Below are 72089 nucleotides of genomic sequence, written 5' to 3' on the forward strand. Positions count from 1 at the left end.
CTCTTTATGTGGATGATACCATCCTTGTTTCCAATGATTTGGGATTTCTTCAGCAAGTGAAAAATTTATTGTCTTCTGCATTCGATATGGTGGATCTTGGAGATATTCACTCTTGTCTTGGCATTCAAATCCAACGGAACCGTACAAAAGGTATTTTATTCCTTCGACAGTCAAAGTTTATTGCAGATACTATTCAAAAATTTGGTATGGAATCTGCACATTCAGCCAACACACCTTGTCTTGTGAGCTCTACGAAGAATACTTCTGACAATGGCGGTCAACTTGTCACAAATCAACCTTATGCTAACTTGATTGGATGTCTTCAGTTTGTTGGCATGAACACTCGTCCTGATATTCTGTTCGCTGCTAACTATCTTGGACAACATCTTGCATGTCCTTCTCTTAAGCATTGGTCTGCTGCAAAGCGTGTATTGAAATACTTGAAAGGCACTACAGATTTTGGTTTAGTCTATCCACGACAACTCACATCGGATTCTATGCAATCTCTTTCTCTTTTGGGTTACACAGATGCAGACTGGGCAAGCTCACATTTATCTATGCGATCTACTAGTGGAAATTTCTTCTTTATAAATGGTTGTCTTGTTTCTTGGACCAGCAAGAAACAACGTTGTGTTGCAGTTTCTACGACTGAGTCAGAATATGTTGCGGCATCACTTGCAGCTCGTGAGTTGATTTGTCTTTGACAAATGATGGTTGATATTGGTCACTCTCCTCTTTCTAGCACACCCTTGCGGTGTGACAACCAAAGTGCTATTAGTCTTGCAAAAGACTATGTTCAACATAATAAGTCAAAGCACATTGCTGTCCATTATCATTATGTCAGGTATGAAGTACGCAAGGGAACCATTATGGTTGAACACTGTCCAAGTGACCAGATGATTGCAGACATTTTGACCAAAGGCCTCAATGAGTCACGTTTCATCCTCTTGCGCTTGGAGCTTGGAGTTGCTTCGGCCTCACTCTTTCTAGATTAGCTTCTTTTCTATTGTAATAGCTTTGTACATATGACATTGTAATCTTTTAGGTACCATGCACTATGCACACTCCACATTTGCACCTTTTGATATCTAAGTCACTTGAATATTTGTACATAGATGCACAATTCACTTTCACATCATCACCACTGGTTCATATTTCACATTGTATAGGGGCTTGGGTTTTTCCCTTGAACTCCCCAAGGGTTTTTTCATCCAAAGCTAGAGACCTTTGTTTGAGTGGGGGTGTTGGAGCTATATATGGCTCACTCTACTGAACTTGGTCTCACCTATATATTTGTATCTTGTCCTCAATATGAATCAGTCTTTGGGAGCGTATATGGTGTGTCTCTTGTCTCGTCTCTCTCTCTTTCTCTCTACATCTCAACAATCTACAGGTCTTTGTTTCCAAAATCTGAAGTGCCTAATGTGTAGCTCTACTCAATGTGAACACGTGGATATGTTGCAATACGAAATCAGATAACGTATGTTCACCCAAACAACCGATGAAGCTCGTAGAAGGAGCTCCCAAAGCCGGACTGTACGCGCGCAATGTTAGTATCGGCTCGTAGCTCTAGTCGGGGGCAACACGTTGCACTCTTTCACACTCGATTTCGACCACCGTAGCACACGTAGCGTCAAGACGAAGCTCACACTCTCTCTCACGTACACAATACGCTCACTCACAGACTTAAAACTTGTTTAAAATGACAAAAAAGGTTTTCCATTAAGGTCAAAAAGTGGTATATATACCTTACAACTTCTCAAACCCTAAAGTTCCAAAATCAACCATCTACTCAATCTAACTATCAAAACTGGGATACAATCTGGAAACTTCTGTAAGTCCTAATATGTACAATGTGAAAAATCGGGTTTTCCTCAATGAATGAATAATTACAAAAATAATAGTCTGCCGAGTAGTTAGATGCCGTGGGGTGTGTCCAGCTTCTAACATCCCCCCCCCTCCTTGTTCATGTCGTCCCCGATATGGCCTTGATCCTTTGCTTCATCTTATGGTCTCCCGCATCTTTAGCAGTGATTCGTACCATGCATGTAGATTTAGCATTGTTGGGCCAAAGATATCTGTATGCATGGTGAAGAACCCCGTGTAGAATGCTTCTTCAAAATCCTGGAGGTGATACGATCGTAGAAACATAATTCTTTGATACAACACATGTATCACCTCCTTGGAAGGCTGACCTGACATATCATAAGCACATCTGTATGTATCCTGGAAGAAGAATATGCTGTCAGTCACTTGGCCTGGCTTGAAGGTCTCGAACACTACTAGGATGGTTCTGAAGATCTTTCTCATCATAATGCATGTAAGGTCAGGTGAGCCAATGAACAACTTTATGGAGCCCATTAGGGTTTTCACCATGTATTGTACACTTATTCTCTCACCTGCCTTCACACTCGGCAGCTTTGGGTAGTTCAGCCAAGTGGGTTGGCTTCTTTGTAAGATTTCTTGTGCTTTCCACGTCCTAACCCTTGGTAGAGGACAGAAGCTGAGGTTGTCTCTGATGTGTGTAGGTGCCTCTACCAAGTTTATTAGGTATTGTGGGTACTTGGTAAGCCAAGCCTTCCTCCACTTTGGCTGATAATCCACTATGAGCTTTACTCCTTCTTGCCTCAAGGTGTGTGCATTGTAGAGAGGGACCGTTGGCTCTTCTCTGATTCGCCTGTTTATTGTTGTCGCCTCATATTTCAGCAATGGATATGGGAGAGAGGGTTGAAGCCATTCACGTATGAGATTGCTGGCGTCGATTTTTTGAATTGTCATAGATTTGAAAACCCTCCGTTCCCATTCCAAGGCTTCCTTTGTGCTTTCTCTCAGTTCTGCCTCTATTCCTTTACGCAAATTTTCCTCCTCTTCTTGTGTTAGATCCTATGGCTCTTAAGAGGATCCTACTATGCTTTCCTCTGGCATGGGTGTGTCCACACGTTCTGCCACATTGTCGAGGTCGATGCCCTCATTGGCAACTGGCCCTGAGCTTTCTGCTTTTTCTTGTTTCCGGCCTTTCAACTCCTCAATTTGCTTGAGGAGTGTCTGCTTTTCCGCTTCGGCTTCTCCGCCCATAGTCACAAGGAGGTCATTGAGTTGAGCGTTTACTTTTTCAGCTTCCTCGATCTTTATCTTTATTCTCTCCAATTCTTCTTGTAGGGCTTTTTGGCTGTCCTCCATTCTGGTTTGCATTGCGATAGAACCTTCAGCCATCATCAACCTCTGCTTCTTCTCGAGAGTCAGCTCCTTCTGGAGTTCTTGCATCTTCTCTTCATATATTTGACTCTCGGAAATGATTTGAGTCGAGCTCATAGCTCTAACTCTAGCGGGTGATGCTCGCAGCCTCTGGATTGTTTGATCTTTGACTTTTGATTGGTCCTTGGGCTCAAGGACTTCATCCAAGCTTGCTTCTTGTTCTATCTCCGCCTTTTCCTTGGCATTCCTCATGGCCTCTACTTCTTTAGTTTCTTCTGCTAGCTGGAGCGTCAGATTATCCCGTTCTTTTTCTGCATCTTGCAATGACTTGCTGAGTTGCAGACACTCTTCTTCATCTGCTTGTAATCTTTTTGTTTCTGCCTCATTTGCTTCTTCCTTTGCTTGGCGGTTTTTTAGAGCCGTTGCCAAGCTGGCCTGGAGGTCAGCTTCTCTCTCTTTTTGTCCTTGGCTTTGTTCCTGCAGAGTATCCCTTTCCATCTTGTTCTTTTCTTTGGTGGCCTTTGGAGTTATCAATTCTTCGTCTGATGCCACAGATTGTGCTCTTATTCCAGCTAGCATTGTCATCACCACGTCCCAATCATTAGAGGGCGGGTGCAAGTCTACCGTGTCGGTATCATTTTCCTTTAGCTCAACTAGCCTGATGCCTAGCATCTGTTCTTTATGCCCTGTCCTCGCCAAGTCGAATGCGACTGTGGCGGATTCTTCCCTTGTATAGCCTGCAGCTAGTAGGTCCAAAAATGCATAATATGCCTCCTCTAGTTCTTTTTGCTTAGACGCAGGCTTGGACTCTTCTTTGGGCTCAGGTTCTTGCCTTTTCTCTTGCTCCTCAGCCTGGTGTTCTTCTTGATTGTCCTCAACCTCCTTATCTTCTGGTGGAGGGCTACTAGGAGGTGGTGATGGTGGCGGTGATGGTTGTGGGTTGGGTTTAGGGCTACCTGGTAAAGCCACAGGTTTGCCCGTAAAGTCTCTGTATGCTTTCATTTTTCTTTCCCTTTATTGATTTTCTTGTTCATCTAGCAATGTCTGCCTTATCTACTCCACTTCTTCCTCGGTGAAAAGGACATGGGGAATGTTTTCCGCTACAGCATCAAGAATCTCGAAATTCTTGATATAGTCTTCAAAGCGGTCCCTCTGCACTCTTTTGGATGATCTGGACATAGAATCGAGAGATGACTTCCATAATTCGTTTAAATCACCCTTGAGGGCTCTTTCTACTCGGAAACTCTCCATCAGCCTCTCGAGTCTAGCCGCTTTTTGTGATCTTGTCTCTTTGGCCGGCACTTGAGTAGATTCCTTTTTTCCTTTCTTCTGCTCAGGTTGCTCCTCTGCAACTGGCTCTAGCCGTCTCTTCAACCTTGTAGTCACCCTTGGTGCTCATTGTGGCTCGTCTTGTTTGTCTTCCTTTACCCTTAGCCAATCATTCTGAGATGGGGAGTCAGGCCACCTTCCCTTGGCATGTAGTGCTGCATAAATTACCTTGGATATCATTTCTCCTGGCACTATGTAGGTTGGCTTTTTGTTGCCCATTTTTACCAAGCTGTCATGTATGTATGCCGCATAGTTGATTATCTTTGGGTTGCCTTTTGTCATTGCCCAAGTAAACGTTGTGGCAATTGCACCTGGCGGCATCCTATACTTCTGTGGACTCTTCGTGCACATGTGGAAGTACTGGTTGTACAATTGGCTCATGATCGCCACCTTTGGGTTGGCGATGTCTTCAAAGGTGTAATTGGCCTTTTTCTCTTTGTACACCTTGACTTCATCCCTTCTTTTTGTCACATTGTCTCCCTGATTGGAGAGATCTAGTGCATGGGCTACAACCCGCTCCATGATAATGATCTCTGTATCGGGTCTGCCATGAAAATCTGTCACCTTGGCCACTCCATCCTCTTTTATGCTTGTTACAAACTCCCATACTCTTTTGACGTCCACCCCTGCTGGTATTGCTTCGAAATAGTTATGGAGGTCAATTTTCTCCAAGTAAGCCGGACATTTTGCTTCGGAAAAATTCATTGAGCTCTCTTGGCAGCATTGGCAGCTCTATTACATTGCCTTCATTGTCTTTGAACACCCCTTGGTAGATCTTTAGGTTGTTTGACTCTAACAGATCTTCCTGTATCCAGGTGCTGGTGGGCTTTAGTGTTCCCTCTGGAATGACAAAAGGGTCCACCTCGTCCAGAAAATCTTTGATTGTCATTCTCTTCTTCTTTGCCGGTGACTTCTAGGCTGCCATAGATCCTGTTGCACTCAGTAATCCAAAGTTAGCGTTTTTTTCCATATCAGCTACTAGACTGAGTTTTACTTATCCAAATGACTTGAAAATTGAAATTATAGCTTAAAAGGAACTTGTGAAGCTGTGCATGTGCTCACAATGCAAATCTGGCCAAAAAAATCCATCTAGACATCCTACACGTAGGATGTCTTTTTCTTCAGAATTAGTTCATACTTGACATGCGGGTAGTGTAAGGCTCATGGAACATGGTTATAAGCTTGGATTTGAATTTGGATGACAAAAAGTGGATTTTTGGGCTGATTTAGTCTTTAGGTCAAAATTTGGGTAGATTGTCCATCATGGGTAGCAATTGATGTCCAAATGGGTTGAAAATTGGTATATGGGCTCAATGCATCATGGTATTGGCTCCTATGATGTCATTTCTTGTATAGAAGGATAAATTTATGCTGAAGACATCCTACGCGTAGGATGTCTTTTTCATCAGAATTGCATGAAACTTGTTATGTGGGTTGTCCTTGGCCTATGGAACATGGCCATTTTTTTGGATTTGAATTTGGATAAGATTTGATGCCTGTAGGACTCTGTGAGGTGTTTTTGGGCTCAAAAAGTGTATCTTGAAGGTGTTGGGGGTCAAAAGTCATTAGAATGGCTTCAAACTTGACATATGGGCTCTTGCTGATGAGGTAATTAAATCTGGAATGACAAAACTTCCCTTCCATGCCAAAAAGGTCCATTAGACATCCTACGCGTAGGATGTCTAATTCATCATTTATACTCCCTGACCACACAGATGGTTTGTTGATGTGTATGTGAATGTGTTGTGCAAGTTTCATGAGATTTGGACAAGATTTGGTAGTTCAATGACCCATTATTACCTCTATGCCCTAACTTTGCATTTTTCCATGCATATGAGGTCAAATCTGATCCAAATGTGATGAAACTTGGTGTAGGGCTTGCAAATGTCATTCAGAACATGTGCATGACAAAAATTGTTAGGTTTTGTGCTAAAAAGTTCCCTTGAGACATCCTACGTGTAGGATGTCTCCTGATGATTTTTTCAGTGTTAGTGCTCCCAGTGCTGGCCCTTTGCCCCCTTAAGTCCCTTTTGAGCCTAATTTCAACAAAAAAGTCAAATGGATAGAGTATAACTCCCTGTGTGGACTTCAGAGCCTCCAAGCCGTTTTCTGACTTTTGGAGTGCTTTTTGGCGATGAAATTTCTCGATGTTGGTCTCCATAGCTTCTCAATCCCTTGGGGATCCTTGCCATATGGTTTTTGTCGACTTTGGCTTCACCGGAGCTTCATTTGGCAATTTGTTGCTCTAGAAGCACCCGTGGTTGTGTTTACATACCTTTGATGATTTGTGGTGGTCTACCACCATAGGACTTGGTTGTTGATGGTCTAGGAAAGCCGCTCGTGAAGTTTGGTGGCAAACGGACTTGTGATTTGGCCGCAAGTGCATTTTGATGCTTTGTGTGTCTGATGCCGTTTCTGAGGTTTAGTGCCGCTTCGGGTCACTTTTTGGTCACGCGGATCATATGGACTTGTCGTTCATGTCGAGATGCTCCTACCCATAAATTTTGGTAGCATTTGGTCGCCGTTTTGCCGATTTCCCATTTGGTGGTCTCTTGCGGGTTTCTGGGAATTAGGGTTTTTCCCGATGGTCTCCCATTGCCCTTGGCTATCCAGGACTGGTCTCCTAGACTAGGGTAAGATGCCGATGAAGTCTTGTTTCTTTCGGGTTAGCCGTTAGGCCGCCGTCTCTACTTGTAGGTCTAAACCGCTCGCTTTGTGTGTGGCCTCTACGCTAGTTTTCGTGACATAATGACAAACATGCGTGAAAAGATCAAGGTGGTGAGTCTACCTCTCATGTCTGGATCTGGTCGGATAGAAGTGCGCGTCGTAGAAGCTGCTGAAAGGTCGATCCGCTCTAGGTGGCAGAAGCTTTCTCTACAAAGTCAATAGTGAGAATGAGCTAAAATTGGGGTGAAAATTGCTTATAATGGAGGTCCCCGAACCACTTTTCATGAAATTTGACATGTGCTCCTATCTTCCTGCTGGATGCAGTTCAGGCTCAAAAATTTCTTGATTTGGACTCCATTTGCTCTGTTTACCAGAAATTTGTCATTTCGGTCAAAACCTGGCCAAAACACGCTTTCCGCTCCAGTTTCATAATTGCATCCCCACTGTACCATAGGTTGTCCTTTAGTCAGTGATCATCCCCATATTTTTGTTTTTCATTACGACTGTTTTTCACCTGCTTTTTGTATTTTTGAAGTTTTTCTACCGAAAATGAGCAAAATTAAAAGGAAAATAGCAAATCAAACCCAAAAAATTCCCAAAATTCATAATAGATCACAAACATCACCGCAACACATTATATACACTCACATGCAATTTTTATGGCCGGATTTCTCCGTTTTATCAATATTTTTCCTGAAAAATGGCTATTTCTACTTATATACACACACCTAGGGGCTTGATTTGGCGTTTGGCCCCCTCCTGTAGCTTCATGCTGTACAAGGGCATATATACTTGGGTTACTCCAGGAAATTCCACAATCAAACCTCAACCCTTAAAATAGTCGAAAATCATACCCCCTTTTTTTTTTTTGTTATTGGTTCCGCCTTGAGAATGCCTCCCCCTCTCCTAGTCGGAGTCCTTCCGGACGACAAGGTTTTGCCTCGGAGTATGTGTCGTGCATAGGTTGAAAAAGTTGTGCTAATGCCTGGCCGATTAATGTGGCCCTATTTTATGCATACTCGGTTAATGCATGGAAAAATTAATGTTGTGCAAGAGAAGGGAATGAGCAAGATGCTTATTGGAATTCGCCGTCGAGGCTTCCTGCTTTCTTTGCAAGTAGCATCTATAATTCTACTGCTCTCTGTTTAATTGTCTTTTTGGCAAGAGGCAATTGCTTTGTCGACACTTTTGATGGAGTCGTAGCTGTTTCTGCGGATAGAATTGGCTAGGATGTGATAGATATGGGCCTTATGGCGTTGGCTTTCCATTGGTAGTTTGGTGCTGCCAACTTTTGTAGATGGTTTGGCACTTTCTTGTTTGCCACTGGTTTGTCTGTCATCGGCATCCATATATATCTGTTCTCCTTGTTGACCTGCAGATGTCTGCTTTCCATTGTTGCTTGTACCGTAGGGATTTCCTTTGGATTTTGCTTTGGTATCCAAATGTGAGTGACATTTGGGTTATGGTTAAGCATTTTCTTTGGGATCCATATCTGTTTTATGACCTTGGTTTTGGGTTGCACCGTCTGCTTTTTTGGAATCCGGTTGTTACATTGTTTCTTTCCCGCCATGGCATTTCTATCCTTCTGCATCCGTACTTGTTTACCTTGTTTTGGTAACCTAGATTTGTGCACTGTGGCCAGTGAGTTCAGCTGTCTCTGATTAGCAGTGTTGGCTTTTACCTGGTTGTTGGTCTTAGGTTGCATGGTTGTCTTTGATGGTATTTGTTCTTTTGTCTTTGTTTCTAGTGATTGCATGGCTTGGAGTTGATCATAATGGTATTTATGAGCAAAAGCTATCACTTGTTGTTCATGTCCGTAAGAGATCAAATTTGCTTGAGCACCCGAATCAAGCAAGGCTGTTGATTCAACTTGATTGTTGCCCACTTTGATTGTAATTATTGGCTCTACTGTTTCCTCCTTCAAGTTCATCAGTCGAATGGCATTGACTCTCAATGGTGGTTTACTCTGTTGTTGTTGTCGTAGAAGCCGTCTTTTTGCAATGCGTTCTTGTGCTTCGGCTTGAGCCTCCTCCCGTACTCTCTCTTTTTCCTTCATTCTTTGCTTTCCTTGATGAATTTGTTGGAGCATCTCCTGTGTGAGGGGTAGAAGATATCTCCTCAGTCGACACCCACTAATCCAGTTTGGCATTTCTTCACCTGCTAATGTAGCAAGCTTGACAGCTCCACTTTGTGATAGATCACTAATCACAAATGGTCCCATCCCTCGCTTTTTGAGTTTCTTGGCATGTTGCTTCAAGGTATAAACAAATACGTAATCACATGTTTTGAACTCTTTGGTACGCACATGTTTGTCAAAAAATTCCTTTTGTCTTCTCTTTTTAGCATAGATTGAAGCGACAGCTCATAAGCGGAGTTCATCTAGCTTTTCAAGATCATTAATTCTTGAAGAGAGTTCATGCCCTGTCCATTCCAAACTTGTTTCTACTCGTAGAGTTGGCATTAAAAACTCTATGGGTAGTATAGCATTTAGCCCAAACACCATGTTGTATGGTGTTGTTCCTATTGATGTTTTGTAAGATACCCTGTATGCCCATAGTGTTGAGTGTAGTTGCTGATCCCAATCGATTCTTGATTCTGACACTATTTTAGTGAGAACCGTGCATAGTTTTTTATTTGTGGCCTCAGCTTGCCCATTGGCCTGTGGATGGTATGGTGCTGATTTACTATGTATGACCATGAATTCCTCTAGTAGATATTCAATGACTTCATTGAGGAAGTGTGTTCCACGGTCACTGACAATTTATATTGGTAACCCATAACGTACAAAAACATTCTCATACAAAAATTGAGCCGTGGTGCGTGCATTAGCTTTTTGTGTTGCTTTGGCTTCGACCCATTTTGTGAGATAGTCCGTAGCCACAATGATATATTGGGTATGGGTGCGATATGCAGGGGGTGATATAGGTCCCACAAAATCAATGCCCCATTTTGCAAATGCTCTTGCCCCCATCATTGGCCGTAATGGCATCTCATCTCTTTTTATTGGTATCTTGGTGCGTTGACATGCATCACAACGCTTTACAAACTCATCGGCATCCATGTGCAATGTAGGCCACCAAATTCCTGCGGTTAAGACAATTTTTGTTGTCTTATCACCCGAAAATTGGCCTCCACTTACTCCGCTATGTGCATGTTCTAGAATCAGCAGGTATTCGCTTTCACTTGCACAGATTCTAAGTTGATTTTCCTTTCCCCACTTATAGAGTTGATTTCCAATTAACTGAAAGTCATGAGCTTCCAGCTCTATAGCTTTTTCCCATGCTCTTGTAATGTTCTCAGGGAACGTTCTAGTGGTTAGGAAGTCAATGATATATTGACTCCATGCATGTGCTATGTTCACCCGAAACAAAGTTTCGTGATCCACTGGTCGTTTGGCACTACATACTGTACAATTGGTAACATAAGAATGTGTATCCGCATACATAGTTGGCCAATAAACCCCTAACTGTTTCAGTCTCTGGTGTGTTTTCATTGTCGAACAATGAAGTGCACAACCCTGAACATGTGCCTCTTCAAGGTAGCACTCGAATTCTTCCGGATTTATACATAATCATAGGATTAGGTCAGATTCAAGATGATACAGCCGTCCTGCTATCAACTGGAAGTTTTTTGTTTGTCGAATTGTTTGCTGTTTGGATCTACTTCTTGTATTATCAAACTCACTTCCGAAGGAGAGAATGCTAACTATTTCCTGAGACCATTTGGGTACCATTTCAATGTTGAAAAGATAAGCATCTGGTATGTCATCATCTACCCCTTGAGGAGCTTCCCGTTGTGTATTCTTGAAAGATGATCAGCTCGTAGATGGGTTTCACCCTTTTTGACCACCACTGTGAAGTCAAATTCTAGCAATATAATAAACCAGCGTACGATTCTCCATGTATTGCAAGGTTTATTTACTAGGTATAAAAGAGCTTGATGATCTGTGAAGAACACAAATTTGTTTGCAAGCAAATAATGCCGAAATTTCTTCACAGTATAAATCATTCCTAGCCCTTCCCTCTCGGTGGTTGTGTAGTTCTTTTCTGCACTATTTAACTGTCGTCTCGCATAGCAAACTGGAAAATCCATTGTTCCGTCTCCAGGTTGAGCTAGAATACTTCCAATGGCATATGCTGAAGCATCAATGTGCACATGGAATATCTTTTACCAATATGGTGCCTTTAGTACTGGTGCTGATATAAGGTTTTCCTTCAGCCTTTGGAATGAGGTTTCACACTCCTTGGTCCATTCGAAATTGACTAGCAAACGATACAGAGGTTGTGCGATAAATGCATACATGTATATGAATCTTCGATAATATCCGCAGTGCCCCATGAAGGATTGCACTTGTTTCGCATTAGTAGGTCTGGGCAAGTCTACAATGACTTTGTCTTTGTCTAGATTTGTGGTTATGCCATTTCTTGAGACAATGTGTCCTAAGATTCGTCCTTGCTTAACCATAAATACACACTTTTCCGGGTTCAGACAGATTCGATATGTTCTGCACTTTTCAAAGACCTTTTGCAAATGGTCAATATGTTCCTCTCGCAGAAGAAAGTGTACACACAGGTCATCCATGTAAATTTCTAAGAATATTCTTAGGTATTCCTTGAAAGCGTGAGTCATTAACCTCTGGAAAGTGGCTGGTGCATTTGTTAAGCCAAATGGCATAACTCGATATGCATAAATCCCCCATTCTGTGGAAAACGCTGTTTTGTGTTGATCCTCCCTTGCTATTGCCAGTTGGTTGTATCTTGAAAACCCATCCATAAAGGAATAAGCTCATTTCCCGGCCACTTGCTCAAGGACATGTTTTGTAATTGGCAAGGGATAATTATCCCTTATGGTTGTTGCATTCACCTTTTTGAGGTCTACACACACCCGCAGTTTTCCATTCTTCTTGGGAACTACCACAATGGGTGACACCCAATCTGTATGTTCAATTTCATAGATGAACTCTACTTCCATCAGTTTATCAATCTCTTCTTTGATTCGTTTGGCAAATATGTCATTATATGTATAAGGACGTTGTTTGCTAGGTTTTGCATCCCATTTCAAAGGAATTGTATGTTGGCATATCAATGGATCAACTCCTTTGAGGTCTTTATAGGACCAAGAAAACACATCTTTATACTTCGTGAGAAGTTGTGTTAGCTGTGCTTCCTCCTCAGGTTCTAAATCGTTAGCTATATAGACGGGCTGAGGCTTTTCACCTGGTTCTGCGAGGTATATTCTCTTTGCATTTTCAGGCCCATCGTAAGATTCTTGGTTGCTCCTCTCCCTGATTGGTGGTGTCATGATGTTTTTTCTATCTTGGATAGTAAATTTCCAATAGTGTGCTGGTACGTTCATGTTGCCCTTTTCTGAGTCCCCTTTACCATCACTATCTTCTTCAGTAGTCCATATCTCTCTCAAACACCTTTTCAGTTCTTGGTATTTCTGTTTACGCTCCAGTTTGGTCCACTATTGGTCGTTTGTTGTTTCTTTTTTTGATTTTTCATATTTTTGTGATTTTGTTTCGGTTTTAACTTTTCTTACCTGTTTTATTTCTTCTCGCGTTCGTTCTTTTCGATTTTCTAAGAATTTCCCTGATATTTGATCCTTCACAAAATCCTCTGCTTTTACAAGCATCAAATAGTGAGTTTTACCTTTGGTCAATACTTGGAATTTTCCAACTTGCACTTTCAAGGAAAGAGGTCCATAAAGCTCCCAAGGCTAGTGGATAATTTCAACTTCCAAAGTTGAATTTAGATAGTGTTGACTGCTAGTTGAGCAATTTCCATACAAAAGTCTAACCAAGGGATTTGGCACTGTCAATTTTAACCAAGGGGTTTGAATTGCAATAGCAACACCCATGGTTACATATGCAATACTACTTGCATTCAAATTAGCGCTCCTAGGCCTTTGCAATCGAGAAATTTGGGTAGGTGCCCTTCACTATGGATAAGTGAACACTATGTTCAACCTCCAGGTACGCATCTGATTTGGTTTTTTTCTTTTTTTTTTCTTTTCCACGTAGGATGCATAAACTATGTTTCCATCTATTTTTGCTCTTAAGAGAAATAACAAGGTCATGTAGGAGCCAAGCAATTTGGGATGTAGTGTCCAAAATAATTTTTTTGCATTACGCAGTTATACCCACTTGTAGGGTCTGATTTGGCACATGTTGTCACATGGGATATAACATGGTCTAGAAACTCAAGGATTTTGGTTTAGCTAGTGTGGAGCATGGATAATGAGGGTCTCTCTCATGCACGTTGCATGCATGTTTACAGTTACCTCCAGACCCAAGTACATCTTGTACTTGAAGGATGTTCTTTTTTCAGACATCCTTACCTGAGACATATCCCACATGTGGAGAATATGAGTCTTTGGGACAGACACTTGTGCCGCTACTTCAATTCTGTTGTCTCTACAATGTCCCTAGGTGCTGGCCGAATTGGTTTTCTAGAACATTTTCAGAATTTCGTATCAAGAACAATTTCAATGGCTAGAAACTGTTGGATACTTTGAACGACTTGTTAAGGTACAAGTACTTCTAAACAACATTAATGGATGGTTGTTTATGCATAAAGCAAGGATATGAGTTGTTAATGAAAAGGTTTCATTGTTTGTCCCTAGAAGTGATTAATATTTCACCCTCTATTATGGTTCAAACATTTCAACAAGGCTCGCAAATGATTGTAGCAGAAAGTATTTAGTTTCTTTTTAGAACTAGTTACACTCCTCTCTAATGTGTGCTAAGAGCATCACATTAGCCATAAGTATTGGCAAGGATGGTCATGCCTATACAAGTTTATATCTATTTTTTGCTAAATGCATGCACACTAGGTGTTATGGGCCCTAGTGTTTAACAAAGGCTAATTTGGAGCGGCATACATATTCATCACCTTAGTGCTATGAATCATTTTGCACTCTATGTGCAGTATCTCTATGAGATTATGTTTGGATCTACCAATCACCAATAGAGATCATGGCTCGGTTTGGGTGCTTGTGGATCTTTCAAGTTTACTGAGATGGTTATTCATGGTTGTACAACATTGTGATCCCCGTTCACCAGCCATTTGGAATACTATCTGTAACCCATGGGGAATCTCAGACACCTCACTACTATCAGTATCCAAGGGGATATGCAAATTATAATATTTATGTTATTGTTAGTATCCACGGATATAGGTAGATTAGGCAGATTACAAAGTGTAATCTTGTGCTAAAGGATATGCAAAGTGCGTATGTTAGCACCACACAATCCAATTAGTAAGTTTTCTTAGTATAAATTAAAGAAAGTTTGCGACTAGGTTTAGTCTCTTCAAGTATAATTCAGGTTCTCAAACTTGACCATTGGTTATGGTGAGGTTGTTTACTCATACGAGAAGATAACAAGTCAAGGACTTAAACTTGGCTAATGAGTTACGTTAGCAAGTTACTTTCATGGAAAGTGAGAAGAGATACTCTTTCGGGTACATCTTAGTTGTGATAACTCGTTTAGCATACTCAAATGAGTTTTAAATGATTTTTACACGCTATTTGTATATGAGACGGTTACATAAAGATGGTTTCAAAGGGACAACAATGTGGAAAAGCAGGATCTTATTTAGGATTTCATTGAAACTCTAGTAGAACCTTGTTCTAGTCAAATGAACAGTTGGATCCATGAAGGATGCCACTCTGGAACATATTCGTGTATCACCACTCTTGTTTTTGAGGACAAAAACACTTCTCCAAGGGGGAAGTAATTAAGTGCGCGTGTGCCGAAAGCGTGTGTGTGTCCATCAATGGAGAGAAGAAGAGAGGAGACACAGGTTTGGGTGGACTCCAAACACAACTAGTGTTAGGGTTATGAGTCCTTATTCTTTTATGTAGAATGAATGGTCAGTGTTAGTTCCCTGTTAGTCTCCGGCCGTCCAACACTTAGGCACAGCACATTGGGTTTACCACCCCAACAACCTCCAATGTGCCTTTAAGCTGGGGTGAAAATGTATATATACATACAATACAGGTAGACAATGACCATGATCATCTACCCAATGCCCATGAAAGCCCAACAATGTGCAAACGGGTGAAAGCGTGGTTTGGTGGTACAAAAAAAGGACCTATTTTACTTCTACCAATGAAAACGTGGGGACTGGTAAAAAATTTGTAGTTTAGGTCAAAACTTTTTGGACCTTGCGGTAATAGATTCTTCTTTTGAAGATCTATCCATTGATATATAATATGATAGGTAGTTTTTTATGTGACATGTAGAAATTCTAACTCAAAGATTTGTCAAGGGTGCTGTCAAGGACAGTCCTTTTTGTACCACCAAAGCATGCTTTTAGCCAAACCTCTTTGAAGGTAATCCCTTTGTTAGAAGATCAACAGGATTCTTAGTGGTGTGAATCTTGGCAAGCTGCAATCGCTTGTCCTCAAGCACCTCATGAATGAAGTGATACTTCACATCCACATGCTTTGTTTTTGCATGAAACACTGGATTCTTTGCCATTGTATAGCACTTTGGCTATCACAATGTAACACAGGCATATCAACATTGATTCCTAAGTCTCCCACCAGCCGACCAAGCCATATAGCTTCCTTGAAAGCTTCTAAAGCTACAACATATTCAGCCTATGTAGTAGACAAGGTAACACAATCTTGCAAACGAGATCTCCATGAAATTGCACTTCCATGAATTCAAAAACGTAGCCTGAAGTGGACCTTCTCTTATCCAAGTCTCCTCCATAATCTACATCTGTGTAACCCATTACACATGCTTCTTTTCTTCCACAGCAAATGCACATGTCTTTTGTACCATTCAAATATCACATAACCCCTTTCACTGCCTCCCAATGTTTCTTGCCTGGATTTGACATATACGTGCTAACAACTCCCACTGCAAAAGAAATATCAGGACGTGTAACAATCATAGCATACATCAAACTCCCAACTGTAGATGAATAAGGCACTTGTCGCATTTCAGCCTTTTCCTCTTCAAACTTAGGGAAATCATTTTTAGAAAGTTTCACATATGGAGGCAATGGAGTACTCAATGCCTTCCCCTTCTCCATATTGAAACGCTTGAGCACTTTATTAATGTACACAGATTGAGACAAATGGACAAATTTCTTGCATTTGTCTCGCTTAATGCACATGCCAACGATATGGATTGCTTCACCCATGTCTTACATTTCAAAGTTTGCATGTAACTCTGACTTTAAGGCTGAAATCTCATCCCTGCATTTCCTAGCAATTAACATATTATCCACATAAAGGACCAAAATCAGAAAACTACTATCTTTAGCTCACTTAGTATAGAGGCAATGGTCCATATCGCTACGTTTGTAGCCTTGAGAGAGCATGAACGAGTAGAATTTATGATACCACTTCGTTGATGACTGTTTTAGACCATAAAGAGTCTTTTCTAACTGACACACCAAGTCTTCATTGCCTTCTCAACAAAACCTTCTGGCTGCTGCATATAAACTAATTCTTGAAGATCTCCAAGAAAGAACGCCGTCTTGACATCCATTTGGTCAAGTTCCACACCGTCTTTAGCAACCAACACAAGTACACACCGCAGAGTAGTCATCTTGACAACCGGAGAAAAGATCTCATCAAAGTCAATACCCTGCTACTGCTTAAATCCTTTAGCAACAAGTAGTGCCTTGTACTTGGGTTTGTAATTCCTTTTTACCTTTAGGCAAACGAACCAACTTCCAAGTTTGATTCTTATGCAATGAGTCCATTTTTTATTGCATAGCTTTCTCCCACTTTGCCTTGTCATCCATTGACATGGATTCCTTATAGCAGGAAGGCTCTCCGCAATCTGTCAACATAATGTAGTCTAATGACGGAGTAAATATATCAGGAGACCTTGAAACTCTTGTAGACCTTCTAATAACTGCTTGAGCAGGTTGTCCCTCAGCAAAACCTTGTACTACAGGAGGATTCTGTACTTGCTGTCTGACATTAGGCACTTCAGCCCTATTGTACACAATTCCATCTTCTTGGAAGATAACTCTCCTGACCTCCACTATATGCACAAGTTTCTTATGCATCTTTTCTTTATTGAAGTATACGTCATTGCTACGAACAATATTTTTAGCTTCAGGATCCCCTAACCGAAATCCCATCTCGCCTGGTTTTCCATAGCCAAAAAATATGCATTTCTTTGACTTAGTAGCCAACTTGCTTCGAAACTCCTTTGGAACATGACAATACGCTTCACAGCCAAAGACTCTAAGATGCTTGTAAGAAGGTGGCTTTCCAGACCAAAGCTCTTTAGGTACCTTCTCATCTAAATCCTTGTTAGGAGACCTATTAATAAGATGGACAGCAGTTTGCTAACGCTTCCACCCAAAATCCATTAGGAAATTTTGCATTAGAAAACATGCTACGTAAACTCTCTTGTATGGTACAGTTCATCCTCTTAGCAACACCATCTTGTGGAGGGTTATTCAGAGCAGTCAACTCTCTTTTGATGCCTTTGGAATCACAAAATCTTTAAAAGTCTTTAGTGACATACTCATTACCATCGTCTGACCTTAAGCACTCGAATTTCTTTCTAGACTGATTCTCCACTAATGCCACAAAATTTTGAAATTTTGAAAGAACTTCATCCTTCCTTCTGAGAGGATATGCCCACACTTTCCTTGAGAAGTCATCAATGAATGTGATAAAGTACAATGAACCTCCCATAGATACGCTAGGCATAGGTCCACACATATCACTATGCACTAAGTCTAATGGCTCACTTTTCTAAGTGCTTCCCCTTTTGTGTGGTGACTGTGTTTGTTTATCATAAAGACAATGCTCACAAATTGCAAAGTCTTAGAAATTGAAGCCACGAACATAACCAAAATGAGACAAGATTTTCATTCTCTTTTGAGACATATATCCTAACTGGTGATGCCACAAAGAAATACTTAGCTACTCGGTTACACAAATTACATGGTTTTTAACATTGGATACATGTAGCATGTATAAAGTCCCAGGCTTTGAACCATGTGCTACCACTAAAGAACCTTTGGTAATCTTCCACGAGTTATCACCAAATGTGTAGTAATATCTTGCATCATCTAATTGTCCTGTACTAATCAAGCTTTTGGTGAGCTTTGGTACACGTCTCACATTCTTGAGCATGAATGAATAACCATTCTGAAATTTTAGTTGCACATCGTCGAGACGCCAACTATGTCGTAAGCAAAATCATTGCCAAGACGAACACGACCTTTACGGGCTGCATCATATGTACCGAACCACTCTCTGTGAGGGGAGTCACATGAAATGATGCACCTGAGTCCAACAACCCAATCCTCTGTAAAGCAGAGTCATCAATGGCAACCAAAAATGAGAAATCCATGGCAAATGTGAGATAAATGTCTCCATCAGAATCTTCAACAAAAAAATTGTTGATCTCTTCAATCTTTATGTTGCCTTCCTTAGTCTTGCCTTCTTCCTGCTTCTTGTCTTTACCTTTCTCTTGTTTCTACTTTTGACAGTCTTTCTTCATATGACCCTTTTTGGGACAATGATAGCACTCAATGTCTTTTCGGCCATGTGATTTTCTACAAGATTTTCCTCTCCGATTCAACTTGCCCTTTCCTTGTGATCGACCACAAACAATGAGAGCATTGATAGTACCGCGAGAAGTATCAAGATTCTTTCTGGTAACCTCTTCAGTAAGAAAACTACCCTCAACATCAGCACATGTTAAACCATCAGAGGTGCTAAGTTACTTATGGCTATGCGAAAAGTATCCCAACTTTCCTTGCACCAGCTTTCTCTGCAGTAATCACCTCTTGAAACCGCTCCAAAAAATGACTTTGCAATCTTTGCCATGATTCTCGATCACTACTCTTTAAACCACCGAACCACACCTTGGCTTGTCCTCGCATCAACAGCGGCACCGTCTGCAACCTTTCTGTATCCATCAACATACGCATCGACATCAGCCATAACTCAAAAGCTGCTAACCAATCTTCGAGATCTTCAAAGCCCATAAATATGGGGCCAAATCTTGGCTCCACCATCTCTGCAAACTTCAAACTCGACCATCAAACACCTTGAACATCAGCCAACCTCTTTGTCCTCTAAACAACACCACTTCAAACTTCACATCGGAGCATCAGAAAACTCCTCAGTGGGGGCACTAGAAGATGGAGAGGGGTAAAGGGGAACACACCCAGCAAACAACATAATGCCTTGCTATAGTCCAAGGTATACACAACGCCCCAATCCTGCTACAAATGGAATGCACGGTTGCCTTGCAAAATACTCATAATAGCACAAGACATACCATAAAACAGTAAGTTGGCATACCTGAATCATCGCACATGCACATGATCGATCTCAACATGAATAGAGAGAGATAGAGAGCGAGCGAGAGAAAGAGAACATGCACACATGAACCTCCTAGAGCGGAGTGCTACGCCTGGCACGGTGAGAGAGAAAAGAAGAGAGAAGAGAAGAACTACGCAGACACTGGGTGCAATCTCCCCCCGTGCAAGAGTGACCATTTCCCTCTTGCACGTAGTTGATTTATAGATTTCTTGAATGGTCAAAGTGAGTACAAACAGGTCGGCTGGTCATAAATAGCCAAAGCTCATAAAAGAGTACTTGAATAATAAAATGTACATAAAATATAATATCATTTTGCAATAGCCTAGCCGGGTCAATCCTTTTCCACCCGTCTGCTGCTGCTGCAATAAATAGTAAAATATCAACTCCATAACATACCTCTCCATTAAAAAGCAACTGCCCTCAATTGTTGCAAAGATAAGAAATTTGTAAATGATACTTGTCAAAAAAACAGTGAGTAGAAATCTGTGTCAAAAAAATAGCATGTAGTAAAAATAATGAAACTAAACAACATTGCTTATGCCAGCCGTCATCCACATACTACCTATTCTAGTGTCCCATACCACTAGAATAAGCAGTATATGTCATACCCTGATGAATCAGGATATCATTGGTCACACTTATTATTCAATGATCAATTCGCATCAATATCAAGTTCAACACTATCGCGATAGAAAATCATCATATATCCATTTAAAATCCAAACCCAAACATCTGCCAGCATGTATCCATTTCAAATCCAAAATCCAAATATCGAGCTCCAAAATCCTTCATTTTGTATACACGGGGGAACAAAATCATACCTATTACAATGGTGGCCAGCCACTGCAGCATGATGTTGTGATCGGTGTTGCCTCAATCGGCGAGTCCACACCAATAAGGCGTGCTGCCTAAATCGGTGAATCTTGATTTACCATTGTGAATCTGCAATTTGTTAGTGTGCTGCCTAAATCGACGAATCTGCACTCGTGCTGCCTAAATCGGAGGATTTGCACAAATAAATGGTGTTGCCTAATTGACGAATTTACACCAGGATGAGCATTTACACACTGCCTAAATCGGCGAATCTGTGTGTATGTGACTAATGGATTAGACAAGACATAAAAAAATTAAAAAATTTAATACCTGTTTGACACCACATTGTAGTAAGGTTGAGTAACGAAGTACTTACAAATTGTTGTTTGTTAATTCAAGGTACCTCGGTTTAGGTGAGTAGCTGCATAGCTCAATGTGAGATGATCTTAATGGAAATTCCATTTAATATATGTATGGCCACAGCGTTAGATAATGCACGTAAGTAAAAGAGCCTTTGCTTAATATATATATATAAAACGTGTGGAATTTATGAATAGTGTTGATCAAGCATGTAATCAATATAGATGCGTCGTTCTCAAAATATAAAAGAAACTAGAGTGAGGATAGGGCTTAGCCGACCGATTCTCTTCAAGTGTGCTTAGTCTTAATGGTACACATGCATTAAACCAAAATAAAGGTTGGCATGTCACATTATGTTCAAAAAATTTTAAAGAGTAAAGAAATGTGGAGATATGAACCACATAAAAATAAAACTTTAACGAACTGCAAATACAATGCTGACAAGATTGTATGTTACATTTTTTTTTCTTTTTATAAGATAAACTAAGAGTTGAATCTGCATGCATGCAGTAGTCATGCACCACAGGTCGAAAGGTGTGTAGTTGGTTGGTCGACGGGCCGCCACCGCTGTGTCTGGTCAAAGCCGTGTGTCGGTTGTACTACGCTCTTGATCTTGTACTATTGCTGGTGTTCCCACAAGCCTACATTTCTCACAATGATGAGCAACTCTGCTTGCACGGTGATGAGTGCGAGCATTGGATGCCTCGCATGCCTCTTGGAGGTGGTTCCGACCGTTGTGCAAATGTGATCCCTTCCCTTTGGAGATTATCGGGCCTCGCATGAGATGGTTACTGTAGAAGAAATTTTATTTTGAGTGTTGTGTCCAATTGGTATTCTAGTTCCTCTTCCTCCGAAGCTCAAAACGTCTCATCCTCCTTCTTCAAGTATGTTGAGCATCATTCACCTTGCCTACCTCTTCTACTACAATATATCTACTGACCTTTCTCTCTCTCACACACATATCTATTTATATATCAGATTCAATCAAATAACTCCCATAGTCAGATGTGATCACACGACTGTATTAAAGAGTTTATTTCAATACAATCAATTGCTATGTTAATAATATCTAGGCTTTCGTAAATATTAAGAGTATCATTATTCTTATTGTCCTATCAATGTTTGCTTGCTATCATCAGAAAGTTAACAAAGGTTATTATGAACTGTAGCGTAAAATTTCTCTAGAGATATACAACATTAGGAAAATTAACAAAAAATAAAAATCATATAAAACAAAATAGGAGTATATAATTGTACTTATCTGTGTTACACAATCGTGAAGAGCTATGTTGTTAGAAGATAAATCTTGCATGGAGTGTTTTTCTTGTTACCAAGAGCGTATCCTCAGCTCTGATACCACTGCTACAAACGAAATGCGCGGTTGCCCTACAAAATACTCATAATAGCACAATACATACCATAAAACTAAATTGGCATACCTGAATCGTTGCACATGCACACGATCAATCTCAACACAAACGGAGAGAGATAGCGAGCGAGAGAGAGAAAGAGAACATGCGCAGGCCCACCTCCTAGAGCGGAGTGCTACGTCTAGCACGACGAGAGAGAAAAGAAGAGAGAAGAGAAGAACTACGTAGACACTGGGTGCAATCTCCCCCCGTGCAAGAGTGACCATTTCCTACTTGCACCTATTTGATTTATAGATTTCTTGAATGGTCAAAGTGAGTACAAACTGGCCGGTCGGTCATAAATAGCCAAAGCTCATAAAAGAGCACTAGAATAATAAAATGTACATAAAATATAATATCCTTTTGCAATAGCCTAGCTGGGTCAAGCCTTTTCCACTTGTCAGCTGCAATAAATAGTAAAATATCAATTCCATAACAAATCCACTAGAGTTCACCTTCAAAACTTGACATTACCCACAAGCAAACTAACCCTTGCACACAACAATATGCACACACGCCTTGCAATGCACCAGACAGAATCAATCACTCCACCCTGCTCAATTCAGAGCCTTCCACAACCATAAAGCCTCTCTCTATCTCTCTTTGCACGACCAACTTTGGGGGGGCACACACGCCGACACACACCCAGAAACACACACACACAAGCAGAGAAGAAAAGGGGGAAGAGGGAATTACGCCCAAAAACGAGAATAGACTTCTTTCATATGCAACACCATATACAACCAATACACTACCGGCATGAACCTCGACAACAAAAACAATGGCAAAAAACCCTCTGGCCAAAAAGCCCCTAAAAATAAACGTATAGATCCTTTTATAAGGGTGTGTCTAGGAGACCTAAAAAAGAAATAATGGATGAGCTCCGATCTTGTGCAGTTCAGTTGTAGATCCTTTTAGCATTACCCTTGCACTCGTCACAATCTATTTTGGCAACTCTTGCATGATATCTCTCTCTACCCAATTTGACCACCCTTGTACTTGCCCTCTTCGTACTTTGGACACCCCTCGGATAGGCTCTCTCTCTCTCACCTTTGAACTTGTGGTGGGATATCTTGGACTAGCAATCCTTCTTGACGTGTCCCTTCTTGCCTTAGTTCTAAAATTCAAGAACTGACTTTGTGTGTGACTTGCTCCGCCTTGAGCAATCACGACCCTTTTGGTTTTTAAACCTCTCCTTAGGCCTTCCTCTTGTTTCACTCATAGTGCAGCACTTGATGATTCTCCAGTGCTTCTCCTTGCTTAGGAGAACACCCACAACATCATAAAACTTAAGAGTATTTGTGCCAGAGATAGAATTACTTACAACCATCACAAGGTTGTCCCAACTATCCATTAGAGATGATAGTATAAGGAGAGCTCGCACTTCGTCATCAAAATTTATTTTCACCGATTGAAGCTGACTTATATTTGTGTTAAAGTCATTTAGGTGTTCTCTAACTGAACCATTCTCTGCCATCTTTAGATTGAACAAGCGCTTCATGAGAAATACCTTATTGGATGCCGATGGTTTCTTGTATAAGTCATCAAGTGACTTCATCAAGTCCTCCGTGGTCTTCATCTCCGAAATGTTGAAGGCCAACGTTGACGCCAAGCTTAACGGATTGTTCCCAGTGCCTTTTGATCAAGGACAATCCATGCTTCATCTACCATCATTGTTGGCTTCTTTGCAAGACCGCCTAGTGGAAAATAGAGGTCATTCTGGTAGAGATAGTCTTCAATCTGCATCTTTCAATGTTGGTAGTTTTTGCCATTGGACTTCTCAATCTTGAGCTTCCCTTCCTCCACCATAACTCCCATTCAATTCAAGGAATCCTTTCCTTGACATAATTTAGCTACAAGAAAACCTTGCTCTGATACCAATTGTTAGGAAGTATGACGTAGCTAAGTAGATAATTGAGTAGATTACTTAATGGAGAGAGATAATTTTCACACACAAGAGATTATAGAGTAGAGAGAGAGAGAGTGTTGGAGCTATATATGGCTCACTCTACTCAACTTGGTCTCACCTATATATTTGTATCTTGTCCTCAATATGAATCAGTCTTTGGGAGCGTATATGGTGTGTCTCTTGTCTCGTCTCTCTCGTCTCTCTCTCTCTCTCTCTTTCTCTCTACATCTCAACATGGTATTAGAGCGGTAACGATCACGCGCCAATTTAATTCATGGCGACAAAACAGTATGTGTATGCAATTCGCACGTAAGATTCAAAATTGCTACAAATTTTATTTTTTCAGCATTGATTCTTGTTAACTGTGGTTGTTTTGTGTTAAGAAGAATATGATTACTGTTTTGTGTGGCGTTTATTGGTAATCAATGTAATCGTTGATTACGTTTTCTTGTTGATGACACCCTGAACTTCATCTCAATTTTTTGGGGTGTTCTGCTCAAAATTTGGAGAAACGGGAAAAGCACAATGGAGCATAGTGCAATGGTACTTTTCATCCAAAACTTGTTCTTGTCCTTGAGCTCGTCGATTTGAGTTCTAGGTTTGCATCAATCGGAGTGGGTAGCAGAAAGTTATGCTGTTTTTACTGCAATTGAGCTTGACGCAGCTTTCTTCAGCGTACTTCTTCGTGAAGCGTCCGCGATCGTTTTTCTAATTTTTGCGTTAACTTTTTTGAGAAAATTTAGCTTTTTTTTATTTGTATTGTGGCCGTCAATCTTGCGTCTCATGCCACTCTATTTTGAGGACTCTTTTATTATTAACGTCCCCTTTACCCTACCTTTTTGGGTGACGTCTCTCACATCTTTGGATGTTCCTTGAGCATCCTTCTTGTGTTTATCGTTGACAAAACGCTGTCCTCATATTTCTCTCATTCTCAATTGCGGCCTTCACCATATATGGTGTGCAGATTCTGCGATCTTATCTTATACGTCTTCTCGCAACAAGATGTGGCTATGACTATTCTTGTCAACGGCTTTCCTTCTGGCCAACGTTCTATTCCTCCTTTCCAAGGCCAAGGATTTCCAGGCTGGAAAGCAAAGATGTTGTTAATTCTTGAAGGCGATGAACTGTCTGATGTCGTTCTTGGAAATCATGTTTGTCCACCTCAGCCTGTTGATACGGATAATGATAACGTGCTTATGACTGAAGGACCTATATTTGAAGATTGGAATGTTGCCTATACGGATTGGCAACGATGTGATAAAGCAGCTCGTCGGTATATTCTTTTTGCTCTTACTGATTCCCTTTTGCTTGATATGTATGAACTGCCTACTTCCCATGAAATATGGAAGTACCTTATTGCAAACTTTCAGAAGAAATCTGTCATCTTAGAAATACTTTATTTGAGAGGGTTGCTTAACAAGTTACAATATGAAGTTGGTACTGCCATGACGGGACATATTGAATCTTTCAAATCTATTATTAATCAACTTGCTGTTGCCGGTGATCCTGCTCCATAAAAGCAACTGATTACACTTCTCCTTGATACGGTGAAGGACTCTTCTTATGATAACATTGCTACTATTCTCTCTAATAAAGATGGTCTTGATTTTGACCAAGTCTACATGTCTTTAATTGAATACTCTCAACGTCAAGAACGTTGTAATGCTGGTCACGATACAGCTATGATTTCACAAGAGGAGACCGAGTCACAACAGATGGAATGTGCTTTTTATGCTTGAAGGCGTCCATTTCAACGAGGAAACTGCTGAGGTGGCCGTCGCGGTAATATTTTCTCTCGTCTCAAATTTCCTAATAAGCAATGTTCTTACTGCAACAAAAATGGCCATACTAAAGATGATTTTTGGGCACATCAATATGATGAAGAACACAATATTACCACAAACCAACCACATTTATCTAGAGACACTTCTTCTTCTTCTTGTGAATATTGCGGACGATCTGATCATCCCACTCATATGTGCTATAAGCATCGATTCGACACAGATCGGAATAGAGCATATGCTACTGAACATCGAAACAACATTGTACCAGAAACAAGCTGCGTCCTATGTTCAGTTGCTCCAGACAGAATACTTCATGTACGTGATGGATCACTTTTTATTGTCGATTCTGGTGCTACAGGAAATATGACATATCAGTCTAAGTGGCTCCATAACTATCATCCACTGCCAGTTCAACGTGTTGTTTATCTTGCTGATGATACTACTTGTCAAGTAAAGGGTATTGGAGACTTATATCTTGGTACCTTATCTTCTTCCACTCGAATTTTGCGAGGAGTATTACATGTACCAGATCTTCAACGTAATCTTCTTTCAGTTGCTAGACTTGTTGATCTTGGTCTATTTGTTGGATTTGATTATACCAAATGCCGAATTGAGAAAGATGGACAGACTATAGCCACTGCTCCTCGAAATGGTTATTTGTTTGAACTCTCTCTCAACGATGCTGTAGCAAATGTTGTCACTGCTCCAGGTGATCATGATTGCAAAGTATGGCATCACTGTTTTGTTCATGTTGATTTCTCAAAACTCCTTGATCTTCAACTTCGTGATCTTGTTCGTGGCATGGATCTTAAAGCCCATCCCCGTATGGGAATTTGTGAATTTTGTGCTCTTGGGAAACACAATCGTAAACCCTTTCCTTTTTCAAATACAACTCATTCTCATGACATATTGGATCTTGTTCATAATATGTGGACCTCTACCTTCTTCGAGATCACAATATCGCTACTTCATTACTTTCATTGATGATTTCTCAAGGTATACGACTGTATTTCTACTTAGACAAAAATCTGAAGCCTTATCTGTTTTCAAACAATTCCATAAGGCTGCAGAACTTCAAACTGTTCGTCGCCTTAAGAAGCTTTGTAGTGACATTGGAGGCGAATATGTTTCTCGAGAGTTTGTGAGTTACTGTGTTGACAGTGGAATTCATCATGAACACACTATTCCATATTCGCCTCAACAGAACGGCGTTGCTGAACGAAAGAATCGCACTATTCTCAATGTTGTAAGATGTATGTTGATTCATTTTGGCTTATCTCGTGTTTTCTGGGCTGAAGCTACTTTGACAGCAGTATTTATTCAGAATCATCTTCCTACTACTGCACCCTCTGGTAAGATACCCATCACAACATGGACAAGTGACATTCCTTCTCTATCTCATTTTCGAACCTTTGGATGTATTGCTTATATTCATGTTCCCAAAGAAACACGAACAAAGCTTGATGCTCCTGATCTTAAAGTTATTTTTATTGGATACTCTGACACTTCCAAATGCTACAAATTCTATGAGCCTTACTCCAAGAAAGTAATTGTGAATCGTGATGCTACTTTTAAGGAACAGCTTTTGGGAGGCTCATGGTCCATGGATGGTTCTGATGATACTAAATCATTGCTTAAGGCTTTTCCATTTCTTTCAGATGATGAAACTCTTCCTATAGAGCAACTTTCCACTTCACAACCATCCATTCCGAATGTTGCCAATGATGATATTGATATTTCTGTCGATCTGCCTATTGCGTTTGAACATGGCTCATGTCATGTTTATGATGACGATAATGCTGATAATGCTTTTTCTACTTCTGAAGATCCGGTCACTTATGATGAAGCTATCTCTTCACCACAAAAGGATCAATGGCAAGAGGCTATGGAAGCAGAGTACGATTCTCTTATCTCTTAAGGTACATGGATACTAACTGAATTATCTTCTGGTCGTACATCTATTAAATGTAAGTGGGTGTACAAGACAAAAGTAAAAGCAGATGGATCTTTTGACAAATTCAAGGCGCGTTTAGTTGCAAAATGTTACACCCAAGTAGCCGGTGTTGATTATCAAGAGACTTTTTCACCAGTTGTTCGCATTACAAGTGTTCTAGTTTTATTGGCATTTGCTGTTCACTTTGATTTAGAAGCTCATCAAATGGATGTGCAAACTTCTTTTCTTAATGGTGACTTCGAAGAAAAAATTTATATGGAGCAACCAGAAGGGTTTGTTATTCCAGGTAAAGAAGACCTTGTTGCTCAACTCCATAAGGCACTATATGGTCTCAAAGAAGCTTCGCGAGCCTGGTATACAAACTTTGATCTTTTTCTCACCTTTAAAGGATTCATCTCTGGCTCTGCAGACCCCAACTTATACATAAAACGCCAAGGTAGCAGTTTTGTGATTCTTGCTCTTTATGTGGATGATACCATCCTTGTTTCCAATGATTTGGGATTTCTTCAGCAAGTGAAAAAGTTATTGTCTTCTGCATTTGATATTGTGGATCTTGGAGAGATTCACTCATGTCTTGGCATTCAAGTCCAACAGAATCGTACAAAAGGTATTTTATTCCTTCGACAGTCAAAGTTTATTGTAGATACTATTCAAAAATTTGTTATGGAATCTGAACATTCAGCCAATACACCTTGTCTTGCGAGCTCTACGAAGAACATTTCTGAGAATGGCAGTCAACTTGTCACAAATCAACCTTATGCTAACTTGATTGGATGTCTTCAGTTTGTTGGCTGCTAATTATCTTGGACAACATCTTGTATGTCCTTCTCTTAAGCATTGGTCTGCTGCAAAGCGTGTATTGAAATACTTGAAAGGCACTACAGATTTTGGTTTAGTCTATCGGCAACAACTCACATCGGATTTTATGAAATCTCTTTCTCTTTTGGGTTACACAGATGCAGACTGGGCAAGCTCACATTTATCTATGCGATCTACTAGTGGAAATTGTTTCTTTATATTTGTATCTTGTCTTCAATATGAATCAGTCTTTGGGAGCATATATGGTGTGTCTCTTGTCTCGTCTCTCTCTCTTTCTCTCTACATATCAACAGATAGTACACATGATATATGTGGTTCACCCAATGTGGGCTACATCCACGGGAAAGCAGGCACTTAATGGCTTTAGTACTTCAAAAAAGAAGTAGGTTACAAAGGGATTATACCCTTAATAGATCTCCCGCCTTGCTTCACTCTCACCACCTCACACCCACCTTGTTGCATCAACTTCACACTATGTAATGCGTGTAGAAATGGCCTCCTTTTATAGGCCAAAAGGGTTGCCCTCTCTCATGAGAGGCAACCATGTGTAGCTGCCCTTGTGTAGATAAGTCCAAATCAGACCCTCCAATCCGCCCATGTGTGGCCGCCCTTGGGAAGACAAGTCCGCTTTTGAATTCAGCCACCGGCCATTGAATTCGGCCACCGGCCACTTACCATTGACGTCCGACCACCGGCCGCCGGCCAACCGATCGGTCATTTTTCTACCACTTTTCGATCGCCATCCAGCCATAATATTTCAGCAAAAAGGAATATTTTGGCTCGAGACTGGGCGTTAAAATTTCTGGTTTCCGACGAGTGATTTTTATTTCGGGCGAGTGATTTTTCTTCACGCACGATGGCTTCTCCTAATAATGGGGGCCTTACAATTGTGTGTTTTTACCACAGAAAATTACAAGGGGTAAATCAGGCTCCATACTTAACACTCTATACTTTCATAAAAGCTATTTGTTGGTTCCATCTTTCATCTCTATACTTTCACGATGGTACATGAGCAGGAGTGCCTCACCGCACTACCCATTAAAAGCCATCTCACTAATTTTGAGCAAGCCAAAAAGCTATTGAATTTTGTGTGACAATGCTTTACAAATAAATTTATTATCACGAGTAGTATAAAGATAAAGACTACTTAGCTCTGATACCATGTTGAAGTGGAGGGAGAGAGCGCACACAGAGATGAGAAGAGAGAGAGACAACACCATCATATATAATCCCCAAAGTGTGTAAAGAGCACACACTGAGTACACATATATAGTGGGGACTCCTAGCTATATATAGCATAATTGTGGGCTTTAAATAGCTCCGATAAAAAAAACTATAAAGGGAGCTTAAAATCCTAAATCATTGCTTGAATTAAGTAGCAGGTGTCCTAATAGGACATAAAAGTGTCCTTTCAGGATTTTGGGAAAAAATTCCAAAACCATAGTAGATCCACTCATTTTGAAAAATCCTTTCATGAGCTTATAGTTCAAGGACTACTACATATGGGAAAAATGAGAAACTTGTAAGATTTCTCATCCCTTGGTCACTACAAGCCTCCAAAGTTGATGGACCAGTGCATTTTGCCCAAAACAACAATTTCTTACGGTTGATTGCATATAAATAAGAGTGGGAATTTTTGTAGGACATGAGATAAAATTCCCCGTTAACTTCAATGGCTTGGTGATCAAAACATATGGCCGTTGCTTTTACCTCACCAATCTTTTTGTGGGAAAAAAAAAGGTACAAAAAGTTGCATTTTTGCCATTCTGTGGACCTATCATCAAAGTTTCTATAGTCATGCTCAATACAGATACTATATACATGTTTTCTTAGTTCCCTTTGGGCCTTTGGATCCAAAAGGAGCCATGGAGCATGTCAAAAGGATAATGGATCTTTTACTAAGTGGAACCTTGGGGGCAATGATAAAGTGCTAAATACAGCAAACATGAAAAAACTGGGTTTAGCATTATGACCTCTAGAAAGCCATAGAAACTACTCAATATGTAGCCAAGTTTGTAGTTTATGATTAGATATGGTTACTACCTACAAAATACACACAATTGGCCTAAGAAACTAGCAATACTGAGAAAGTTATACTTGCTACTCTAAAATGTTTCGTATTCTTCAGCAATAAAAGAACTCAACCATCATTATATACTATGCTATATAGCATATTAGGTCCCCCAAAACTCAAGGAAGATTAGCTTTATGTTATACATTACACTTACACGATCAAAATTGAATTTGGATATCAAGAAGGCCACCAAAAAATTCATAAAAGTGCTAATTTTGGCCAAGAAAAGGATTATGCAATTCTTGTAAGCTGGTCATAACTTTCAATTTTAACACTTAGCTCTCCCTACAAGCATCAAAACATATTGAGAACTATGAAGGCTTATCCTCTAGCAATCTAAACCTCACAAATATGAAGTTTAGAGTGGTATAGTTGCAAAAAATTGAAAAAAAGCCAAAAACAGGACCCGTTTTTTCACACAGTTTAGGTTCAAAAATGTTGTGCAAGAGTAAAGTTAGTGGTGAAATTGATACTCCAAAAAAAATGTCAAGTTTTTTTCAGCTCATAAGGCAACTTTGTGGATATATAGCACTTAGCAATTCATTTTCATACGCTTCAAATAATTCAAGCAAAATGGTCACTTAACAGGACACAAAAGTGTCCAAGGACATAAAAGTGTCCTGTTACCATTCTAGTGTTAACGGCACTAATTCAGTAATCATGCATCGGTTCATTAGTTTTAATGGTCTTCAAGCGATTTTTGTGCGTCGTTAGCATTACAAGTAAGTAATAAGTACCTTATTGTGCGGTGCGACAATTCTTGGCTCTCAATTTTTCCACAGCCAGCAGCCTGGCGCTGACCTGGCTCACGTTCCGAACCCATATCCCCCCTGACAACGTGGCAAGCTTACAAAGCTGCGTACTCAGTGCTCCAATTCCTGAGCTGAAAAAAATCACTAGAAGCCACCATCCCCAACTTTGAGCTCCTCCATCTCCATTGCACTTTGACTCCGTCAAGTTTGCAAATCGAGCCAACCAAAATTGGGGAAAACTGCATGGCATTGCACCACCGACTCTTGGCCCAAATTTCCACCTACAATATCTTGGCCCTCAAAACTCCATTTGACAAGCCGCCAGTTCTTATTAACTCATCACAATGCATACCACCCTCGAGAACTTTGTCGAGCTCTAAAATACATATGAGGGCACATTGATCAAGGCGACCAAACCGGCACGGAACTGGCCCTTGATGAAACTTGAGCCTACATCTGATGGTACATTGACCAAGGCGACCAAACTGGCATGGAGCTGGCCCTTGATGAAACTTCAACCGAGAATATCTCGGTAGCAAGGACTCCAATTGTCAGTCTGAAAAGATCGACATGCTCCATAAGGTGAGCAATTTAGGCTTATGCATTCACTTCATCTTTGATCCTCCATCTACACTTGCCCAATATGGTATGGATTTGCAAATATCTCTAGCTTCAAGCATCCATATCTTGCACACCGTAGCTCCATTTGATGGACTATCTGGACCAACTTTTAGACCATAATGAGGGCCACCTACGAAACTCTAATTTTTTCACTTTCAACACTTCAAAAATTCACCTATGTTAGACACCATAACAAAGCATTCTGGCCCTAAAAACCACATTAGACATACATTTTCATTACCACCTGTCTGCTCTTGATCTTCACAGCTACCCAATCACTCTAGCAAGCCCTTGAGAGCCCATACAACCTTTATTTACTCTCTTTGTATCCCCGACCAGCTTTGGTTGCACCATCATTGCCCAACCACCTTGTTGAACATGAGGGATCTTTTTATGGAAAATGGATGGTTGGGAAACTTTATTGAAAAATCTCTCTCTATTAACATTGTGTTGGATTCACTACTCTTATGTAAAAAGGTCCCTCTACCAAATGTTGGTGAATGTCGTAGTCTGCCACCCAAAATTGTGATGCCACATTAACAGACACCAGGTCTTATGTGCACTTCTAACAATGTGCTTTCACACAAGCTACAATACGTATGAAGACAAGTGTATAAGTTTCACACACAAGAGCATTATATGGCCCCTGATTCCACAAAACGAGCAGTAGATTCTTCACCTTGGAATACAATAGAATTAAAATACGAGAATCTGAGTAAATGGTGTTAGATATAACTTCTTTGATGCAAAATTTGATCCATTGTAGAGGTTAGCCAAAGAAAATTCAATTATTAAAGGATACAACGCACGCGATCGAGTGGGATGGGGAGGAAAACACACCTCAGTTTGCATGTTGGAACAAGCGCGAGTGTCAGTAAGACCCTTCATGCTCCATCTGCAATTGTTTTTTTTAGTAATTTCTCTAATATCAATTCTCCACAATGACTTAGGGCAAGGTCATATAATCCTGCTTTAGTGTACTGAAAGAGCAACGATCTAATGGTGCGTAGCATGTAAATCAAGTTTGTTGATATTGTGCTTATATAGATGACAAGCAGTGTGTTTTTTTCATGGGAGTTGGGTGAATATCATAGCTCGTTACCCAAAATTGTGTCGTCACATCAACAGTGTTGATGGGATTTTGTATGCTGAGTTAGATTCAGCAGATTTGTTGAGTCTGAATTGCTGAATTATTGCATCTAAATTATTGAATTAGATATTGATGAATCTGATATTTGTTGAGTCTTATTTGCTAGGTCAACATACTCCTGGGTCAGATTTCACTGAGTCTGATCTTATGCCAAGAACATCTTGTTGGACATCTATAACTATCATCTTGCAATTGTATTTTGGACATCATCTGAGTAGTGAAATGAGAGAGAAGCTTTAGCCATGATTTTTTTTTCTGTGTCTGATCTTTTCTCTATGTTGCATTTGATGACTCTGAAGTTATTTGACTGTGTCTTTTGCTAAGTCTGATTATGGAGTAGCGGTCTATTCTCTGTATGAGAGTATGTGTGTGCGAGAGGTTCATGTGTTTCAACCCCAAAAACAAACATCACTATAGAGTGGTGGTTGGAGGTCTCACGTTTCCATCGCATAAGACCAAAGAAGAGAATAGAGAATATCTGACATTCATTAAGAGCATCCTAAACATCCAACACTAGTGTTCAAAGCAATCCACAAACAAAAAATATCCATCATAAAAAAGAAAAGCAAGTATTATGTCCTCATCACAGAGAGAGAGAGAGGATGAATCACAATCTTAGAGTTGGGAACTTGTGAGTGGTAGGCTCAACTACCAAGAAATGACAACCACAGTGATAGATTAGAGGAGAGAGGATGAATCTCAATCTTAGAGTTGGGAACTTGTGAGTGGTAGGCTCAACTAACAAGAAATGAAAACCACAGTGACTGAAAGTTCATGCAAGTCTTTCTCCATCCCTCTCTCTCTCCCTCTCTCTCTCTCTCTCTCTCTCTCTCTCTGTTGCTCTCTTTGGCAGACGTCAAGTCTATATATCTCTCACACATTTCACAAAAAGTGTTACAAGAATAGAAAAAATCCACTTAATTACAAGATCAAACCACTTGAGTATAAGTATATCTCTATTCAAAAGCATCCAAGAAGCGATCGTTCATAATAGTTTACAAAAAATCGCATTGTACACTGAATGCGAGGTGTAGACTAAAATATATACTCTAAGTCATGGAATAGTGGATCTAACTCCGCTTTTGTAGAGGCCCTAATAGAGATGCTGCCTTCAGGGAGCAATCCACCTCATATGTATGCCTCTTGTCTCGCTCCTGCATCTCTTTAAGTCGACGGGATTGCATTTCCAAAACGCCACGTAGCTTGGTGGAGAACTCTTCGTTGTTATCAAATATTGTCACAATACGGCCCATCTAGTTCCCCAACAAAGCTAATGCCCCACATTCTCCTCCATACTGGATGAAAACACCGTTCTCATTTGTATATTGTGCGAGAAATTGCCAAACAAGCTAATGCCTTAAAGTTTGTTTTAAGGTCTAAATTATCTCCCATGATCATTTTCTAACTCTCTCACACTCTCTGTCTCTGTCCCTCTTTCTCTCACCCTCCTATCTCTCTCACTTGTGAACGGAGAGAGGGAGATAGAGAGGGTGAGAGAAAGAGGGACAGAGATGGAGAGGGTGAGACAATGGGTAAACGAGAGAGACCGTACCTTCCAAGGTTGAGGATCGTCATAAAAAATAATTAGAAAAGTAAAAGAAACTTAATCACTCCATGCTTTTATAAGGCACCGCCCACCCACCCACCCTCCCTCCCGTACTTGCAAAAAGCACAAGTGAGCGCTAGCACTTGCCTTTTTTAGAATAGGCTCCTCTCCTCTCTCTACCTCTCTCTCTCTTTGCAATCTCGGACTGAGCGCTACTGCACACCTTGTCTAGAAAAAGCTTGGGTAAGAGAGAAAGAGGGAACTTAGGAAGACTATCAATCATTTATAAAAACTTTTCAAAGACCAAAATACCCTCTAATTTGTTGAAATTCCCAAAATACCCCTAATATTTTGTCATAAATTCCCAAATTGCCCTTCAAATTTTCCAAAATACCCGTGGTTGTGGGATTAAATTTCTCCAAAGATAAAAACTTTGTAGCTTTTCATAAGAAGACTAATTGTCTATGAATACGAGATGCTAAAACTAGAATATTTTGAGTTGATTATGTACGCTTTGGAGATAAATTGCTTCATTATTTTTTGCCCTAATTTTCTTTTTTTTACAAAGTAATTTGTGACAAATTACATGCTAAGAACTCAAAAACGGACCTCAATTGACAAAAAGAAATAAAGATTAGAACAATCCAACAAAAATAGATAAAGGGTACCTTGGGAATTTTTTGAATTTGAGGGATATTTTGAGAATTTCCACAAATCAGAAGGTATTTTGGTATTGAGCGCTCTCTCTCTTGCGCAATATCTTCTGAGCGCTAGCGCTTTAATTGTTTAGAAATTCCCATGAAATAGCGTTTGTGCTGCTGTCAGTTTTGCGTACATGACTAGTTGTTGACTGTGTGTGTGTGTGTGTGAGAGAGAGAGAGAGAGAGAGAAAGAGTAAAGACTTGTGCGGGATGTAGGCGAGACCTGAGTGCGATGTAGACAATCTCTCCCTCTCTCACCCTCCTTCCATCCCACTCTCTCTCACTTGCCTTTTTTACAAGTGAGCGCTAGCGCTGAGCAAAAAGTCACCGTCTATTGTTGTCACTGAATGCTTTCAATGTCTGCATGCAACCAAAGAAAAACTTTCTTACCATCTTTTCATGACATTCGCGAGAGTATAATCAGCCTAGCCGAAACAACAAGCCATTCAGCTCTATATCCTCATACTCAACATGCTTTCCAATCTTCAATTCATGGTGCCGCTCTATTGAATTTGAAGAAGAACGAGCTCTTTAATCCTTGTGAACTAAATCCTTGCTAAAAATTTGAGGAAACAACAATATGCAAGATTGCTCAAAGTGGGCCGAGGAAACGCAAACAATAGAGTGAGTCAAGGTTTTCAACCAAGCTGCCAATATGTAACGGTTCCCTCTCCTAACACAGTTGGTTGGCCCAAGCAAGAAGCATCTTGTATCAGGTTCATTCTTCAAAGACATGCCAGTCAATGCATCTGGATATGTAAGAGCTGCATGTATTATTCAAATATGTATATGTGTAGCTGTGTGCAATTTTTATATGCAATGCTTTGTAAACCCCCCGCCACACACACACACAAGTCCTGATTTCGATAGATTTGATGGACGATTTTGCAAAGATGGAGAAATTAGCATCTTCATCATCCCCTTGAGTGCTTACAATCCCAAAAAGGCAGAGAAATTTGAAGGCTCAACTACCCAAAATTGTGTAGAAAAATTGACACTATCTTAGAGATCTGAATGTAGCCATGAACAAGGGCCTGAGTCTTTTAATGAGCTATGTAATGAGTTAAGAGACAAGTTAATGGATGTCGAGAGCCGATTGCATACTCTACAGGAGAAGCAATCTGTTAGTGATGTAGCAAATTAATCAGCTTCAGTAGATGTTGGCCTTGAAGTTTGGGTTGGAAGCAAAAGGAGACTTATTAAGGAGGGAAATTGAGGCTGTAAAGCTTGCATCTGAGGGTGAGAAATTTAGATGCAGCATTGTGCAAAGTCCTTGATATAGTGAAGAGTATTGGCCAGACAAACTACAATTTCCCCTACGGAGAGTGGATTTCAACTTCATCCCTTGAGAATGATGGAATGAATTAGTTCTCGACCCTCGGAAAGCAATGGAGAAGATATGATGGTCGAGGCTATGGTCTTGATGCTTGTGCAAAAATTCTAATAAATTTATGTAAGAGTCTTGTGTAGGAAAAGTGGATATTATCGACTTCATTGAGGAAGTGATGGAGGGAGGGTGAGAGAGAGGGAGAGAGTGAGATATTGACATAGGTAATGAGCTGTGGTCGAGGCTATGGTCTTGATGCTTGTGCAAAAATTCTAATAAATTTATGTAAGAGTCTTGTGTAGGAAAAGTGGATATTATCGACTTCATTGAGGAAGTGATGGAGGGAGGGTGAGAGAGAGGGAGAGAGTGAGATATTGACATAGGTAATGAGCTGCATCATTAAAAATCTCCTTCATCTCTCTATATCTCTATATTGCTAATGAATTGCATCATTGAAAAGCTCGTTAGATCTTGCAAATTTTTCTATTTTTCAGTGGGATAAGAAATTTGGAAACTTAACAAAAGACCCCTCTAATTTGTGGAAATTCCCAAAATACCCCTCAAATTTCAAAGCTTCCCACTTAATCTATTTTGGTTGGATTGTTCCTTTATTTCCTTTTGGCAATCGAGGTCCGTTTTTGAATGCTATAGTGGGAGAGAGAAGAGAAGGATATAGAAAGCGAGAGAGAGAGGGGGGGGGGGGGGATCTCGCATGTGGGATTTTATGCTGCCACGTGGCACCTCCAAGCTCAAGCCTTCTAAGGCCTTTGTAAAAATCCAAAAACCACCTTTAAAAAAACACCTTTTTTCCCCCAACTTGTCTTGCCTACCAACTGGCCCCTGGTGATCCATTTTTCGAGCCGAAAAAACCAGCCAAAAATTAATCATGTCAACTTGAACACCCGCGGCTCTAGCCGCACCTCAAAGCTCCCCGAGTCCTCGAACCGAGGCCGCACAAAACTGATCAGAGCATCTGCAATCAATCCCGAACAAGTGCATCCAGCCTTCAAACATCAGTATCTCTCTGCTCCGGGTTCCGTTTGACATCCCGTCAACTCCTGCTTGCTCCGTATGATGCATATCCTGTTCTAGAACCTTGTCGAGGCTCAAAAGATTCCAGATGGACTGACTTCCCATGTGGTCAAGTGGGCACCAACCTAGCCCCCGACAAAACTTCAACTGGCCATAAAATGCAAACTGTGGCTCTTATCTGCAATCTGAAAAGACAGGTAGGCTCCATAAATCAAGCACTGCCCGCCTGTACCTTGACTTCCACTTGGACCACCTGTCACCAGCTGCCCTGTCCGGCAAGAATCTGCAACACACTAAACCTTCAAACTTCCATAACTTGGGCTCTCTAGCTCTGTTTGATGAGCCGTATGGACCTGATCCTTCACCACTTCAAGCTCTACATTCTTGGACCCAAAAGTTGCACCTGCATCTCCTTCACCTGTTCTCCAAATTAGCCCTTACTTTCTTGGACTATAAACCGCATCAGTCATACATCTCTGTTGCTTCCTGTCAGTCCAAGATCTTCCTAGCTGCTCTAGCCTTTTGCCATGCTTCTGCTAGCCCACACATATCTGTCCATGACATTCTTCTATGGTCGACACACTTTGGCTGTACCATCATTGCCCACCCCCTAGTTGAGCATTTATGCTCAACTACATAAGAGATTTATTCCACTTCTAACTACAAAACCTGGCACACACTATGAGAAAAAAAAAACCATATTTACACCGTTTTATTCTATCTACTGCCAAACCTTCAAGTGGGTTGCCCCACCCCCTGCATCATATAGCTTCCTCCTGGATCAAACACCTGCCTTTGATATCTTCCACCCACCTATAACTATTCACCATAGTGCCGTACCCTAGCACATAAACCACCACGTGTGTAGGCTTCCCATAGCCTACCTTTTGCACTCATTGCATCCATCTACAAACTCTCTACTCCACACCAAGCATCATCAAGCATACCATAAAAAAAACATGTACCTGGAAACAAGCTCCAACACATATCTGACCCTCCCTCCCAACCAAATAAAGTGGAGGCCTTCACCATAGAACCCTGCACCTAGTGAGCCAACCACCGCATAGCTGTATCTACCACCATATGCATCAACCAAAGCTTACATACTTTCACTGGAAGCAAATCCACTGTCTGGGATTCTTCTTTCTACGCCTCTTGACATGTCTGCCGCATCAGAATCTTCTCCGTCTTTGGCATCACAACCTCCTCTTTGACCACACACTCAGTTCCAACATCATTGAACCCTTCCTCGTAAACCGGCCGTTTAAGGTCGATCAACATGTCTTGCTCTTCAGCTTCAACCTCCTGCTCTTCCATCACCTCTTCTACTGCTACATCGTGCTCCACCTAGGAAGAGAGAAACTTTCTCTCTTTTGCATACACCTCATCTCTCTCCATAGGCATGGCTGCTCCATCTCTCTTGCCAAAATGTTGCACCTGCTACACCACCATGGAACATTCCACCGCTACTTTCATCAGCATAGCCATTATCATGGCTCCACATACCACCTTCACCTGCATACCATCCTGTGTAGGCCTAGACCGATCCACTTGGTCTTCATCAAGCATCTTGGCTTGCTTTATTCCCTACTCTTCTTGCACATGGGATACTACCATATCATCAAACATATAATAAGGCAACTTTACCTTTACCACGAGCTCAAGTTCATCAAAATCCGTCTCCTCGTCATAGGATGTGGACTCATCCGCTCTATTCTCCTCGCTTGTCTCCCAGCTAATCGAGCTTGTACTTTCATCATCATCGGCATCATATATTGACTCCGTATCTGCATCTTTATATGCATGCTGTTCCACAAAAGCTTGACCATATTCACGACTTTGCTCACTTTCTTCAACAGCTTTTGAACCCTCGGTATCTGCAACTCGATTGCATTCTGCTACCTTTTCATGCAACTCTCCCAAGAACAGGCTTTACCTCTTCAATCCGCACCGGAACCTCCACATCTGCTACCACTTTTGCATCTCTGTTCACCTCATCATGAAGCTTCTCCTCGTTGACAAGCGCGTCCACCCTCTATCCATGCACATCACGAATAGGAAACCTCCAAGGAACATAACCAATAGTAGTCCTTACCTCAACAGGTTCCACATTTCAAACATTTGGAACCGCCTTTGGTCGGAGGGCCAACGAGCACTTTGCTACCTCTGCAATAGACATATAATCTGTTGGCTTCAACACGCCCAAATCCAGCTTCCGCTTCACCTTTCTGGTCTTTATCATTGCTGGATATGCCATGTCTTCATAGGTATCCGCACCGTCTTCCACCTTCCCTCTAATCTTCGGATGCGAGCACTCTACAAGCTTTGATCACTTCAAATACTGATTGCTTTTGACCCGAGTAGAAACCTCTAACTATTTCCAACCAGCTTCAAACTACTCAATGAAAATAGAGAAATATTTACTTACATTCTGGCTTACTTCCCTCAGCCTTGCACTAGCTTCCTTTGCAATAATCACCTCTCGAAACCGCTCCAAAAACTGACTTTGCAATCTTTGCCATGATTCTCAATCACTGCTCTTTAAACCATCAGACCACACCTTGGCTTATCCTCGCATCAACAATGGCATCGTATGGAACCTTTCTGTATCCGTCAACATACGCATTGACAACAACCATAACTGAAAATCTGCTAACCAATCTTCAGGATCTTCAACGCCCGTAAATATGGGGCCAAATCTTGGCTCCACCATCTCAGCCAACTTCAAACTTGACCATCAAACACCTCGACCATCAGCCAACCTCTTTGTCGGCTAAAAAAAACCACTTCAAACTTCACATCGGAGCATCAGATAGCTCCTTAGTGGAAGCACTAGAAGATGGAGAGGGGGAAAGGGGAACACACCTAGCAAACAACATAATGCCTCACTATAGCCTAGGCTATACACAGCACCCCAATCCAGTAGCGTTCACCTTCAAAACTCAACATTACCCGCAAGAAAACCACCGCTTGCACACAACCATACACATACATGCCTTGCAATGCACCAGACAGACTCAATTACTCCACCCTACTCAATTCACAACCTTCCACAACCATATAGCCTCTCTCTATCTCTCTTTGCACGACCAACCTCGGGGGGGCACAAACGCCGACACACACTAAGAAACACTCACACGCAAGCAGAGAAAGGGGAAGGGGGAATGATGCCCAGAAATAGCAGAGAATAGCCTTCTAGCATATGAAACACCAGATACAACAAATACACTTCCAGCATGAACCTCCACAACAAAAAAATGGCTCAAAGACTACAGAGGCCAAGGAACATAATGGCAAAAAAACCTCCGGCCAAAAAGCTCCTAAAAATGAACGTGTACATCCTTTTTTAAGGGTGTGTCTAGGAGACCTAAAAAAATAATAATTGATGAGCTCCCATCTCGAGCACTTCACTTCCAGCTCCTTTTAGCATTACCCTTGCATTGCTTGCACTTGTCACAACTTATTTTGGAAACTCTTGCATGATATCTCTCTCTGACCAATTTGACCACCCTTGTACTTGCCCTCTTGGTACTCTGGACACCCCTCGAATAGGCTCTCTCTCTCTCACCTTTGAGCTTGTGGTGGGATAGGCTCCTCCATCTTCTTTTAGAACTTCTCTCTCTCTTTCTCTCTCTCTCTCTCTCTCTCTCTCTCTCTCTCTCTCTCTCTCTCTCTCTCTCTCTCTCTCTCTCTCTCTCTGTCTCTCTCTCTCTCTCTCTCTCTCACTTTGGCCTCTGCTGCGGGAACCCCTCCCCTAAGCAATAGTGATGTCTCTATTGGCCCGGGGGGGGGGAGGGGGGGCTTTTGCCCTAAAAAAACTGGCCCTAGTGGGCATGAGCACAAGGCCTTACAAGGCTGTCATGTCATTACACAAGCCGTCGGCCGTCAATAGTGTGCACCACCGGTGCACGGCCACAGCGTAGGGCCACCAATGACCACAACATTGCTGTGCCGCCCAAAACCAGTTCCCAGTGCCGCCTGTGCAGCCAACAGCAGCACCTATCGGGCACCATAGCCTCATGACAAGATCTCTCTCTCTCTCTCTCTCTCTCTCTCTCTCTCTCTCTCTCTCTCTCTCTCTCTCTCTCTCTCTCTCTCTCTCTCTCTCTCTCTCTCTCTCTCTCTGGTCAGCACACAAGTGAAGGGGGGACATGCCCCAACTCTTATACCCTCGCAGCTCACCATTGCATCCCGCATGTGGGATTTTATTCTTCCATGTGGTGCCCCCCAGGCTCAAGCCTTCTAAGGCCTTTGAAAAAATCCAAAAACCACCTTAAAAAGAAAAACGTTTTTTCCCCAACTTGTCCTGCCTGGCAACTGGCCCCTGGTGATCCATTTGCCGAGCCAAAAAAACCGGCCAAAACTTCATCATGTCGACTTGAACACCCCTAGCTCTAGCCGCATCTCAAAGCTCCCAGAGTCCTCGAACCGAGGCCACAAAAAACGGATCAAAGCATCTGCAATCAATCCCGAACAAGTGCATCCAACATTCCGATTTCAATATCTTTCTGCTCCAGGTTTTGTTTGACATGCCGTCAACTCCTGCTAGCTACCCATGATGCATACCCTAATCTAGAACCTTGTTGAGTCTCAAAAGATTCCAGATGGCACAACTTCCCATGTGGTCAAGTGGGCACCAATGTAGCCCCTGACAAAACTTCAACTGGCCATAAAATGCAAACCGTAGCTATGATCTGCAATCTGAAAAGACAAGTAGGCTCCATAAACTGAGCACTACCTGTTGGAATTAGGGTTGTAGAGAAACACACACAGCTTGGAGAAGACAAAGGAAGCTCAAGGCACACAATAGAGAGTGTGTTACTTAGTGTGCAATGGAAAGATAGATAGCCCTAGAGTGATGGGCGTATATACAATGCACGGGGGAAAAAACCTCCTAAAGAGGGAAATAATGCCCAGGCGGTCCTAGTGTGTTCACACACATCACTACCACATGTATATGGTAACAAATCCCCCCTGGAGTGATGTAGTGAACGAGAGCTGGCACAGGAGTAGAGGGAAGTGCCATGCCCTGAGGACATGATCAGTCCACAAAGGGGAGTAAGCCCAAATCTTTGCAGAAAGCTTCAAGATTCTCATGAGACAATGCCTTTGTGAAAAGATATGCAAGGTTGTCCTGTGTTGGCACATAAGCGAAGCTGATCTCTCCTGCTGAGAGCCTCTCCCTGACATAGTGGTAATGCACCTCAATGTGCTTTGTGCGAGCATGAAAAACTGGGTTCCTCGCAAATGCCAATGCGCTCTGACTGTCAGTGTAGATAGTGTTGCCAGTGTCCTGTCCAGCACCCAAATCAACCATAAGGCGTCTGAGCCATACACACTCAACCGTAGCTGTGAAGACTGCCCTGTACTCAGCCTCACAACTCGAAGTGGTCACAGTAGGTTGCTTCTTGCTCAACCATGATATACATAAACTGCGAAGCATGAAACAAAAACCACTTGTGGACACTCTCGTGTCAAAACAACAAGCCTAATCTGAGTCCGAAAAAGCATGTAAGTCTGGCGTAAATGATCCCCCCTTGGGATAAAACAAGCCAAGATGTAAAGTGCCACTAAGGTAGCGGAAAATCCTCTTGAAAGCCTGCCAATGCTTAGACCCTAGGCTATGCATAAATCTGCTGACCTGTGAGACTGCAAACTGAATATCCGGCCTCCTGTTGCATACATAAATGAGGAAGCCAACAGCAGTTTGGTAAAGAGTGACATCAGCAGGATGGCGAGCATCATGTAGACTCAACTTCAAACCTGTTTCCGTGGGAGTGGCAATAGGTTTGCAATCATCAAGTCCAAACTTACATAGTGAAGCGGTCCGGGGCGGGGGGCAACAAGAAGAGCAACCTCTAGACACCCTTCAAGGCTCCCGTGCTGCTCAATGGGGCTGGGGCACAACACAACACAAACCAAAACAACAAACCCATAGCCAAATCCCAGCTACACAAGGGGAACCACCTAGTTTAAGAGCGAACTAGGACGCAAAAGAGGAGAATCATTAGAGCAACCCACAAACAAGCAAGGAATTTACACTAACCCTAACACCAATGGAACACTCTCACACACTAAAACACGAGAGAGAGAGAGAGAGAGAGAGAGAGAGAGAGAGAGAGAGAGAGAGAGAGAGAGAGAGAGAGAGAGAGATGGTGCTCGGGGCTGCTTTGAAGTGTATCGTTAATGATCAAGCAAACATAAATATGTATATGTAAGAAAGAGAGAGAAGGGGGAAGGGGGTGCTTGTTGCACTAATGCCTTCTTACAAATCTGTCATGACCAATCAAAGTGAGATTAGTATTTTTTCAACATTGCCTCAGTAAATTACACCACAACACATCACAAGAAAAAAGCCACCCCAATCACTGTCTTAAGGCCAGGGGAGTCCTCTCCACCCTATCGCCCTCTTACAGCATGTGGGATTTATGGCTAAATTGATAACAATACTCGGAGACAAGCTATCAAGAACTTATATAAAACACCAAGACACTTACACATCATTATTGTCCATGACTTCACGTTGGAAGGGAGACAAGGTATCCATGCTTAGTCCAAATTCACCCTCCTTGATTCAGCAAATGTTGGGCTTACACTAGTAGGAGAAATGATAGATTTCCTACTCTCAATTGAATGATCACTCTCTCTTACAATGGCATAGAGTTCCCTTGCTAATCACCCCTAATACAACACATACATATGCCTAATGCCAATGAGATTCCACTCAAGAGCTCCTTCTCAAGAGGTTGAGCTTGGCTTCTCAAGCTATAGCATAGTGCTCTTTCTTCTCCCCCTTTTTGTGCTAGCTACACCCTCCTTTTATAGCAATTTTGAAGGCTAGGGTTACTCCTCTAACCATGGTTGGGTTAGATTTTCAGCAATTTATCTAATTTCTTTTGCTTGGAATTATCAAGAAGTTGGTGGGAAAAGAGAGAGGAGAGAAATGGAGGTGATAGGACTTTTCATAGTGGGTTAGTGTTAGTAGAGTTAGTATTAATTTACAAATGGAATTGGATATTTACAATGGGAATATCCATGTAGGATACAAATAAGGAAGAAAAACTCTTAAGAGGTAAGAAAAGGTGGATTTCTTACAAGGTTGATGCTCCAAGTGTCTTGAGTAGGGCCAATTTTGACGCTTGTTGACGGTCCACTAGCTTTGACGGTACATTTTTTCTCCACTCTTGACCTTCCTTGAGAGACAAGGTAATTGAAGCTGAGTAATCAACCACTGTGATGCTGTCTTTTAAGAGAAGAGGCTGAATTTTGTGGTTTTTTTGATAGATATGGGTAATTTGGAGGAGGAAAAATGAGACTAGGTGGTCAATTTTGGAATGGAATTGTGTGTGGGAGGTATGAGTTCACCATGGTTTCTCTTATTCTTCAAGGTTGAGGAGAAGGTGAGTAGGGTGCAGAGAGGAGTGGCGAGAGAGGTGGGGATGATGAGTGGAGAACTGTGTGTGAAAGAGGAAAATGATAAAGTGGAAGAGAGAGTGTGGCTGCATAGCATGGGAAAACTGGGGTCCGCTAATAAAATCATAGCTCACAGCTCGTAGCTCAAAAAAATATGAAAAAATTTGAGGCAAAAGATCAGCCCACGAGCTACAACTTTTGTTTGTATCACCTTTTCAAATTCGGAGAGCAAGTGAACTTTAAAAATTCAGCAAAACCGATCGTTTTTTTCCACTGCACAAGGTCCTTGTGGGGTCCTTCTTTGGATGATTCTTTTGAATACCTCCAAGAGTGAGCCTTCCATAGTGCATGTATGCATGCCACCTACCCTTGACCTTATTTGGTAGGTCTATAATTGAAGATATTGTTGAGATCATGATATAAGTGAATAGTACAACTAAGAAAATCAAATATTGAGGGGTCTAAAAAATATGTACATGTCAAATATAAATAATATAAGTGGAAAAAATATAAAGGGGTCAAAAGAAATCTCTCTCATTATGAGGCTACCATAAAAAGATAAATATTTTTGTTGTTCTAATTTTTTAGAAAAAAAGCAAAATAGATGTAGGAAGGGAAAAATCACAATAGTGAAAAAATATACACATAAATAAAATTAGTTTTTTTTTATTTTTATTGGGGTGGAGTTACACCAAATATAAGAGAAGCTTACATGAAAATATTTCTATATGGAATAAAGAGTATGAAAAATGATAAGAAAAATTGTGGTAATGGTGAGGCAATGTACAGAGCATAAATAACACACACCTAGGTAAAAATATTTAAATAATTACCAAAATAATTATGAAAAAATCTTTTATTTAGGCCCTATATAAAAAGAAATATTAACATACGCATGGGCCATAATATACTTATATTTTTTATATTTTTTATTTTTTTGGCTCAAGTAGCCCAATGCCTAGCTAATTGACGGTTTTTTATTTCAGTAAGGAGATATGGGAAAAGTCTCCTAACTCACACGCACCTATATACAGTGAAAGGGTGAGGGTAACCAAAGTGTTTGAGTGATTTGATAGGGGGGGATAACTCACTGTGGAAATCACAGAGAGCCGAAAAACGGCTATCATTAGCCCTCCCCCAGGATGATGGTATATTCATGTACCATTATAAAGAATCTTTTCCAAAGAGAGTGCTTCAGAGTCCTTGACAAGATCTTCATTGTTTGGCCCCTTGGAATTTTGGTTTGTGTTACACTCATGCTTCATGGAACAATACTTATATGGGATAGTTGCCTTTTGCTCTGGTAGATCCTTTGGTAGAAGGCGACTCAAGTAAGGCTTCAAGCGATAGCCGTTTACCTTCCTCGAGTGCTCTTTCCCATTCAAGTCCATAAGTTGATAGTAACTTGAATTGAAAGCCTTCTTGACTATGTATGGCCCCTGCCATCTTGTTTCAAATTTGGCATCAAAACGATTATCGAGTCGATTGTCATACCTTAGCACAAGATCTCCTTCATTGATGCCTTTGTCCTTTAGTTTCTTGTCAAGATTCTCCTTTGTCTGTGTGGCTTTCCTCTTATAGCACTCGTATGCTGCTTCTCTTTTCCACTCAAGCTCAGCTAAGGTAAGAAGTCGATCCATCCATGCTTCTTGATCATGTTGTGCTGATTTGCCATGAAGTCGCATTGTTGGAATGTTTAGTTCAATTGGCTGTAAAGCCTCTTGACCATAGACCAAGTGAAATGGTGTGAACTCCGTGGCTTCCCTATATGTGGTTCGATACGCCCACAAGGCACCATCCAAGAAGTCATCCCACAACTTTGTCTTGTTTTTCACCATCTTTCTAATAATGCCTACAATGACACCATTAGCTTTTTCTACCAAACCATTTGATTAGGGATAGTAGGGTGTACTCTGACGATGTAGAATGCGAAGTTCTTCACAGACTTCTGTGAGCAATCCCTTTCTAAACCCTGGACCATTATCAGAAACAATCTCCAAAGGTGTGCCAAATCTACAACAAATGTGAGTGTAGACGAATTTGCTCACTGTCCTCTCATTTACCTTTGCCACACTTTGTGCTTCCACCCACCTAGTAATATAGTCTATAGCCACTAGAATGTAGAGTTTACCATTTTTTGTCCTAGGCAGAGGACCCATAGCATCAATGCCCCACTTTTCAAAGGGTCCATTTGCAAGCACAATTTGCCCTGGACCATAAATCAATCTTCTATTCCCATTTACCTGACAATTGTGACAATTTTTACACCAATGTTGGACATCCACATGCAGACTTGGCCAAACATACCCTGCAAGCAAAATCTTCTTCACAGTTAATTCTTGGGAAAAATGACCACCACATGCCTCTTCATGCAAACCTTTTAGAATGGCTGGAATTTCCGCGATAGTTGGTACTCTTCTGCACACTTTATCCTTCCCTCTTTGATAGAGGGAGCCTTCTAGGAAGAGATACATGCTTGCCTTCTTCATGAGTCTCCTCTTCTGAGCTTTTGTGAAGTCTGGTGGAAACTCACCCTCCAAAATGTAGCCAATGATGGGAGCCAATGACTCCAATCCCTGGTACCTCGGTTGCTTCACAGCAGCCCCAACCATGCTGACTTGCACTTCTTTCTTTACACATGCAACGGCTTGTTGTGCAAGTAAATCAGCATCTTCATTTTGTTTCCTAGGAATATGATATAATTGCACCTCCTCAAATTGATTAAATAGCCTACGGATGGTATGAACTTTGGCCCTTAGTCTTTCATTTTTGCATGCCCAAATGCCTAAAATCTGCTTCACAATGAGAAGTGCATCCCCTTTTACCATGAGACGTTGTATACCATGGACAATGCATATTTTTAAACCATGAAGTAGTGTGTCATATCCTGCTTCATTGTTGCTAGCTGAACTTGGTAGATTGAACTTCTCTTTCATGACCACCTCTCCACTTGGGTTGAGCAACACTAGCCCTCCCCCTGCTTTTCCTGTGGCTCGACGAAAAGCTCCATCAAAGAACAAGGTAAAAGCATTAGGAATACTTTTTGGTGGTGGCAATGGTAGGGTCTTTACTTCAGGCACCTTAATCTCCTTTTCATGCACCCTATAAGTGAGAATCCCTGCCAATTGTGCACGCACACTATCTTCTACCTTGAAAGAGTATTGAAACTCTTGCAACTCCATAATCCACTTTGAGATCCTAGTACTAAGATTCATTTGAGATGACACCCAAGGGAACAAATTCTCTGCGGTGAGGATTACAAAAGGTTTTGGGAGCAAGTAGGATCTAAACTTCCTTATCGCAAACATGAGAGAAAGCATCATGAGTTCTGCCTCCGTGTAGCCTCTCTCTAAAGCATTCATGACCCTACTAGCAAAGTAGATGGGCCACATCCTGGTACTATAGGGATCTTGTTGTAGCAAAACTACACCAATTGTTTCTTTCCCAGCACTAGAGATAACAAAGAATGTGTACTCCCAACAAGGAGGCACGAGTGTTGGTAGCTCTGACAAAATGGCTTTAATGTTACAAAACTACTCTTCAAGCTCATCAGACCATGCAAATTCTACTTGTTGTGTCAACTTTTGCAAAGGGTGAAGTAACTCCGAGGCTAAGTGAATGAAGCGTGACATATACTTCACCTTTTGAATGAATGAGATGACCTCCTTAAGACTCTTGGGTGATGGTAGCTCAATAAGAGCCTTTGCCTTTGAAGGATCCACTTCAATGCCTTTGTAAGAAACTTTATGACCAAGCAAGATTAATTCATCCTCACCTTTATGGCACTTGTCGGAGTTGAGTTGACCTCCCATGTCGTAGAGCTTCTTTAAACCTTCTTCTACCCTTTGTAGATGCAATGATTTTGAGCTATAAATACAGAAATCATCAATGAACACCCTAATTGACTTTCTAAAGAATTCTTGAAACACCATATTCATGAAACGTTGGAATGTTGCAGGAGCATTTGTCAGACCAAATGGCATAACTCTAAAAGCATAACAACCCCAAGGAGTGATAAAGGTTGTTTTCAATTGATCCTCCAATGCAATCCCTATTTGAAAGTATCCTGAATAACCATCGCACACAGTGTACTTCTCATGACCAGCTACTTCATTTAGTATCTCATCCTGGAATGGGAGGGGAAAGTGATCTCTTTTTGTTGCCTCATTGAGGGGACGGTAATCCACACACACCCTCCACTTGCCATTTTTCTTAGGAGTGACAACAACAGGAGAGACCCACTCTGAATTCTCCACTGGATAAATGAAACCTGCTGCTAGAAGATTTCTTACCTCCTTGAGTAGAGCATGTTCCTTTATAACTCCTAGCCTTCGTAGCTTCTGAGCTTTAGGTGTGGCCTCAGGCTTTAACTCAATCTTGTGTTGAACAACATCTACCCCACGCACGTCGGTGTAGTCTTTAGCAAAAAGCCTAGGAAACTTCCTTAGCACACATTTGAACTCCTCTCTTTCATCCTTTGTAAGTGTTATTGATAGCATACCTTCCAGCATCCCTTCATCTTGAACACCTTCGTTCTCTTGAGGACCTACCTCCTCCAAGCCTTGACAAGAGGTCTCTTGGTTGCTTGGCTTAAACCTTACCCCCATGACTTCGATGGAAGACTCCTCTTCAGTAATGCTGCCGCTACTTTCTTCTTCTGAAGTGCTATCGGTCTAGCCTTCTTCCGTCTCACTTTGAGATGATTCTTCATGGAGCTCCTCTTGGCGTTTCTCCTTCATGTCAAAGACAACCTTCTTATGATTGTCATTCCTGCAAATTAATTTCCCACTCTCCCAATCCTGCAAAGCTCGCATTTTCATTAGCCATGGTCTTCCTAGGATAAATGGATAACCAATTCCCTTGGTCAACATAACATAAAAATCCACCGCTTTCTTAATGTCAAAGGCCTCTACAAAGACATTTTTACAAATGCCTACACACCTAGCCTTGCTATTGTTTGCCATCTTGACTTTGATTTCAAGTGTCTCCCGGATGTGCATGCCTAGTCTTTGCATGAGTCCCTCTGTCATGATGCAAATTTGTGCACCCCCATCCACTAGACCTTTCCTAACCAATCTTCCTTTGATGTAACAGTCTAGCACCGGTGTAATGTCCTCATTCATTTCAGCTTGTGCAATTTTTACAATAGGCACACTCTCTTTTACCTTTCTCCTAGTGCTAACTGCCCTTGTTAAATCCCTCCTAACTTGTGGACATAATGCAAGAAATTGAGGCCATGAAATATCAGGACCCTTACCTCTCATGTCTTCCAAACAAGTTGTACGGAGCCATACCATGTCCAAGAGGGAGGTCTTGGAGGTTGATACGACGTCGAGTCCTCTTGGTTTCCTTTGCCTTCTTGCCTTGTCCATGGTCACTCTGTGATGTGACTCCTTCTTTCTCTTTACCTTTTCCTCGGCCACTCTTAATGCCATTGGCTTCCATGTCAACCTCATTTGAATTTGTCACCTTTACCACATGCACGTTTGGGTCTGGCAAAGGTGGAACTCCTTCCACTCCTTGTGGAGGTGGTCTTGCTCCATTTGGCCTTTGTATAAGCCGTGGTTGCTAACTAGTTCCTTCACCTGCATTCATCACTGGGTAATTCAAGCTACGTCTCCTTGGCTCCCCACGGGGCCAAGGACAATTATACATCCCATGTCCAGACTCACCGCAATTCCAACATTGCAAGACTCTCCTAGGTCGTGGGTCTCGCTCTTCAGAGTTCTTTACTTGTCCCTTTGGACCTACGGCTTGTGCAAGGTGAATTGACAAGCTGCTAAAAGATTCATTTAACTTCTCAATCACTTCCGCCGTTACCTCAGGAAGCTCCTTAGATGTTGATGCTTGTGACTTACCTTTGGGTCTAAGACTTTCTATTGGAACCTCCCCCCTTAAGCACTTGAGTTTCCTATATTTCTCACCAGCCCTAGTTTCAGCTGCATCAAAGGTAGCAGGTGCACCCGCCTCAACTTTTACCTTAAGGTGAGGAAAGAGTCCGGCTATGAACCTCTCCTTCTTTAGAAATTCTGCACCATCACCAGGGTTAGCAACATTTCGTATCCATAGAGCCCAAAGACGTAGGAACTCTTGCTTGTACAAGTAGTAGTCATCTAAGTCTTTTTGCTTATGAGAAACAATGTGTTGCCATAATTTCTGAGTGTTTTAAGAATCAAAGAAGTATTTCTTGAAACGATTCAAAACTTCCGTGTAATTCCCTTTAACTTCCTCAGGCAAAGAGTCAAACCAAGGGCTAGCATCTTTCCTAAGGACCACCTCAAACATTTCTACACGTTCTTGATCAGTTACTATCCTCTTGATACGGCAAGACATCTTGAAATTCGCTAGAAATAATTCTGCATCCTCTCCAGGCTCTCCAAAGAAAAGAGGATATCCAGACATTAGGCGTTGGCTCTCCATTGAATTGATTTCAAAGTGACGCGTTTTTGTGTTTTCTTTCTTTAAAAGATTTACACAATAATATTTTCTAAATTGCAATCTATTCTACAACAAAATAAAAATATTCACATCAAATGACCTCTGATAATCAATAAGAGGTAGAATGACAGGGTTTGATGACGCGAGAATTTCTCCTACTCTTTGGGCACCAAACATGAATACCATACGTTGTTGAAAATGGATTTTTCTATTAATTGCAATGTTTACTCTAATGTGTGGAGTGAAATGAAAGGGAAAAACCTGTATTCCTGGGCCATTATCCATGGTCTATGCATGACCTAATTCTTAAAACCAAACAAAAATATAGACGTCCAAACTAAGGTCGTACCTAATGAGAGGCAAAATAAAAGGATTTACTGATGCGTTTATCTCTACCAACCTAAAAGGGCCTAAAATTCTACGAATTACTCGCTGAAATTGCAACTTAGTACTAACAATTATGTGTACCTTTTGCCTTGCAATGGGAATGAAGGGATCATACAAATTCTCGTGATTCATGCAGGATACTTGATTATGCTAAAGGTTGAGCCTTCACAAAACATACACAAGCCTGTCCTCAGTGGGGGCAACAATTTGAGGCGGTCCGGGGCGGGCAAAAAGAAGAGCAACCTCTAGACACCCTTCAAGGCTCCCGTGCTGCTCAATGGGGCTGGGGCACAACACAACACAAACCAAAACAACAAACCCATAGCCAAATCCCAGCTACACAAGGGGCACCACTTAGTTTAAGAGCGAACTAGGACGCAAAAGAGGAGAATCGTTAGAGCAACCCACAAACAAGCAAGGAATTTACACTAACCCTAACACCAATGGAACACTCACACACACTAAAACACGAGAGAGAGAGAGAGAGAGAGAGAGAGAGAGAGAGAGAGAGAGAGAGAGAGAGAGAGAGAGAGAGAGAGAGAGAGATGGTGCTCGGGGCTGCTTTGAAGTGTATCGTTAATGATCAAGCAAACATAAATATGTATATGTAAGAAAGAGAGAGAAGGGGGAAGGGGGTGCTTGTTGCACTAATGCCTTCTTACAAATCTGTCATGACCAATCAAAGTGAGATTAGTATTTGTTCAACATTGACTGAGTAAATTACACCACAACACATCACAAGAAAAAAGCCACCCCAATCACTGTCTTAAGGCCAGGGGAGTCCTCTCCACCCTATCGCCCTCTTACAGCATGTGGGATTTATGGCTAAATTGATAACAATACCCGGAGACAAGCTATCAAGAACTTAAATAAAACACCAAGACACTTACACATCATTATTGTCCATGACTTCACGTTGGAAGGGAGACAAGGTATCCATGCTTAGTCCAAATTCACCCTCCTTGATTCAGCAAATGTTGGGCTTACACTAGTAGGAGAAATGATAGATTTCCTACTCTCAATTGAATGATCACTCTCTCTTACAATGGCATAGAGTTCCCTTGCTAATCACCCCTAATACAACACATACATATGCCTAATGCCAATGAGATTCCACTCAAGAGCTCCTTTTCAAGAGGTTGAGCTTGGCTTCTCAAGCTATAGCATAGTGCTCTTTCTTCTCCCCCTTTTTGTGCTAGCTACACCCTCCTTTTATAGCAATTTTGAAGGTTAGGGTTACTCCTCTAACCATGGTTGGGTTAGATTTTCAGCAATTTATCTAATTTCTTTTTCTTGGAATTATCAAGAATTTGGTGGGGAAAGAGAGAGGAGAGAAATGGAGGTGATAGGACTTTTCATAGTGGGTTAGTGTTAGTAGAGTTAGTATTAATTTACAAATGGAATTGGATATTTACAATGGGAGTATCCATGTAGGATACAAATAAGGAAGAAAAACTCTTAAGAGGTAAGAAAAGGTGAATTTCTTATAAGGTTGATGCTCCAAGTGTCTTGAGTAGGGCCAATTTTGACGCTTGTTGACGGTCCACTAGCTTTGACGGTACATTTTTTCTCCACTCTTGACCTTCCTTGAGAGACAAGGTAATTGAAGCTGAGTAATCAACCACCATGATGCTGTCTTTTAAGAGAAGAGGCCGAATTTTGTGGTTTTTTTGATAGATATGGGTAATTTGGAGGAGGAAAAATGAGACTAGGTGGTCAATTTTGGAATGGAATTGTGTGTGGGAGGTATGAGTTCACCATGGTTTCTCTTATTCTTCAAGGTTGAGGAGAAGGTGAGTAGGGTGCAGAGAGGAGTGGTGAGAGAGGTGGGGATGATGAGTGGAGAACTGTGTGTGAAAGAGGAAAATGATAAAGTGGAAGAGAGAGTGTGGCTGCATAGCATGGGAAAACTGGGGTCCGCTAATAAAATCATTTTCCACTGCACAAGGTCCTTGTGGGGTCCTTCTTTGGATGATTCTTTTGAATACCTCCAAGAGTGAGCCTTCCATAGTGCATGTATGCATGCCACCTACCCTTGACCTTATTTGGTAGGTCTATAATTGAAGATATTGTTGAGATCATGATATAAGTGAATAGTACAACTAAGAAAATCAAATATTGAGGGGTCTAAACAATATATACATGTCAAATATAAATAATATAAGTGGAAAAAATATAAAGGGGTCAAAAGAAATCTCTCTCATTATGAGGCTACCATAAAAAGATGAATATTTTTGGTGTTCTAATTTTTTAGAAAAAAAGAAAAATAGATGTAGGAAGGGAAAAATCACAATAGTGAAAAAATATACACATAAATAAAATTAGTTTTTTTGGATTTTTGTTGGGGTGGAGTTACACCAAATATAAGAGAAGCTTACATGAAAATATTTCTATATGGAATAAAGAGTATGAAAAATGGTAAGAAAAATTGTAGTAATGGTGAGGCAATGTACAGAGCATAAATAACACACACCTAGGTAAAAATATTTAAATAAATACCAAAATAATTATGAAAAAATCTTTTATTTAGGCCCTATATACAAAGAAATATTTACATACGCATGGGCCATAATATACTTATATTTTTTATTTTTTTGGCTCAACTAGCCCAATGCCTAGCTAATTGAGGGTTTTTTATTTCAGTAAGGAGATATGGGAAAAGTCCCCTAACTCACACGCACCTATAAACAGTGAAAGGGTGAGGGGAACCATAGTGTTTGAGTGATTTGATAGGGGGGGATAACTCACTATGGCAATCACAGAGAGCCGAAAAATGGCTATCAATAGCAATGTCTCTATGTAACTTTTCTGACACAAGGCAATACCACCATCACACTGCTTAAACTGTATACCCAAGTAATGATGCAACAGCCACAAATCTTTCATCTTGAAAGTAGCATTCAAATCAGCATTAAATTCAGCAATATGTCTCTCATTTGATCCAGTGATCAGCAAATCATCAACATAAAGAACCACAATGAGAAGTACATCACCCTCACGCTTTACATACAATGTGCTTTATGTTGGACTTTTACGATAGCCTTGTTTGAACAAATGAGTGTCAGCTTTCTCATACCAAGCACGAGGAGATTGCTTCAACCCATACAAAGCCTTCTTACGTTTGCACACTTTGTCCTCTTGTCCTTTTATGACAAAACCGCGAGGCTGCGTTACATAAACTTCCTCAAATATGTCACCATTCAAGAAAGCAGTAACAATGTCTGATTGATGTACATCTCAACCAAAATAAGCTGCCAATGCACATAGAAAATGCACAGTAGTCATACGACAAGTGGGAGCAAAAGTTTCTTCATAATCTATGCCTTTTTGTTGTGCATAACCCTTTGCAACAAGTCGAGCCTTATGGCGATCGATCTCACCATCCAGCTTGCGTTTCAACTTGTAAACCCACTTCGTACCATTGGCCTTTTTGCTAGGAGGCAAATCACATAAAGTCCATGTGTCATTTTCTATAAGTGCATCATATTCTAACTGCATGGAAGCCATCCAATTTTTTGAATTTTTTGCTTCATCAAAAGTCAGAGGCTCCTCAACATCATGTAAGCTAGACACAACCAAAGCATAACAATCTGATACATAAGATGCATGGCGAGAGCCTGAACGAGTACGACTAGACAAAGGTGCATCCAATTTATTGTCACGTAAAGTGTGCACCAGCCATTTTGGCATACCTCTAGCCTGCTCATTTTCAGCCCTTTCCTCATCAAGTACATCATGTACATCTGCATCAGTAATAGGATGATCTAAAACATTTTCAAAAACCCCCATAGGCTGTACATTTGCCTCATTGGAACTTACATTTGTATTTCCACCACTGAAAAGAGGCAACAAAGTGTCATCAATGTCACGTGAGCTTACATTACTGTCTCTAGTACATGACAGCAAGGGATGAACAGAATCTTCCACAAACACTACATCGTGAGAAACCAAAATACGTTTTGTTTGCGGATGATACAACATGTAACCTTTGCTTTCAGCACTATAACCAACAAAAATACATTTGGCAGCCTTATCATCCAATTTTTTGCGCTGCACTTGTGGCACCAAAGCATACGCCAAACAGCCAAAAACACGCATGTGCTCAATAGAAGGTTTTCTATCATGCCATGCTTCATATGGAGTAATAGACTGCAAAGCTTTCGTAGGACACCTGTTAAGTACATAAGTGGCACACATAATGGCCTCAAGCCAAAAAGAATGCGAAAAAGCTTGATTTTTGACCATACATCGTGCCATTTCCGTCAGTGATCTGTTTTTCCTCTCAGCAACACCATTTTTCTGAGGCGTATAAGGCACTGTACATTGGTGTTTTATCCCTCGACTAGCCAGAAATGCATTAAATTCATGAGACATATACTCCCTTCCTCAATCTGAACGAAGGGTGCCCATAGTACATTTCGAGACATTTTCAGCCATAGCCAGAAATTGTTTGAAGCACATAAAGACTTCGGACTTCGCTTTAAGCGGAAATACCCATGCATGCCTGGAGTAATCATCAGTGAAAGTCACAAAGTACAGGTAATTGCCCAGGGACGGAGTTTGCATGGGCCCACAAACATCACTATGCACAAGCTGCAACCTGCATGTGGCCTGAATTGAACCATCCTTTGGAAATTTACAACGCTGCATCTTACCCAAAATACAGCCTTCACAAACATGTTTGACAGGTGCTTCAAGAGGTGGCAAAGAAGCAACCATATCAGATTTCTGCAAACGCAGCAAACTGGCAAAATTCAGATGACCAAAACGTGCATGCCAAAGTTTTGCATCTTAAATAGCCCTTGAATCTGCAATAGCATTTGCAACTTTTTTTCCACACTTGTCATACAAAATGAGCTTATACAGCCCATGGCACAAAAGCCCAGATGCAACAATTTCATCACCAAAACTGAGATCATGAAATGTACATCTGTCATCCACAAATTTGACTACAAGTCCAAGTCTAGCAAGTGCTGATACAAACAAGAGATCCTTCTTGATCCCAGGTACATAAAGTGCATCAACAAGTGTGAAGGAACTGCCATTAGCAGCAGTGAGCACAATCTTTCCAACTCCCTGAATTGGATAAGAGGCGTTGTTGGCACAGGTGACTGAATTCCCATGAGGGACAGACTCAAGAGAGGTAAACAATTCACGATGTGAGGTAATGTGCTTTGTAGCACCACTGTCAAAATACCACACATGTGAATCTGCAGCAACTGATAAGCATGCATCATGGATAGCAAGATTGTAAGTGCACTCTGCGCTAAAAGCCCATTCTGCATCAACATCAGCATTACAGTCTCCTTTCACAGAAGACTCAACAATGGCTGCATTTGTAGTGAAACCAACATTTGCAGTGGAACCACCCTCTTTCTTCTTAGCCTCTTTGGCGTTCAACTTAGGACACAACTTGATCAAGTGATCATTGGCTTTACAATAATGGCAACGCGTCTTCTTTTTTCCCTTATCACCAGAATTGCCAGACGAAGTACTACGAGCAGAAGCATTAGGAATAGAAATTTTTCTACTCGCAGCAGAACCATAAGAAGTGGCTGCATTACTGTTACCACCCTTTCTTTGAGAGGCAATAAAAGCCTGTTCAACTACACGCTGCCTAGTCCTGTTTTTCTAGAAAGTGACTCTTGCAACAACAATGTGCATGATGTATCAAACTTGACAACTTCAGGATTTCCTTAGGTCATCAGTCTCCAAGTACTAGCAAAAGTCTGGTAGGAATCTGGTAAGGCATCAAGAACAATTTGCACAAGGGAACTGTCTGAAATGACTTCACCTACAGAAATAAGCTGCTCATTGATATCCTTGACACTAGCAAGGAAAGTGTCCATATCATCTTCCTCATGCATAATCTTCAACTCCAGCTCTTTACGCAGCAAAGCAATTTTAGCATCATTGCGGCTTGCATAAAGACCTGCTAGAATATCCCAAACCTGTTTTGCAGATTTTGATGATCGGATGTGAGGAACAATGGTGCGCTTCACAGACAATGCAATCAATGCATGAGCCTGCGCATCCTTAACATCCCAACGAGCTTGTTCTGCCGTAGGCAAAACAACTCTAACAACTGCAATCCTTGCAGTAAGACCTGCAACATCCTCAACATTGCCTACATCCTCAGAACCAGGATGTACATCAATGCCCTGCACAATGTTCCAGACACCCTTTGACACAAGAGCATGTTGCATCATATAAGCCCACATAGGGTAGTTGTCCCCATCCAACCTGTCCTCAACAGCAAACATCTTGAACACATCTGTGTTGTTGTTGTCAGCCATGGTAAATGTTGCACCTGATGTGAAAACTGCCCGAAAATAGGAGAAACGGGGCGGGAACAACCTGTGCTATATAGCACAAACCATAGAAGACTATAAGGCACCTGTTATGCAAAAAACAGCACCGAAATTTTTTTTGCACAAAATGACAAAATAGCATGTGCAGTACTGCCTGTAGTGGAAATGGAGGCCGAAATGAGTCCAAATCAAAATTATGAGCAGACCAAGCTCTGTTTGATGAGATGTTTGTACCTGCGCCTTCAGCACTTGAAGCTCTACATTCTTGGACCCAAAAGCTACACCTTGCATCTCCTTCACCTGTTCTCCAAATTAGACCCTTCTAGAGTCTTTCTTGGCCTATAAACTGCATCAATGATACATCTCCGTTGCTACCTGTTAGCCCAGGATCTTCCTAGCTACTCCAGCCTTTTGCCATGCTTTTGCTAGCCTGCACATATCTTCCCATGCCATCTTCTATGGTTGACACACTTTGGTTGTACCAACGGTTGGGTGGTGTAGGAATGAACATGAAATAAGCTATTCTTAAATGTCAAAACAAATCTACAGCTTGTACTTCACAACCTACAACCAGTTTTAATGATGTATCTCAAAATTGGTGAAGATTTTGAGAAAACTTTCTTCTACAAAGTTGAAGAGGACAAAAAATCGGTCCAGACTTGAAGGAATTGGCTTGAATAAAGACGTTTTTGTAGGCCAAAATAGATATGAAAAAACGTGTTGCAGTTTTTGATGCTGCTTCGCCTGCCTCCCTGTTTAGCTACAATGGTGCTCCCAATCTGTGAGCTCTGATACCCGTTGAAGTGTGAGTACGAGAGCGTGTGTGTGTGTGAAAAGTTGGAGAAGAGAGAAGAAGAGAGGAGACACAGGTTTGGGTGGACTCCAAACACAATTATTGTTAGGGTTATGAGTCCTTCTTCTTTTATGTAGAATGAATGGTCCATGTTAGTTCCGGGTTAGTCTCTGACCACCCAACACTTAGGCGCAACACATTGGGCTTTACCACCCCAATAGTAATGTAATGCCAAGGGCATAAACCCCGGTGGTCAAGGACCAGGCCCAAGGAGCCGGTTGTTGCTAGTGTGGATAGGGAACAAGGCTGAGGGGTCTATATAAAGAGAGGTTGGGAGGATCATTTCAAGATAGGTAGCAATAGACCGATCTTATCCCTTCATGTTGCCTCTTAGTCCTTTTTGTTACCATATTGAAATAAAAGCATGCCTAGTTTCACCTTTCTTGCATAGAAGGTGGAAAGAGAGAGAGAGACAGAGAGAGAGAGAGAGAGAGAGAGAGAGAGAGAGAGAGAGAGAGAGAGAGAGGGCTCGTTTTGTGGCTCTACGGTGCCCACTTGCGTGACAAACTCTCTTCACCTCCCCCTTGTGCACCTTCTGAGCCCTTGCGCACTCTACTCTGCAGAACTCACCTACGAGTAATGTAATGCCAAGGGCATAAACCCTGGTGGTCAAGGACCATGCCCAAGGGGACGACTACTAGTGTTGATAGGGAATGAGGCCCAGAAGGCTATTGAGGTGGTCTGGGGCGGGCAACAAGAGAGGCGATCTCTAAACACCCCTCAAGGCTCGCATGCTGCTCAATTGGGGCTGGGGCAATCACAAGCACAACACAACAACCAACCCACATCCAAACCCAAACAAGATAGGGGCACCACCTAGTTAGAGAGCAAACTAGGACGCAAAAGAGGAGAATCCTTTAGCAATACAAGCAAGAAGGAAGGGTACATTATCACTAATTTAAATTTTACAAATACACACACCAAACACACAAGAAAGAGAGAGATCTTTGTGCAAGAGTTTAGCTTCAGTTTTAATGATTGACGTGGGTGTATGAACAGCTTGGAGGAGAGTCAAGAGACACGATTAAGTTTGATGATTTTGCAATATACACATTATCTTAGGGTTATGGGAGACCTCTCACCACACAACCCTCTTATAATGTTTTCCCAAGCAACAAAAACAAACATAAGAGCTCTTGAGTCACATACAAGCAGATACTACAAAAGAATCTCAAAATGAAAACGCGTCACCTTAAACCAAACGAGATGAGGTTGCCAAGCGTTATTTGGAGAGAATCAAGAGAGTTTTGACCCGTGATTTATTTATTGATTGATGCGCAAGAGTAGGTACAACTTTGATTGGAAGTTATGAATCACTCACTCGCTTGCAAAGTTACAACTAGCTCAAAGAAGCTTTCCTATACACCACATGTAATGGTGCATAGAGAGCTCACTCTCACTCCCTAAAACTAAGATGGTGAATGGCACGCTCAAATTAGTGAGCAATAGTGTAGAGATCCTTGCCATTTACAAAGGGAAAAGGGCTCTATTTATAGGTGAGGAGATCCCTAATTAGGATTATACCTAATCAACATTTTCATAGAAAATCATGTTTATGAAATTTTTTATATGTTCTTATGAGAGTGGGGCTCTCTTGTCTCTTGATTCACATGGATGTGGGATCAAGAAGAGAGAATTATTGAGGTGAAATAGAGAAGATTCTAGAGAGGTGAGTGATTATTTGTGTGAGGTTGCCTATTCCACGGTAGAGTAGAGTGGGTGCAATTTACAAAAAAAAGATTAGCAGTTAGTGTTAGTAGTTTGAAGTTAGTAGGATGGGGTAAAATTACATGGCATATGCACTCAAGGTGCATTATATGATTTATACAATGATAAAAAGTAAGAGAAGACTGAGAATATACACAATTTGGTGAAAACCACAAGATGTAAATGAAATTTTTCACCTTCTCCTACAGTGAATGAAGCGGTTGTAGAACTTTGTCGGTGCAGTTCTTGTGACCATGGGGAAGTTTAATTCTCCATGAACAAACTCCTCCTTTTGTAGGGCTTGAGATTTTGCTGATTTTTTCTCTTTTATGAAAGGATGAAGAGGTTATGGTAATATGAATTTGATTCTAGAGAGAGAAATTGAGCTATATGTGTGTAGAGATGATAATCTTTTGAGCTATGGAGTAAGGAGAGATGGAAATGGTGAAGAAGATGAAGTAAGCCATGAAAGTTGCAGGTTTGAGTGAGGGATGGAGTGGAATGAGTGTATGTGTGTGGAAGTGGGAAAGGAGGTGAGAGAAGACTATGGGTTACTTTGTGAGAAAGGTGGGCAGACTGGGGTCCACTCAAAAAATCATAGCTCACCGGTGGTTGCTTCAAAAATCACCAAACGTTTTGAGATGATTACTCATCTTTTGTTCCACATTTTCTCTTTTGACCACCGCTCCAAATTCGGAGTTGGCGTCAGGTTGGAGTTAATAGGTCATTTCAAAGACTTTCCATGCTACATGGATGATGCAGACAATCGCTATCTAAAGTCCAAGCAAAATACGTTGAAAATCCCGACAATACAAGTTGTGGAAGTAGAAGAAGCTACCAACATGTCTAATTCACAAAAGAACCTAATGGAAGATTGTTTAGGATCGATGTACATGAAGCTCAAACCAGGTAGTGACTTGGACATAATAAAATTGCACAGGTAAGATCCTACAGAGGTTAGCAGTTGTTGAGACAATGTGCACTTGATAAACTCAAATTACAAGGACAAAAACTGTAGCAGTCTCTTTAGAGATATGGAGGGTAGATGGTACAAAGCAGAAACACCTCAACAAGCGACGGAAGAGCCAGATCAATGCTTCATAGCTCATGAAGATGGTTCAAATATGGGTTACAAATACATGTCGACAAGTGGTAATATTGACCGCTTGATAATGAGCTTACCTTTAGCTTCCAATGCAGATACAGTGGTAGCTCAGAACACAAAAATCACTCAAGAAATGGGGCCTACTATAATCAATCTGCCAAAAAATGAAGACACAGATAGCCGGAAGGAATTCCTTGAAGCCACGTGTAAACGACAGTGGCCTTCAACCACTTCAGAAGTCAACAAGCAACCTGAACCAATAGCCCTTCATTGGATCCACGAAACGAGATGGAAAGATCCAATTTATGTAGATTCTGATGGACAAAGATGGGTTCAAGTCACACGGGTAAGGACATTTAGCGAGTCAGTTCCTAGGACACTATGGGCAACGCGCATTGGAGACAAGAGCTATGATATAGATGGAAGATGTTATGAATTATATCTTATTGCAGATAAATTCTCGGAAAGAGCTGCAGCTTTCATCTTGTCACCTTCAACTCCACAAGACCAAATTGAGCAACGGACACATGACAAAATGATATCTAACCAGGTAAATATTGGTCACACTTCCACTATTGCACAAAGTCAATCACTAGAAGATAGGGAAGTGCACTTTAAAAGCTCTAGGCTTCCACTGAAACATGATCAGACTTTGAATTTGTATGAGCACAATTCAACTCCTTTCATTACATAGATGAGTGCCACAACACAACAGTCACAGGTACAGAACACTACACATGCACCACAAAATGTACCAACACAAGCACACGTACAATCAATGGAAGAACTAGCTATTGCGTTAGCACGACTTCATAAAGACCTAGCTCAATCAGCTAAGCTAGATGACAAGGCTAGATATCCACATCTGGCATAGGAAAGATACCTCTTACAGATAGGGAACACTCTCAGATGGGGGCAATCCAATCTCTACCTCACTTACTACAATCAGGACAACCCTATCAACTGCAAACAGCAAAGGAGAGTCACAATACTCTCTTACAATTGAGCAGACAACTGAAGCCAAATACGGGATCGAATCGACAACATAGTCCTAAGACTATACAGAAGCCACAGATAAAGGATCACATGTTGATAACAGACATAGAATTAAAGTTGGTCACTAAAGCAGGGGCTGAAACGACCATCTACCAGGGTTATAATGGAAGCTATTACAAACTTCTGGAGAATGCCACAGTCGAAAAAGATAAGGGCAATCAGTCAAAGCCAGCGTCAGTGCTGGTTTTTAAGTATCTACATGTCATGCTGATGACATATTTGATCCAAGATACTATGGGCAAGGAATACCAACAATATTATAGACGGATACCTCGACCAGGTATAGAAAAAATAGAAACAGATGTGCATTGCTATGAATGTGGCATTGATAATCTAATACCCAATTGCCCAGTAAAGATGCACTTAGATATGATAAAGCAGCAAAACCAAGACAGTATCAGACTGCAAGCAGCAGAATCATTAAAGCAGACGTCTCCAAATAAAAAGTTGCCTGAAATAAAGCATATCCTGTCAAAGGATACCATAGACAAATTGATGACTAAAATATTGGAGGTCAAAGGCGTCAATGATATTGAAAATCAAGCTGCCAAAAAAGATCACATGCAAAAGATGGTCTCAAAGAGCTTGGAATTTTTCAGGCCTGAAGTCGAAAGATCCGACAAAGATGCAGTGGATGATCCAATGTCAGAGGAAGTGGATGAAGATATTATATGTGACCCAGAACCAGAGAAGGTATGGGCAGTCATAGACTTGCCACTAAAGATTTCAACAAGCAGAAATGTGGAATCAAAGATTCTACATAATAATGCTAATAACACAGATAGATCATCGCTAATGAATGTACCTCAGAGTTCCACAAAGCTAGAGATCAAGTCTCAAAGCCAAGAAACAAACATCTCAATGTGTTCAAAGGCAGACTTGAATCAAAAGGCAGAGGCGGTCATAAAGTCAAATCCTAATATTGTCTTGCCAATGGAAGGTTCCACAGAACCAAAGATGACACAAATCACAATTAACTTGAACAATCAGAAGCAAATGGTGCATCAAGCACATGAAGCCTATCAAAAGACCTACAAACAGATCAATAAAGAGCAATGTGAACCAAAGGCCACAGTAAGCATTGCATCTGGAGAAAAGAGTCAACATACTTCTGGCCATCTGGCAGAGGAAATTAAAGACTCAAACAGATTGTCAAAAATAGAGGCACAAAGGACTGTTCAAGTCAGTTTAGATGCATAACTCACCAAAGCATGTCAACCACAAGCAAAGAAGTCCAACAAGGAAGTCACAAATGCAGCTAAACAATCAAGGCGAACAACTGTGGATTCAACACCCCAGGGAAAGATAGACCAACAATCTAGACTAAAGTATAAAAAGGTCTTTCAGCCAAAATACCCAACGAAGAGTAAACAAAGACACAAGCAGCACATCAAAACCTATGTTGCAGCCAATGACATCAATGTCAAAGATCCAGTTTGGGTAAGTGATCCTAGTCCAAACAATTCAGGTAAACAAATGGGATGGATTGCCTCCAGTACAGCTTAGAAGAGCAAGGCTACTACAGTGGTCATCCAAATGTTTGGTTACCTAAACCAAAGATATCAAGCTATACATTAGCAAGTGGCTTCAAACCAAAACAACAAACAGGTAAATCAAGATCAAATTCAACTCAAAATAGGAGATCGAACAATAGGGCTAGAAACAGGTTCAAAAACGATTCTCAATCTATAAGGCCTACATATCTTCAAGGGAATTTACCAATCGTGATTCCCAAAAATGGCAAGGAACAGATACAATTGAATACAAAAATATAGACAAAAATATTTGTGCCATAAAATATACTTCAAGCGCAGGGATATTACAAAGGACAAAAACAAATCTGGCTACCCAAGGCACCAAGACCAGAGTTTACACAACTTGAAGATAATTTCAGCTACAAACATCGATAGATCAAGAATACAAGTCCAAAAAGTCAATATGTCGTCTGTAAAAATAAGCCAAGAACAAATAGCAGATACATATGGGTGCTAAAGCAAACAAACGAGCAGAAGAAGATTGAAGTCATCTCCCACTTCCAACAAAATGAAACTAGCCAATCTTCTCAGATAATGGACCAAAAGTTAAAACAAGCAATTTTGACAACCAAGGTCACCCAGATATGGAAGAAAAAACCTACTTTGCCAATATGGTCCTTTAATAACCCTCTTTTTGAGGATCTGAGCTCTAAATGTCTAGATATATACTTTGTTGAGAGCTCAAGACAGTAGTCAAGTTTTTTTTTTTTTTAAAGGTCAAGAGTCGGGCAGCTGAACCGATAAATGAGCAAAGTGTTAAACCTGAGCTTCAAGTCCTAATATTTTTATGTGGTCTATGAGTTCAGCTAATTAGGCTGTAGCTCAAGGTGGAAGAGTTGAGCGTAATTATATCAAGTCGCTCATTCTGGATAGGTGAGCATAGTCAATATTTTATTTTAATCATGGTGGAGAGGCGAAGTGTTCAAAACAAAGCACACACGCACTTGTGCACATTAGGAGAGTGGAAACCATTGCATCAAACGCCCTTCTCAAGAGTAGTGAAAGATAGTAAAAGTGAATTTAATTTTCTTTTTTAGCTGCATTAACTCTGAGGAGCAGCCATCAATACTCTTCTCTCGCACAACATAATCTTATCCATGTATAAATCTGTGCAAGCATATTGACTGTCCCATAATTGGACATTTGCATTACGCACTCTTTATTGTTCCACCCATGCACTCACCTTGCAGGTACATGCAGCAACAAAGCAACTCTAGACTCAAGGCAGATCATTGACCCTTTTCAAGGGACAGAAGGCTTAAACAATTCACTTTCACATTATTTATATAAGCCCACTCAATTCAATCCTAAACACCCATCATTGTATATTCCCATAATAAAATCACATACCTTTGGGCACTTTTTCCCATGAGTTTTTTCCCCATTGGTAATCGAGGGTTTCCAGACCCTAACGTACTATACCTAGCTTTTTATTTTTCTTTATTCCTATAATAACTCAAGCCAATTGCTTTTACTTGAACCAAAATTCCTAATCTCATATTACACCAACAAGTCAACCCAACAGCTTACAGCTCTTCAAAAAAACATTCACCACCAATTTCAAATCTCTCTAGTGCCAGCCAACCAGGCAGCGCATGAGGACGTGCAGTTAAAGCGGATGGGGGGAGTGTTTGGCGACTAAATCAACAATGGCCAAACGGATCAGTCAAAGATACTATTTACTATTTTTAGTAAATGCTAACGAGGCTAGATGATGCGGATGAGAAGTAAAGATAAAGATGAAGCAAATACAAGCAACAAATGCAGAGAAGAGTTGGAATTGATGACTATCTATGGAGTTACGGTCACAATTGACGGTCACTTAAGTTTTGGGATTTTTTGTCAAATGATCGCAAATGCGGGTTGTAATTATGTTTTGGGATCATCGAGAGTTCCAAGTTGTAAACATTGAGCTATATTTAGATCCTAGTCAGTGCAGATAGCAGATTAAGTGAGTTTGTCTTGTTTGTAAGGCTATGAAGAAGATATAGACCCTAATATTACCTATGGCATGGATGCGCTTGAAGAAAGTCCACAATACTACATGGAGGACTATTGGGGAAGGGTCAAACCTGTCTATCAAGTAGCTGCTCTTGCTGCAAGAGGCCAAAATATCAATTACACTACCAAGAGACCACCTCTTTAATGCTATGAGTGTGGAGGTCCACATTGTGTTTGCTGACAGTCATCATTCACTCACTCCCCTCTCAACCTTTCTCCCTGACCTCTCAATATCCCAATCTTAGGGAATGTATATATAAAGCCTTATACTCACAGAAAAGAAAAAAAGTAAAGAGCAAGAGAAATTAGCAAACGCATATGCACAATAAAAGTCAAAACATTGACCCAGACCTACACATTCACATCCAGTACATTGAAATAGAAACCTATGTCATCAACCACCTTTGATACTCATCACTCAAGTGATGGAGGGTAAGTAGGATTAGTACGATAGGAATGTTCCTGTTTTAGAATTTAGTGATTAGAAAAGTTCTTTTTTCCCACTGATGTGCCTCCTAGAGGTATTCTTTGTGTTTCCTATTGTGTACAGGAACGTGTTGCTGTGGTTAATTTTTGGACCTTCATGGAATTTTTCTCTCATCCACTTTTCAAATCAAGCGCGATCATCAACGCAAACAGGTGTTTCTTGTCCATTAGCACTGCCCCTTATCTTTTTTGCATCCATGTTGGTTTGCTTTAATTGTGATTGGTAGCATAATATTCACCGCATTTTCTTAGTTTCACACATTAAATTCAATGTAATTTTTTGTCATAATCACTTGTCTAGCTTTAAAAAACAAGCAGTCCGACTAAGCTAGTTTGACTAAGCTAGACGTTAAAAATCTTATCTTAATACCATGGGGAATGCCTTCCTAATAATAAATGGCTACTTAAGTTCTTAATCTGATTTAGGCAGCATTGTGTGCAATGTACTAGGTCTTTCTAGTGGGCTTAGGCTTAGTCCCTATTGACCTTTAGCTTAAATATGATAAAGGGAGTTTACTAGTGTGATGAGCCTGGGGAGGGTAACAGTGTTATCTGACCCCCCAAAGCTACAAAATTAAAATGATGAAAACGAACAAAATAAAATAAAAATCAAAGTGCCACAATGTAAAATCTTAAGTTGTAAGAGAAATTCATCCTTGATTTGGTACTCTACTCACATGTATCGCCTATGGTACTAGAGCCCTAGAGGTTCCCAGTGTCGGCGCTTTTCCTTGAAAAGAAAAAACCCAAGGCATACAAAATAAGCACACACGTCGAAATTGAAACAATGTGAAAAGACTTTGGGGGGTCAAAGAAAAGGAAATAAGTCAGGCGATGATTTCATGAGAAATTCCTTGTATCAAAGCTTAACTACAAAGTCTTCTAGGTATAGCCTCTAGTCAGCCCTCGGACATGAAATACTTGGCTCTCGTGATTAAACAACTTAATTGACCAGAGAAAATTGAGAAGCTTGCCCATGGTATTAATAGTTGACCTCTAGTGTCTTTCGATCGTTAAATTAGCGACCCCATACTTGTTTAGTTTTTGACATTTACAATTGTTTATGCATTTGATTAAATTACAATTTAATGTTTATTGCTGACGAATGGTTTAAAATTCGGCTACCAATCAATTTGTCTACCTAAAACTGCAAATGCTTTTTAACTGTACATGAGAATGCAATTACTGTACCAATGTTGTTTGATTTTGCAGTGATGACTGAAGAAGGCTAAGGACATTCATCTCAAATTCTCTTCCACCTCAACAAACGAGCTTCAACTCAATAGCTTCTGAGGACGGAATCCACATCGGGAAGGGGGGCATGCTAACCCTCGTGGCTCACGGACACCCTATCGCCTACGATAGACGCCATATTATTTATTTGGTAGAGTCAGGTACCGGGCTTGTCGGTCCAACAGGAAAAGGGTAGAGTGATCGCCAATGAGAGGTGCACTCTAACAGGAACATTCTAGGGCTAGTTGGCTAAGCATGGGCGCCCAAGTGTGAATGGGACGAGATCATATAAAAGTCAACTAAAACTAAAATTCACTCATTCTCTCATTTGTGCAATTGAAGAGTTCTCTTGCTCCATCTTCATCTTCTTCTTGTTCTCCTCCTTGTGTGTGTCTGTATACGCGTGAGAGAGAGAGAGAGAGAGAGAGAGAGAGAGAGAGAGAGAGCATTAGGAAGGCATGACGATGGCAAAGCAGTTGAGCGCGGGACGGTGGTAGATCCTTCTTCTTCGCAGTGAGGAATCCTCCATGATTACGAATGCATGACGGTGGCGAAGCGGTTGAGCGCGGGACGGCGGTAGATCCTTCTTCTTCGCAGTGAGGAATCCTCCACGAAGGCGAGCATAGAGCGGTGAGTGACACACCCTTGATCTCTTGATCTTGCTAGATTAGTCTGGTTGTGTGCTTGGATCCATTTGTGGCTCGCACACAGTGTGTTGGCAAGTCCCTTTCATTGACACGTGCGAAAAACGCGCACAGGGTTATCTCGTGTTTTCTAGGTTGAAGCTACTGTGATAACAATATTTATTTAAAATCATCTTCCTACTACTACACCCTTTGGTAAGATACCTGTCAGAGCATGGACAGGTGACATTCCTTTCGTATCTCATTTTCGAGCCCTTGGATGTATTGCTTATATTCATGTTCCCAAAGAAAAAGGAACAAAGCTTGATGCTCCTGGTCTTAAAGTTATTTTTATTGTATATTCTGACACTTCCAAAGGCTACAAATTCTATGACCCTTCCTCCAAGAAAATAATTGTGAATCGTGATGCTACTTTTAACAAGCAACTTATGGGAGGCTCATGGTCCATGGATGATTTTGATGATACTAAATTGTTGCTTGAGGCTTTTCCATTTCTTTCAGGATGAAGAAACTATTCCTATATATTACCTTTCCTCTTCAAAACCATCCATTCCAAATGTTGCCAATGATGATACTGAAATTTTTGTTGATCTGCCTATTGATTTTGAGCATGGTTCATGTCATCTTTCTCTACTTTTAAAGATCCTGTTACTTATAATGAAGCTATCTCTTCACCACAAAAGGATCAATGGCAAGAGGCTATGAAAGCAGAGTACGATTCTCTTATCTCTAAAGGTACATGGATACTAAATGAACTACCTCCTGGTCATACAACTGTTAAGTGTAAGTGGGTGTATAAGACAGACGTAAAAGCAGATGGATCTTTTGACAAGTTCAAGGCACATTTAGTTGCAAAAGGTTATTCCCAAGTTGCTGGTTTTGACTATCAAGAGACCTTTCACCAGTTGTTTGCATTACAAGTGTTCGAACTTTATTGGCATTTGTTGTTCAATTTGACTTAGAAGCTCATCAAATGGATGTGAGAACTGCTTTTCTGAATGGTAATTTGGAAGAGGAAATTTATATGGAATAGCCAGAAGGGTTTGTTATTTTAGGTCAAGAAGACCTTGTTGCTCAACTCCATAAGGCACTATATGGTCTCAAACAAGCTTCGCGGACCTGGTATACAAAAGTTGATATTTTTCTCACCTCTAAAGGATTTATTTCTTGCTCTTGAGACCCAACTTTTACATGAAACACCAAAGTAGTAGTTTTGTGATTCTTGCTCCTTATGTGGATGATACCATCCTTGTTTCCAATGGTTTGGGATTTTTTCAGTAAGTGAAAAAGTTATTATCTTCTGCATTTGATATGGTGGATCTTGGAGAGATTCACTCATGTCTTAGCATTCAGATTCAACGGAACCGTACAAAAGGTATTTTATTCCTTCGACAATCAAATTTTATTGCAAATACTATTTAAAAATTTTGTATGGAATCTGCACATTCAGCCAACACACCTTGTTTTGCGAGTTCTACGAAGAACACTTCAGACAGTGGCGGTCAACCTATCACAAATCAACCTTATGCTAACTTGATTGGATGTCTTGGGTTTGTTGGCCTGAACACTCATCCTAATATTTTGTTTGTTTCTAATTATCTTGGACAAAATCTTGCACGTCCTTCTTTTAAGCATTGGTCTACAGTAGCAAAGCGTGTATTGAAATACTTAAAAGGCACTACAGATTTTGGTTTGGTCTATCGAAAACAACTGACATCAAATTCTATGCAATCCCTTAACTCCAAGACTTTGGTAAGAATGTATGCAATCATCTGGTCACTTGGACAATGCTCAACCATTATGGTGCCTTTGTGTACCTCATACCTAACATAATGATAATGGACAACAATGTGCTATGACTTATTATGTTGAACATAGTCTTTTGCAAGACTAATAGCACTTTGGTTTTCACACCGCAAGGGTGTGCTATAAAGAGGAGAGTGACCAATATCAACTAGCATTTGTCGAATCCAGATCAGCTCACGACTTGCAAGTGATGCCGCATCATATTCTGACTCAGTTGTAGAAACTGCAACACAACGTTGTTTCTTGCTGGTCCAAGAAACAACACTACCATTTATAAAGAATGAATTTCCACTAGTAGATCGCATAGACAAATGTGAGCTTGACCAATCTGCATTTGTGTAACCCAAAAGTTTTGACCTTACCTCTCTCTACCAAAACAGGCACATGAATAAATTTTTGCAAACAAACTCCAAAGTTGGCGGAGGTTTGACAGTTAGAATGTCCTCTTCAAGCTCTATCTATTGATATATAGCATGCCATGAGATTCTTCATATTTTAGAAGAATTCTTTTTTTTAATTCACCTATGATGTGACAACTCTATTGGAATTTAAATGAATAAAAAAAAGAATCTTCTAAAATATGAGGAATCTCATGGTGTGCTATATATCAGTAGATAGAGCTTGAAGAGGGCATTCTAATTGTCAAACCTCTGTCAACTTTGGAGTTTGTTTGCAAAAATTTATTTGTGTGCCCATTTTGGTAGAGAGAGGTAAAGTCAAATTTCTTAAAGGGCCCCTTTGTGAGTCCAAATTTCACCTAATGATCATCGTTGGTTCATATTTTCGCATTGTATAGGGGCTTGGGTTTTTTCCTTGAACTCCCTAGGTTTTTTCATCCAAAGCTAGAGACCTTTGTTTGAATGGGGGTGTTGGAACTATATATGGCTCACTCTACTCAACTTAGTCTCACCTATATATTTGTATCTTGTCCTCAATATGAATCAGTGTTTGGGAGCGTACATGGTGTGTCTCTTGTCTCGTTTCTCTCTCTCTCTCTCTCTATATATATATATATATATATATATATATATATATATATATATATATATATATATATATATACATATACATATATAACACCATATTAGTGAATTTGGGAATCTTACAATTCCCACTTTTAACAAGAGTTTAACATTTGACCACGTGGTAAAATCTTAGCCAAAGTTTTGAGAGCATAGCTTGGAAGATCTTTTCAAATACTACCTTGTGAAGGGCTTTGGCCTTAAAAAATAGTTTGAGATTGGTCCATATGGACAAATTTAGAAGACATTGGTGATTCCCAAATTGCCTCTAAAGTCTCAAGCTCTCTAATATGGTGTTATATATATATATATATATATCAACAGTATTT

This window comes from Adiantum capillus-veneris, chromosome 2, assembly GCF_014529385.1.
Source record: "Adiantum capillus-veneris isolate H3 chromosome 2, ASM1452938v2, whole genome shotgun sequence".
Taxonomy (NCBI): Eukaryota; Viridiplantae; Streptophyta; class Polypodiopsida; order Polypodiales; family Pteridaceae; genus Adiantum; species Adiantum capillus-veneris.